General features: G+C 45.0%; 2 protein-coding genes across 6 annotated transcripts; one reads left to right on the top strand and one right to left on the bottom strand.

Moving 5' to 3' along the window:
- Window positions 1-25284: 25284 nt before the first annotated feature.
- On the bottom strand, window positions 25285-42471 carry FBXO45 (F-box protein 45). Its single transcript, XM_068280453.1, has 3 exons — window positions 42049-42471; window positions 31375-31731; window positions 25285-26793 (listed from the first exon to the last, which is right to left on the bottom strand). Exons 1-3 carry the CDS (start codon window positions 42322-42324, stop codon window positions 26608-26610), a joined length of 819 nt encoding a protein of 272 aa, XP_068136554.1. The 5' UTR covers window positions 42325-42471; the 3' UTR covers window positions 25285-26607.
- On the top strand, window positions 42091-52687 carry WDR53 (WD repeat domain 53). 5 transcript variants are annotated; one of them, XM_068280452.1, is made up of 3 exons: window positions 42091-42216; window positions 44939-45433; window positions 51605-52687. In XM_068280452.1, exons 2-3 carry the CDS (start codon window positions 44954-44956, stop codon window positions 52181-52183), a joined length of 1059 nt encoding a protein of 352 aa, XP_068136553.1. In that variant the 5' UTR covers window positions 42091-42216; window positions 44939-44953; the 3' UTR covers window positions 52184-52687. The 5 variants fall into 5 exon arrangements, with proteins under 5 accessions (XP_068136553.1, XP_068136551.1, XP_068136550.1 ...); XM_068280450.1 differs by lacking the exon at window positions 42091-42216 and adding an exon at window positions 42628-42781; XM_068280449.1 differs by lacking the exon at window positions 42091-42216 and adding an exon at window positions 42629-42775.
- The last annotated feature ends 19402 nt before the right edge of the window (window positions 52688-72089 follow it).

Raw genomic sequence — 72089 nt, 5'->3', positions numbered from 1 at the left:
AAAGGGAAGGTTCAGGGAACTCTTGAAAAAAATAAAAATCCCTATCCACTTACCTGGGGCTTCCTCCAGCCCGTGGCAGGCAGGAGGTGCCCTCGCCGCCGCTCCAGAGGCTTCCGGTCTTCGGTGGCCGACCCGACCTGGCCAGGCCGGCTGCCAGGTCGGGCTCTTCTGCGATCCATGGCTGGGCTCTTCTGCGTCCCACGCCGGCGCGCTGACGTCATCGGACGTCCTCCGGGCTGTACTGCGCAGGCGCAGTAGTTCTGCGCCTGCGCAGTACAGCCCGGAGGACGTCCGATGACGTCAGCGCGCCGGCGTGGGACGCAGAAGAGCCCGGCCATGGAGCGCAGAAGAGCCCGACCTGGCAGCCGGCCTGGCCAGGTCGGGTCGGCCACCGAAGACGACCGGAAGCCTCTGGAGCGGCGGCGAGGGCACCTCCTGCCTGCCACGGGCTGAAGGAAGCCCCAGGTAAGTGGATAGGGATTTTTATTTTTTTCAAGGTTTCCCTGGACCTTCACTTTAAGGACCAGACCCTTTTTTTCCATTCAGACCACTGCAGCTTTCACGGTTTATTGCTCGCTTATACAACCTACCAACTAAATGAATTTTGGCTCCTTTTCTTGTCACTAATAAAGCTCTCTTTTGGTGCTATTTGATTGCTGCTGCGATTTTTACTTTTTATTATATTCATCAAAAAAGACATGAATTTTGTAAAAAAAAAATGATTTTTTTAACTTTCTGTGCTGACATTTTTCAAATAAAGTAACATTTCTGTATACATGCAGCACAAAAAATGTGGACAAACATGTTTTTGATTAAAAAAACTCATTCACCCTATATTTATTGGTTTGGGTAAAAGTTATAGCGTTTACAAACTATGGTGCAAAAAGTGAATTTTCCCATTTTAAAGCATCTCTGACTTTTCTGACCCCCTGTCATGTTTCATGAGGTGCTAAAATTCCAGGGTAGTATAAATACCCCCTAAATGACCCCATTTTGGAAAGAAGACATCCCAAAGTATTCACTGAGAGGCATAGTGAGTTCATAGAAGATATTATTTTTTGTCACAAGTTAGCGGAAAATGACACTTTGTGACGAAAAAAACAACAAAAAAAAAGTTTCCATTTCTTCTAACTTGCGACAAAAAAAAAAAAATGAAATCTGCCACGGACTCACCATGCCCCTCTCTGAATACCTTGAGGTGTCTACTTTCCAAAATGGGGTCATTTGTGTGGTGTGTTTACTGTCCTGGCATTTTGGGGGGTGCTAAATTGTAAGCACCCCTGTAAAGCCTAAAGGTGCTCATTGGACTTTGGACCCCTTAGCGCAGTTAGGCTGCAAAAAAGTGCCACACATGTTGTATCGCCGTACTCAGGAGAAGTAGTTTAATGTGTTTTGGGGTGTATTTGTACACATACCTATGCTGGGTGGGAGAAATAACTCTGTAAATGGACAATTGTGTGTAAAACAAATCAAAAGATTGTCATTTACAGAGGTATTTCTCCCACTCAGCATGGGTATGTGTAAAAATACACCCCAAAACACATTGTACTACTACTTCTCCCGAGTACGGCGATACCACGTGTGGCACTTTTTTGCACCCTAACTGTGCTAAGGGGCCCAAAGTCCAATGAGTACCTTTAGGATTTCACAGGTCATTTTGCGGCATTTGATTTCCAGACTACTCCTCACGGTTTAGGGCCCCTAAAATGCCAGGGCAGTATAGGAACCCCACAAATGACCCATTTTAGAGGTTCCTATACTGCCCTGGCATTTTAGGGGCCCTAAACCGTGAGGAGTAGTCTTCAAACCAAATGTCGCAAAATGACCTGTGAAATCCTAAAGGTACTCATTGGACTTTGGGCCCCTTAGCGCACTTAGGGTGCAAAAAAGTGCCACACATGTGGTATCGCTGTACTCAGGAGAAGTAGTATAATGTGTTTTGGGGTGTATTTTTACACATACCCATGCTGGGTGGGAGAAATATCTCTGTAAATGACAATTTTTTGATTTTTTTTTTTACACACAATTGTCCATTTACAGAGATCTTTCTCCAACTCAGCATGGGTATGTGTAAAAATACACCCCAAAACACATTATACTACTTCTCCTGAGTACGGCGATACCACGTGTGGCACTTTTTTGCACCCTAACTGCGCTAAGGGGCCCAAAGTCCAATGAGTACCTTTAGGATTTCAAGGGTCATTTTGCGGCATTTGGTTTCCAGACTACTATTCACGGTTTAGGGCCCCTAAAATGCCAGGGCAGTATAGGAACCCCACAAATGACCCCATTTTAAAAAGAAGACACCCCAAGGTATTCTGTTAGGAGTACGGTGAGTTCATACAAGATTTTATTTTTTGTCACAAGTTAGCGGAAATTGATTTGTATTGTTTTTTTTCACAAAGTGTCACTTTCCGCTAACTTGTGACAAAAAATAAAATCTTCTATGAACTCACCATAATCCTAACAGAATACCTTGGGGTGTCTTCTTTCTAAAATTGGGTCATTTGTGGGGTTCCTATACTGCCCTGGCATTTTAGGGGCCCTAAACCGTGAGGAGTAGTCTGGAAATCAAATGCCGCAAAATGATCTGTGAAATCCTAAAGGTACTCATTGGACTTTGGGCCCCTTAGCGCACCTAGGTTGCAAAAAAGTGCCACACATGTGGTATCGTCGTACTCGGGAGAAGTAGTATAATGTGATTTTGGGGTGTATTTTTACACATACCCATGCTGGGTGGGAGAAATATCTCTGTAAATTGACAATTGTGTGTAAAAAAATCAAAAGATTGTCATTTACAGAGGTATTTCTCCCACCCAGCATGGGTATGTGTAAAAATACACCCCAAAACACATTGTACTACTTCTCCCGAGTACGGCGATACCACATGTGTGGCACTTTTTTGCACCCTAACTGCGCTAAGGGGCCCAGAGTCCAATGAGTACCTTTAGGCTTTACAGGGGTGCTCAAAATTTAGCACCCCGCCCACTTGCCAGGACAGTTAACAAACCCCACAAATGACCCCATTTTGGAAAGAATACATAACAAGGTATTCCATGAGGGGAATGGTGAGGTCATTGAAAATTTTATTTTTTGTCACAAGTTAACAGAAATTGACACTTTGTAAAAAAAAAAAATTCTGCTAACTTGTGACAAAAACTAAAATCTTCTATGAACTCCCCATGCACCTCACATAATACTTTAGGGTGTCCTCTTTCCAAAATGGGGTCATTTGTGGAGTCTGTCCTGGCATTTTAGGGTCTCTGCAATCATTACATGTATGGCCAGTATTAGGAGTTTCTGCTATACTCCTTATTTTGGGTATACGGGTAATGCACTCTGGGCTGAAAGGAAAAATGAACGGCAAACATACCTTGCTCCACATCAATGGCAGATCTTCCTCCACATCAATGGCAGCGATAACCTCAGGAGAGAGACACCCAGTGCCACCCTGCACTCAGGGTGAGCCACCAACTTATGTGACTGGGCCTCAGAACTTTAGTATACAGCATTATGCCTGTAGGATACAGCAATATGCCTGCCAATAGAGATGACTCTGTGTGGCATTAAAGTATCATCATAGGCCCAAAGTAAATCACATATAAACCGGGGGAGTCCACACTCAAGGGAAATTCAAACATGCCGACTTATATCGCCAACCCAGGACAGATCAGCAATATCAAGCATGGAAACCGATCCTTCTTCCGACTTTTATGCTTACCTGTTTGTTTGGTTTTCAAGCTTACCTCTCCTCCCCCTGGGACAATGTGCGAAAGACCACTGAGTGTGTGCCTACTCCTGTGTCTGGAGTTTCCTAGGTTCTAATAGTGTACCTGCTCGTGGTACCTCTCAAAGCACTCCCCTAGGCATAGGCCAGGCTGGTCAGGACATTTGGGACAATAAAAAATGGTGTCAGTCCTTCTTCTAGCACTGCTGCAGACACGACGTTTTCTTCGGATGCGTTGACCTGGGGTACTCGGAAGCTGATAGGCGAAATGCCTACCATGCAGTCGGCTAGTTGCATCTGGGGGGGGGGGGGGGGGCGGCACTTCCTGGATACAGGAGGTCCAGAATGATCTGTTCCTGAAATTGAAGGAAAGATCCAGTTCTCCCAGCCTTACTGTAGAGAACAAGGCTGTTGTAAACTGCCAATTGAATCAGGTAAAAAGACACTTTCTTATACCAGCGTCTTGTTTTCCAAGAAATTAAATAGGGCGCTAACCTCTGGTCATTGAAGTCCACCCCTCCCATGTTGACATTATATTCGTGGACGACAAGGGGCTTTTCAATGACCTCAGTTGCCCGTTGAATTTGGACTGTCGTGTCTGTGTGAATGGTGGACAGAAAGTAAACGTCCCTCTTGCCCCTCCATTTCACCGCGAGCAGGTCGTCAATACGCAAGGCGGCCCTCTGCCCCGTTCAAGTCTGGTGGTAACGAGCCGTTGGGGGAAGCCCTGGCGACTAGGCCGCGCAGTGCCACAGCATCGGATTCCTTCTAACTTTAAGTGCTGATAGAGGGTCACACTTGTGTAATAGTTGTCCACATAAAGATGGTACCCCTTCTGGAACAAGGGTGACACCAAGTCCCACACAACCTTTCCACTGCTCCCCAGGTAGTCAGGGCATCCGACCGGCTCCAATTTTGAGTCTTTTCCCTCATAGACCCTAAAACGACATGTATAGCCTGTGGCCCTTTCACAGAGCTTATACAGTTTCACCCCATATCGGGCGTGCTTGCTTGGGATGTACTGTTTGATGCCAAGGCGCCCGGTAAAGCGTAAGAGGGACTCGTCTACGCAGATGTTCTGTTCAGGGGTATAAGCATCTGCAAATGTTGATGACAGGTGGTCTATGAGGGGCCGAGTTTTGTGGAGCCGGTCATAAGCAGGGTGGCCCTTTTCATTACAGGTTTTGTCGTCGTTGAAGTGCAGGAAGCACAGGATGGACTCAAATCGTGTCCTGGACATGGCAGCAGGGTACAAGGGAACATGATGTACTGGGTTCGTAGACCAATACGACCGCAATACATTCTGTTTCATTAGTCCCAAGTGAAGGATAAGGGCCAAAAAGATTTTAATGTCGGAAACTTGGACTGGTTTCCACCGGAAAGGCTGGGCATAGCTGCTCTTCGGGTTCCCGGTGATGAATTGTGTGGCTTTATGAAATTCCTAACAATAACAATGGCTTTATGGTTGGTCTCAACCACAATTAAGCCCAAGAGAACCTGGGTGATGAACAGCTGCAAAAAGTCTAGGGCCGTTCCTAGATGAGCTGTCGCCACCTGGACTCCAGACTGGACGGTGAAAGGGGGCACTACGGGTGCGACAGAATCAGGGGATTGCCAATCTGGATGTGCCAGCACCTCTGGGAGTCTATGGGTACTACGGGCCCGTCTTCTTCTTGGTGGCTGCGACAGGGGTACTACTGCACGTGCCACCGTACCAGTTTCAACTTCCATGCTGGCGCTCACCACTTCACCAGGGTCTACGGAAGTACTGGTACTAAGTCCAGGAGATGCTGCGCTGCTGGTGCCTGCCTCACCAAGAAAACTCATCAGCGCTAGCACCACCCTGCTGCCCTTGAGGCGGATCCTGCGCCACCTGCAGTCTAACGACATGGGGTCTGGTACGCCTGGCTCTAACCGGGACCAAAACCTCGTCATCACTTTCGGTCAGGAAACCACTGCTTTCCACAGGTTCAAATTCGGACCCGGATGATTCGTCGGCTGAGTCTTCCCAAACGCTCTCATCCGACTGGTCCATGTACCTGTATACCTCCTCATCGGAAATCCCCCTTCTTGCCATTGTGGACTGCTAAATTTATTGGGTTTTCCTCCGAGACTACCCAGAAAAAAAGAGCACCTACCTAGCAAAAGGGAGTATTTGAGAGGTATTGGGGGTGGTGGTGAGTGGGGTCTCAGAGGCAATCAAACAATCATGGGACAATCAAAGCCGATCACGGGACAATCAAATACAATTACAGCACAATCGAATCCAATCACAGCACAAGCAAATCTGATGCACTCGGAAGGTGATGGGGGGTGGGGGCGGTGGTGCAGGTTGGTGGGAAGTGGGGTCTCAGAGGCAATCAAACAATCACGGGACAACCAAATACAATTACAGCACAATCTAATCCAATCACAGCACAAGCAAATCTGATGCACTCGGAAGATGGTGGTTGGAGGTGGTGGGGAGGAGGGTGGGGTTGGGGGTGGCGGGAAGTGGGGCTCAGAGGCAATCAAACAATCACGGGACAATCGAAGCAGATCACGGGACAATCAAATACAATTGCAGCACAATCTAATACAATCGCAGCACAATCTAATACAATCACAGCACAGTCAAATACAATGCACTCGGACGGTGATTAGGGGGGGGGGTCTGAGGGCGATTTGAGGGGTGGGGGGTTGATCAGGAGCTCGCACGGGGCAGATTGAGTCCTGATCTGATGAGAGGCAGACACAGGGGGTTACTGATCGAAGATAAGTTAGTGATTGCCGGGGAGGACAGATGTAAACAATGCGCAGGGGATGTAATCAGGAGGGGGGTCTGAGGGCAATCGAGGGTCTGGGCAGGTGATCGGTTGCCCCGAGGGGCAGTTAGGGTCTGCTCTGATGGGTGGGGGTGCTGAGGGGTGGACAAGTGATAGACAGGTGATCAGAGGGGGATCAGGGGGTAAGGTAGCTGTATACAGATAATTTAAAATCAAGGTCTTGTGCGCTCCTCCCTACACCTAAACACTGTATCCACACTCTCTTTCGATTGGTTACTAACAGCACGTTGGATCGCTATATACCTAATTGAGTGTGTACCTCAATAAACAAAATGGACTAAAAACTGTGGTATAGCGCTCAACAACCAAACATTCCTAAACCCACATAAATCAGTCCAAAAAGTTTAAAACATGATCCTAAAAGAAAGGTTAAAAGTCCAAGTATAAGAGTCCATCATTCATCAGATCTTCTTTGCTCAGTAATGATAAACTTTATACGCTCACCAAATCTGTAGGCCAACCTATAATGATCGGCAATCACGCTTGTGACACTTAGTCAGTAGTCCCACACGACCCAGCTGCTCCAACCACGTTTGCTCAGTATTCAGAGCATGAAAGTAAAGCATACATACATAGGGTAATACTGTATGGCAATTTGATTTACCACTCCCTATATAAAATCTCTCTCCAGTGGTTCCCTGAGTTTTATAAAAAACACCCAGTGACACTTCCACCGAATTTCAACAAAGCCTCTCACCGTGTGCCTATGCTGACCCAGCACAGACCAGCCAGAAACGCTTGTTTGTAGTAATGTCAGTCATTGTACCTTAAAACCGACTCTTCCCCTAGGACTCAAGCAGGACCCAACATAGTGTGATACCGTTTATTTGTATGTTAAAAAGTTTAAAAGTGCACTCACAATATCGTAGATTTAAATGCGCATATCAAAAAGCCGGCTGGCGTCTCCTTCACTCCATAGGCTCCGGAGCCTATGGAGTGAAGGAGACGCCAGCCGGCTTTTTGATATGTGCATTTAAATCTACGATATTGTGAGTGCACTTTTAAACTTTTTAACATACAAATAAACGGTATCACACTATGTTGGGTCCTGCTTGAGTCCTAGGGGAAGAGTCGGTTTTAAGGTACAACGACTGACATTACTACAAACAAGCGTTTCTGGCTGGTCTGTGCTGGGTCAGCATAGGCACACGGTGAGAGGCTTTGTTGAAATTCGGTGGAAGTGTCACTGGGTGTTTTTTATAAAACTCAGGGAACCACTGGAGAGAGATTTTATATAGGGAGTGGTAAATCAAATTGCCATACAGTATTACCCTATGTATGTATGCTTTACTTTCATGCTCTGAATACTGAGCAAACGTGGTTGGAGCAGCTGGGTCGTGTGGGACTACTGACTAAGTGTCACAAGCGTGATTGCCGATCATTATAGGTTGGCCTACAGATTTGGTGAGCGTATAAAGTTTATCATTACTGAGCAAAGAAGATCTGATGAATGATGGACTCTTATACTTGGACTTTTAACCTTTCTTTTAGGATCATGTTTTAAACTTTTTGGACTGATTTATGTGGGTTTAGGAATGTTTGGTTGTTGAGCGCTATACCACAGTTTTTAGTCCAGCTGTATACAGATGTATACAGTATACAGGGGGGTAGTCTGGGATGGGGTCTGGGGGTGATCTAAAGGTAGGGGGGGATCAGGGGTGATTAGGAGGCAGTTAGGGACCTAAACTAAGGGATAGCGTCGATAGTTAGTGGCAGGTGGGGGTTTTAGAGGGGTGCAAGGGTGCTGGCAGGGGTCTGCTGGGGTGATCAGGGGGGGGGGGGGGGGTCTGAAGGCTGGGGTGGGAGATCAGGGGGGCTGTGGGCAAAAAAAACAACTGTGTTGTGTATATTTACAATAGCTTCCTCCTCGCTGGTGGTCTCTGGAACAATGAGACCACGAGGCGAGGAGGAAGCATGTATAAGGCACTTTGTTTACCTAACAAAGTGCCTTATACACGTTGATAGGCGGAAATCTATATTCCTCCGCTCGCCGGCGCTGCTAATTGGCCGTCGAGCTGGAGGCTAAATTGCCGGCTATCGATCGCCGGCGGAGGATCGCGTCACGGATGACGCGATCGCTCCGCCCATGCCCGTACAAGGACCGCCGCCTCTCGTACATGCAGCGGTCCTTGCGGGATCCACTTTCCGGCTGCCCATGTGCAGTGGGCGGTCGTTAAGTGGTTAATGAAACCTCACCAGAGGGGCTGGTGAGGTATAAACAGTACACTGACCGTGCACTAACGTACAACCTCCAGCAAGCTGGAGAAACAATACTGAAGAGGCTGAATCTCCTGAGGAGCGAGTGATTCAGAATATACTGCAGGCAAGTGAACACCCAAGGGGCGGGTGAGTCAGGCTGTACTGCAGCCTAGAGATCACCCTATGAGTGGGTGAGTCAGACTGTACTGCAGCCTAGGAGACACAGTAATACTACAATGACAGATCACCTACTGAGCAGGTAATTAAGCCTGTACTACAGCCTAGCAGACCTGCTTCACCAGCGGAGCTGGCGTAGTTAACACCTCACCAGTGGCGAGGGCCCACTGGTGAGTAGAATGGTCAGGCAGGCAAGGTTCGGCAACAGAGAGGGAAGTATCGGTACAGGATCGTGAGACAAGAGAGTAATCGGTAATCAGGCAGAGGTTCAGCAACAGGTAGGCAGATAGGCGAAAGTACAGGATCAGAAAGCAGGATCAGAGTCAGAGTAATAGCTAAGAGTCATACACAGGAGATCAATATAATAAGCAGTATTCTAGTCTAGGTGTGAAGTCCTTGGCATCAACACCCAGGAACTAGTCTAAACAAATAACAACAAGGTAGCAATATCCTAGTCTAGGTGTGAAATCCTTAGCATCAACACCAGGGAACTAGCCTAAGGTCTGAGCGCTAACACGCAAGTATTCACGCCAACAGACAACTGCAGAATGAAGCCCGGAGGCTTAAGAAGCAGAGGAGACCCCACTGGCACGCCCCTCCTGGATCAGCCAATCCTGGGCGCCGTGGGACTCCTCTGACTTCAGCCGACCACCAGGTCAGCTGACGGGCTTCTTCCCCGCATAAAGGTCCAGTCTGTGCGCGCGCCCATGCGCTAAGGCAACCCCCTGCACGGGAGAACAATCCGTCCTCGGCGTCCTGGACGCCGAACGGACGGATGGCCGCATGGAGGCAGCTGCGGCGGCGGTGCTGTTCGCCGCAGCTGCCTTGTCTCTTACAAGCCTGTTAAACTATCCTCCATAAGTGGCTGAAACTTCAGGTATAAAATAACCAACCTCAACTTCTTAAGTTCTAAATTGCATTAAAGCAGGAAGCACTAACACTAACAAAAGAAATCAGAAAGATAGTGCAGCAAGGAGGTCACTTCTCCCAGTAATAAATCAACAGTCATCCTCTCTGCCTCGTTCCAAACATAGATTTCCCAGTGCTCTGGACAGTAAACATATTGTACACAACAAAGGTAAGTTCTCATCACAGTATGCACAGAGGCCGAGGAGGAAAGCTGATCAGAAGAGGTAACAGGTAGCTAGATGTGCTGGAATATTGCTGTAGTATTACTAGCAATCAGGGAGAGATATATACACACTCACCGAAAGGATTAGGAACACCATACTAATACGGTGTTTGACCCCCTTTCTCCTTCAGAACTGCCTTAATTCTAAGTGGCATTGATTCAACAAGGTGCTGAAAGCAGTCTTTAGAAAGGTTTCTTTACCTTCTCTTTTATGGATGTGACACTGTCCCCAGCAGCTATGAATTACTTTCTTATCTAACCCTTTCTTCCTAGCCAGCAGTGATCTCCTCTCTGCTTCAGTTAACTCTTTCCTGACTCATTTTCTGTCCTTCAGCTCCTACCATCTATGAGAACTGCAGGAATAAAAATGCTGTTTGCTTCCCTTTCATTGCTAAACTGCCACTTTAAAGGACACCTGAGCTGTTACTACCTCTATGCTTTGGCATCCTTCTGCTTTCCTGTAGCAGTAGAGCATTGTACTATCTTAGCCATCAGCAAAAGCAAAGAGTTTTGAATCAGGCTGATGCAATTTATTGGTTTAAAAAAAAAAAAAAAAAAGTAAGCTTTCTGCTAATAAGCCTTCTTCAGACTTTGTTCGTGTATACTGTCAATATGTTAGAGCACACCGCCATATGTACATTCAACATTCAAAAGAGATGCATAGATTTTTCAGCAAATATAAATGTCATTCAGATGCTTTAAAGTGGAGCTGAACTCTTGCACAGGACAGAAGGAAAACAGAGACATGCACCCTATATGTATTTAGAGCGCCTGTCTAATTCTCCCTCATCTGTGTCTAATCACAAGTTGTAATTTGATCTCTATCCTGTGTCACCCGACTGCCACAACTAAGCTCATTTGAAAGCACAGGATGTTAACAATATGTCTGCTTTCATGAAAGCAGGATGTAGACAGACTGCAGATTTATATCAGCTGTAACAATTAAAATGTTTTTCTTTAAAGGTTATGTTGTTGCATATCTTTTGGAGCAGAGAGGAAGTTTTGAGTTCAGGTCCACTTTAATTACAACAGAACATCCAAAGTGGGTATTGACAGGATGTTTGCTACTTACTTGTTCTGTTTTGGATGGGCTTCTCTCCATTGCACTGCCCCGCCACCTGTGTGTGGCTCCGACTGCAGCCAGTCGTACAGAGGACAAAGAAGCAACGCATGCTCTGGCCACTGGCGCTCCCTGTAATTTCTCGCTCCTGCCCGGCAACCCGATGCATTCTTGACAAGTACCGGTCATACATCAGCATCATTTCTCAAGCATGCATACCTAGAACACTATCGGCTGCTGTGCACATTCGGGCAGGTGCGCAAATTACAGGAATTATTTGTTGAATGGGGGGCAGAGCAGCGCAACTGAAATGAGCCCATTCAAACCAGTGATCGCTAGTCAGTGTTGGGCAGAATGTTTTTTGGTGGTGGTGGGGTGGTTGGTTACAGCAGGCCCAGGGCACTGGAAAGTACAAATCCAGCCCTGTGCACCAGTCCTATTGGTCGCGTCGTAAGCCTCACAACGGCGCACTTCCTCCTTCAAGCCGGAAGGAGGAAGTGCGCCGGTGTGAGGCTTGCAACGCAACCAATGGGACTCGTGCAAGCTCTTTGGAACGCAGGGCGGACAGCAGAATTATGGGTAAATAACCCCTTGCATCCCCGCCGCACACCTGCACCAATTAAACTTCATCTGAATCATGAGTAATCACTTGTAACACTGCAGTTACATTCTGCAGTTGAACCATTGAACTTGTTTTTGGTAATACATACAGCTACAACACACTAAGTCATAATAAATGAAGAACACCACAAGTTTTTAAGAGCAGAGTTTATTAAGACAATTTAACAGCAGTTGTGAGTCTTAACAAAACAGTTAGAAAGTTGATTGGGCAGCTGTGCAGTCAGCCTCCCAGTTCCTGCTGCAAAGTTGTATCTGTAAGAAAACCCACACAGTGACTGGCTGGCAGAAAGAGAGAGAGAGGGGATTGACAAGCAGTGATGTATAACACTTTTCACATATTTAAAATAATTAACTGCAAAACAGGCCAAAATCCCTTTAAAAACATCCCTTTATTTTCAATATGAAAGCATTCTGAGGTTATGTTTTTCCCCTGGAAGAAAGAACTGCTTAATGCGAAACTGAAAAATAAATAAGTACTGCTTGTTATGGCCACCACAGCGAGGTGTCAACTGTGGTAATAACGATGTGTAGCTGCTAGATGCTATCTCTAACCCTCATAAAGAAATACTGAAACTCCACATATCTGCACACGAATGCCTGACCAGCAAGTGACTACCCCCAATAGTCTGGTGAGCAAGAGTCATACTAAACGGACAGCACTGAGCACACAACCTGAAATGTCCTATATGCCTTAAAGAGACTCTGAAGCCTCGCTAAAATCATGTTTTTATTTTAAAAACCTCTTAGGCATGTTTGTGCAACCTAAAACGCCGCATCATCACAGCTGAAAACTAAATTATTCACCCCAAACTCCCTGGAGCTGATTGCGGGGCTCCTTCCGTGAAGAGGCAGTGCTTTATGGTGGCCATACACGGTACAATAAAAAAAAAAAAACTTTCACTTTTCCCGTTTATTCGATCTAAATGATCGAATTGAATGAAAGGTGAATTTTTTTTTTTTTTCGATCAAGAAATTAGAACGATTATCCCGTTTTTTCGGGAAAAATGATCGGACATGCTGGAAAAATCTTTATATTCGATCTAACAGAATAATCGAACTAAATTATCTAATTGAAAAATTGTACCATGTATGGCCACCTTTAGGCTGTAGCTCTGCCTCTTCACGCGTCCATCTGCGGCGGATCTCCGCCTCTCAGTCTTCTTTCACTGAGAGGGGCGGGGAGAGGCGGCGATCAGAGCTGATTGACGCGCATGGAGGCAGAGCTGCAGCTGAAAGCTCTGCCTCCTTAGGGCAGGAAAATCCACGACCAAGAGTCGTGGATCTTGCCCGGGTTTTAGGGGTGATTCATTTAGGTGGTGCAAGCATGCTTAAGAGGTTTTTAAAATAAAAACATGATTTTAACGAGGCTTCAGAGTCTCTGGATGTCTGCAGCATCCAGTGACATCTAGTGGTAAGTATTTATCACATACAAGCCCTTACTTAATGTTTTCGCCTGCTAATAATTCTTACATTTTGTACTAAATGTAATATAGTGATGCTTACAAAATGATGTAGCAAATTATCAATTACCCTGGTTATCACTCGGTCGTTAGGGAGTGGATGGGGGAGTATTGCAAAAAAAAAAAAAAAAAATAAATTAAAAAAAAAAAATCCAAAAAGCTCCAGGTAAATATTCTTGGTTCCTTTATTTTTCTCCTGCATGGGATTAGGTTTGCAAGATGTTTTCTGCACTCTGCGCTTCCATTTATCTCACTTAATGTCAGATTTATTGGGAGTCACAATGATTGAAATAAAGCAGGAATCGACAGAAACTGCAATAGCAACCCGAGTTGGGTTCTGGCCCTTACCCACTGTAGATTGCATTTAAATTGCTGGGATTCCACTTGAAAGGATACCAGAGCTGAAGTAAGAAGGAAAAATTGAGGGAGCAGGCATGTACTGGAAGAAAGTAGTTGTGACTTCATGCTCAGTGAGCTCCTGGGCCACACTATGTAGGACGCGCACAGCCAGGCCCCACCTACACACTAATGCCCGACCCAGCTGAGCCGGAAGAAGCTGCCGGTAGCCATTTAGATATGAAAGAAAAGTGACAGAGGAGAATGGGGGAGCAGTGGGCATCAGGACAGCTTACAGTACATGCCTGTTCCCCCAGTATATTTTAAGCAACTTTAAGTATTTAGCATCAGTGCATGTAGAAGTATTCCACCACCTGTAATAGTCATTCAGCTTTATGAAGCTAGAAGTAGATGGGCTGATTGGATTTGTTTGCATACAATAAGTTACTGAACATTACTGTTTCCTTACTTTAAATACTTTTTTTGTGGATTGTGTAATGGGATTACTAAAAGAAAAAAAAATATATTAGATGGCATAAATAAAAATGTATACTTACCGGGATGGGGCTTCCATCCCGATGACTTCTGATGCTTTCCTTGGCATGCTCTCCGGTGGCTCCTTTGTTCTGTAATTCTAAAATCAGTCACGCCAGGCTAACCTCTCTGCATATGCGTGGCCCATCTGCGTGCCCCCATCGCCGGGATTGTTCTGTGCAGGACTCTGCGCAGGTGCCGAACGCTCCCAGCAATTAGAGCGTGATGGTGCTACGTGCAGCCAGACCGTGCATACTCAGAGCGGCTGGCGCCACTGAAGCCCGATTACCGGGCAGGATTACAGAACAGAGCCACCGGGGAGGGAGGCATCGGTGCTCATGGGGCTGGAGGAAGCCCCAGGTAAGTATCAAATTTTTTTTTTTATGCCATCTCAGGTACACTTTAGAGAGAATGTGTGGTAGGAATGTTTCTCCATTTTTGTTGTATTGGGTTTAGTACTTCGTAACAGGGAACATATGAAACATTACAAATATGCCATTCATGTTGCTAAAGCCTCTGCTTGATGGTCATGCGTTGGATCTAGAAAATGTGCTTGTTTTATTTGTGTAAATCCATAGTGATTCACTAATATAGACCAGAGAAATTCAGACGATTAAAAAGAGAAAAAAAAAATATCGCATTGGGTTCCTGATAAATTAAAATTATTAATTTAGTACCAAACATGGTAAATATGAAGATTTGTTATTTTTACTGGGAGGTCACAATGCTTATACACAGGTTAGAAGTAACTGTATGAAGTTTTACGGTTAACTCCCAGCCACACCCAGAATCCTGCATCCTATAAAGATTATGGCCCATATACTATTCACTTTTTCTACAGAGTTTCCTTCTAGGTAATATTTGCACACCTCACCTTAAAAAGCCTTTTAAACCACCATCAAACAACAAAATACTCTGAATAAGTTTAATAGTACTTTTTCCCCAACTTTTGGGTACCTTTTCCATTGTAAAATGCTGAAAAGTTATTTTCAAAAGATAAGATGAATATGATCTCGGGACAAAAAGTTAATTATGTAAGGCCCCATGGACCCAGAATAACGAGTCAGAGTTAAATTATGACCAGCTTTTAAGAATATAGTAAGACATTAAACAGCATGACACTACAGCAAATACTATACGTTGACATGGTAACATGATTTACCAATACTTTCTTTCTCTACTTGAACTAGGCACTTGCACGTCACTGAAGTGTATGGAAATACATTTTTGGAATAAAGTGAATACATCTAAGCACCCTTCTCTGTAGCACTCTGAAGCAATTTCTTGCTTCTGTATTTCCTGCTTCTTGCTACAAGGGTTTGCCCTCCTGGATTGTCGCCATACTCCCCCCTCTGACCTAATTATACCCCAGCCAGTGTATTGTAACAGAAGCTGGCAAAGAGGAACTCTACTTTATATAACAATGCCAATGTCTTTACTGCTGGCAAGGCAAATATCAATGGAAAGGTTGTTTTGTACCCACACTTAAGTGAGCAGGTAGATCACATGATCACATGGAAGCCGCTTTGTGATGTCATAGCCAAGGTTAATCATCACTGGGAGGGTGAGTTTTCATAATAATATACAGCAATACATAGATACGAGAAGCGATGCTAAAACCGTTATAAATTATTAAGGTACATCCTTAATAATTTATAACGCTGGACAAAGGGAGGTATGGAAAAAATCTCACAGCCAACCCTTCCTTCCGGAAGTTTAGCTGGGTACACGCGTCAGATGAAAAATCTTTGCAAACCAAGAAATCAATCTGCCGCATAGGTTTGAACGACCGATCGTTCAAATTATGACGTACACACAAGCAATATTTTTTTTTAAAGCAGCAGTGACAGCCATACGATCCCAGAAAAAAATAATAATGTATAAGTAGGTAAATACTTATAGAACATATGTATTGAACTTTTGATTTCAGTGAATTTAGTACATAGAGAAAATTGTTCCAGGCATTTTCCATCTTTACTGCCTCTGACTGAAGCCAGTCCTGAGGTAATTTCCTCCCTTACTCTTTATCTCCTAGAAACTGCACGTGAGCACAGCATAGATTGCATTTCAGCAGCTTCTGCAAAGCAGTGAGATATATTTCCCTTCTTACCCTCCGGTCACATTGAACTGCCCTCAGCCAATCAGTGAGGAGCAGGGATGTGGAAGGGGAGAGAACAAGCTTCCCTCTCCCTGGTGATGTACGTGAAAAGTCAGGCTGACTGACATAAGAGTCATTGCAGCAGAAACACTTATGATTATATTGGAATGCTTGCAATCCAGGGTCAGGCTGTAGACTAGTTAAACACAGAGCTGTGGGTAAATGGAATTTGATTTTGTGGCTGACATCTATTTAAGACAAAAAAATACAGATATCTGTGACTGTACGAGTGCAGCCAGCTGAGAGTTCGAAGTCCTCCACACATGCACTGAGAAGATCTGAACAATGTTCAGACACCGCATGTCATTTTACTGAAGTATACTAGAAGGAACATGGAAGCTTCTCCATAATGAAGTAACATTCATATCATATTACCGTATTTGAGAAAGTATGAGGACACAATTGCAGGTGTTGCCGATAAGAAGTATAGGTGATTTACATCAATCATTGGCTTAATAACCTATAAAGCACTAAGTTGCATTAACGCATCTTTCAGACCAGAAGAGAGAAAAGATCTATACAGGATAACATATTTGCAAGTCTTTCCATAATCTGCTGCTTTATTTAGGCATAAAAAAAAAAAAAAAAAAAAAAAAAGAAAAAAAAAAAAAAAGTTGCTTAAAGTTTACCAGGGCTGAAATTAAAAGTTTTATACATACTTTGCGTTTCCTCCAGCCCCATCCGCACGAATCGCTCCCACGCCACCGTCCTCAGTCTTCTCCCTCTTTGGTATCGGGTCCTGTAACTTCAGCCAGTCTGATGTAAGAGAAGTGCGCTCTTTGCGCATCTCTCCAGCAGCTTCTGGAGATATATGTAGAGCGCGCACTTCTCTTGTGCAGACTGGCCGCCACTGGCTGAAGTTACTAGACCCCCGTTACCGATGAGGGAGAAGGCTGAGGACGGCGGCGTGGAAGCGATCCGTGCGGATGGGGCTGGAGGAAGCCCCAGGTATGTATAAAACTTGAATTCCAATGGTTGTCAGTAAGATACAGCCTAGATGCGCCTGTGTCCCTTCAAAGTAGGCGTGGTATAAGTTTCCGATGGACGTGCCCCCTGTGGATCTCTGGATGGTGAGCCTGGCATCCTATGTGTAAGACACTGAGTTTTACAACTGGCCATTTCTCTATATATGCCCAAAAGTCCTTTCATCTCGATGTTCAGCGATTTCTCTTTTTGCCCCTCGAAACCATTGCACATACTAAAATGCATTTTAGGAATGTGTTTTGTAACAGACAAATAAGAAAGCCACCTAATATAGAGTACCAATATCATCTGCTTGCCAAACAGTACATTATCTACACTATCGGGGGATACACTGGAAAAAAAAAAAAAAAAAAATGTAATAATAAATATGTATATACAGGCCTGCAATGTCCACAACATTGCAAATCAAAGATCTATCAAGTAAACTATAGTTTTCCATTACAGTATCTGACTATGGCATTGCAATAACTGGACACATTACACTAGGGCGACAAGAAACACACAGTTAAGAAGAAGATTGGTGGCTGTGAGGAAGTTTCGGGAGCCTGTGTCCTGCTAGCTCCAGGCAAAATTCCTTGCCAAGGCTAGGTTCACACTGGGAGCTGCGGTGTGTTCTCTGTAAAATAAGCAATGCAACAAGTCACATCATCGCACGTTATGCGATTGCGCCGCATCCAGTCAATGAAACACATGCTTCACTGCACCGTGTGCGTTATGCAGTATAGCACTGCATTGGGATACTGTTGTCTTTTGGAATGCTGCTCCGGAGGTTTTAAATTTAGGTTAGGTCACTTGCCCGGAGGTCTGCCTCACCGTGGCGCAAGTGTCTAGTATAATCTACTTTGCATGCAAACCATATTGGAAGCTAAAGTACCTCCTAGTTTAATAAATGTTAGAACTTGTCTTGGATGCAGGGCATGCATTTTTCAGTCTGGCAGAGGCGGTGTATGCCTGTACGATTAACCACTCAATTGCAGCATGTGTTTAGGGATGCGCAGCCTTTCCCCCCCACCTTTCCATAGACCCTGAACAAGCATGCAGCAGATCAGGTGTTTGACTTTATTTGCTACTGACAGGCAACTGGTATTGTTTAAAAGGAAATAAATATGACAGCCTCCATATACCGTTCACTACAGTTGTCCTTTAAGTCACTGGCCCAGACTGAGCATACAGCTCAGATGCTTTGACTCTGGCCTGACGCCACTGGCTGCATGCTTGTTGCAGATGTGAAAACAACTGAACAAACAACTGAAACCTAAAAAGACCCTTTCACACAGGTTGCATTTCGATACCTTTTCCAAGCAACCGATAGGCTGAACTGCGCCTTAGAGCTGCGCTGAGACTATACAGTGAGGCATAAAGTACAATGAAAGCTTCACTGCTACTGGACTTGTGGGGAACCACCTGCAGTGTGAAAGCCCCATAAGAATATATTGGCCTCGATTCATAAAGCATTCCCGCATGCGGAAATGCTGAAAACAGCTCACTTTACCGACCACATAGCAAAATTTGTATTCATAAAGGCTTTTTCCGCATGAAAAGCCGACATTCACGAGCAGAGTTATAAATCACCGCCTTACGCGGTGATTATCTTAAGTAACAAATGTCAATTCATAAAGATTAGAGGAAGCGGTATGCAGACGGGGATTACCGCTACCTCGGATGTGGCGAGAAGCGTGCGGAATACATTGCAGTGAATGGGACAGACCTCCCAAGCAGCAGCAGAGAAAACACCGCACGGAGGGACTCGGCCAGCTTCTCCTGTTTCCACATGCGTACCGACAGCCTAACGCCAGCCTACAGCGGAATATCTCCGCACTCCTATCGCAACTAGAAACATTTTTATGAATGACCACCCAGAAGGCTGAAATACCGACAGCGGTGTTTCCACGCTCGAATTTACCTTACCGACAGCACTTTTATGAATCGAGGCCATTGTCCCTTACGATACAACACAAGGGGCACATCGTGAAAGAGCCCCAAAGTTCAGCACGACAGCCAGGCAACTAAAATAGTTTATAAGGGAATGAAGACAGCAGCCTCCTTATACCACTCACTTTATGTTCCCTTTAAGATATTCCCTGAAATGGCCAGTGTTAGTGAGCCTTCACAACAGAATTAGGAAAGCACTTGAAACCAAAGTTTGCTAAAATCATTGCAGTGTATTCAGCTGACCCAGAAGACATGTTTGTCATCAACAAGACAGAGTTCCACCTTAATGAATAGCAGGATCTGCTCATATAAAACATACATTTCATGATTAAATGATTGGTGCACATCACAGCATAAGCAGAAGTTGTAGTCAGCTTCTGTATTGCATCACCAATGGCAGCCTCTCCCTATACGAATTTAACAAACACATTTGTCAAGTTTTCAGTCTAATCACTTGCCTAATACACCTCAATATCTATCTGTACCTAAATAAGCGGTGTATAGGCATGTGCACATTCACTAACCTTAACTGGTTAAATACTGACACTTTTTTCTTTGAAACAGAATTCAGCACAAGTAATACTATTATCATAAAGACATGTCACATTCAGGAAAAGGTTGTCATGCATAATGTAGATGATTAAATAGAGGATTAACAAATAGGCGTTGCCATATATGTAAACCTGTACCATTATACGTCACACAGAAAAGCATTTGGGTATTTGAACAGGTCTTCCCATATGCTGTAGGACAATTCCAAAAATTAATTTTCCATGAAAATTGGTCTTTAATGGTCTCAAACGTTTTTGAACGTCTGTATTTCTGAATCTCAAGGCTCGTACACACGTCCAACAAATGCGCGACCAACACCACAACAAACTGCTTACACGGCTTGTATTACCAACTCATATACATACTGCGTGCGCAAGGGAAACGGACTATAGGACAAGGCTGCATTCAAAACAAGTACGCTGTTCAAATGATGTCGCACGCGTGATCAAGTGCACAATATAAGCCCAACAGTCGTGCGAGTTGATCTGCTGGATGGATCGGGCAAACTGTCTGTTATCAGTCGGTCGGCTTGTCATTTGTCCTGCAACCCCCCCCCCCCCCCCACACACACACACACACAATCAAAGTCGGCTGAGGCAGCCGATAGTCAAACGTGTGTACACAATCCGCAATCAACTCATCCCCAGTGACATCGCCACTCCCCCCCGCCCGCCACGTAATGTCATGCACACCCGCTGCCCTGTAGTCCCTCCGCTCCCCCCCTCCCCCTGCATAGCAACACAACGAGTCATGCACTACACAGCTGGACTAGCGTCTGTGCAGCCCAGCTCAGCGGTGTCGCCCAACTGGCAACATCAATGATGTGAACACACGTTTAAAGGGAGCTAGAAACAAAACACCATTGTTTTTATTGGCAAGCTCTGGGGAATAGTATTCTAATCTCCAATTCAAATAGTCAAGTCTTAGAACTTTGCCAACATTACAAACAGGCAGCAGCATTCATCATCCTCCCTCCCTCACAAGGCAAAGCTGAAACAAACACCTTTTTGCTAACCTCCTGATGCCATTATGCTAACAGCATAGTGGCTACTAAAGATGCCTGATGGAATATTTACATTATGTAAAAAATTATTAACAAAAGATACAGGCAGCCCCACCCAGTCTGTGCTCATCTATAGGTCTGCTACAGAAAAAGTGATTTAACACGCTCTTATCTTAAAAGGGAACAAGAGACGCCGGACATGGAAAAAGAAAAAAAAAAGATTTCATACATACCTGGGGCTTCTTCCAGCACCATAAGCCTGGATCGCTCCCACGCCGCCATCCTCCGCTTCCAGGATCCGCCGGTACCGGGTCCCATCACTTCCGGCGGGCACGGCCAATTGTTGCATGATCAGGGGATCCCTCCATATCCTTGCGCGTGCGCAGTATGCACCGCACGCGTACGGGCATGCTGGGAGCCCCTGTGATGCGGACAATTGGCCGCGTGCTGACGCCGACTGGCCGAAACTACGGAACACGGTACCGGCGGATACAGGAAGCGGAGGACGGCGGCGTGGGAGCAATCCGTGCATATGGGGCTGGAGGAAGCCCCAGGTACATATAAAATCTTTTTTCTGGCGTCTCTGGTTCCCTTTAAAGGGAACCTAAACTGAGAAGGATATGGATTTTTCCTTTTAAAGTAATACAAAGCCCCTGAACAAGCATGCAGACCAGGTGCTCCGACTGACGTCAGACTGGATTAGCTGCATGCTTGTTTAAAGTGCGCAATTCAGCCATTTCTGCAGCCAAAGAGATCAGCAGGACTGCCAGGCAACTGGTATTGCTTAAAAGGAAAAATCTATATTCCTCTCAGTTTAGGTTCCCTTTAAGGCCAGAGACCCACTGGGAGCACTTTGTAAGGGTGAGTGATTTGAAAAAGCTCTTGGTAATGCAATGCTATGGGGGATTTTTATAAAATCACATCACTCAAGTGGGATCACACCCATAGCATTACATTAGCAAGAGCTTTTCAAATCACAAAGCGCTCAGAAAAGCTCTCCTAGTGGGTATCTGGCCTAAAGGACACCTGAAGTGAGAAGGATATGAGGCTGATTTTTTTTTTTTTTTCTCTCCTTTTAAAAACATTACCAGTTGCCTGGCTATCTTGCCTTTCCTCTGCCTCCAATCATTTTAGCCGTAGGCCCTGAACAAGCATGCAACAGATCAGGTGTTTGTGACATTATTGTCAGATCTGACAAGATTAGCTGCATGCTTGTTCCTGATGTGATTCAGACACTACCACAGCCAAAATTAACCAGCAGGACAGCCAGAAAACTGGTATTGTTTAAAAGGAAATATGTATGGCAGCCTCCATATACTTAAAAAAAATTGTACCTGAGGCGACATGTGACATTATTAGATAAACATGTGTATATAAAGTGCAATACCTATTACTGTAATAACCAGTTTTTTCAATTTTTTTTTATTTTTCTGCCCAATAATTTTCAGGCATGCAGGTGACAGTTTCCATCTTGTTGGTACCTTAATGGGAATAAAGTAAGTGTCACTAATAAGCAAATTAAAGTTTGCCTGGCAGAATTCAACTGGTAGAGATGGAAAAAGGTCAATAGTTAATTTTAAACTCTGGGACAATGAATAGATTGCCACTGAGGAGAGACAATAAATCAATCATTCAATATACTTTGAAAATGTTTAAAGGGATACTGTAGGGGGGGGGTCAGGGGAAAATGAGTTGAACTTACCCGGGGCTTCTAATGGTCCCCCACAGACATCCTGTGTTGGCGCAGCCACTCACCGATGCTCCGGCCCCACCTCCGGTTCACTTCTGGAATTTCAGACTTTAAAGTCGGAAAACCACTGCGCCTGCGTTGCCGTGTCCTTGATTCCGCTGATGTCATCAAGAGTGCACAGCGCAGGCCCAGTATGGTCTGTGTCTGCGCAGTGTACTCCTGGTGACATCAGCGGGAGCGAGGACACGGGCGTGCAGGCGCAGTGGTTTTCTGACTTTAAAGTCAGAAATTCCAGAAGTGAACCGGAGGCGGGGCCGGAGCATCGGTGAGTGGCTGCGCCAACACAGGATGTCTGCGGGGGACCATTAGAAGCCCCAGGTAAGTTCAGCTCATTTCCCCCGACCCCCCTACAGTATCCCTTTAAACATAAAACAAAACCATAGGATATATCAAAAAGTCATTTTTAGGAGTAGGAGAATTAATACAATTGCTTATCTCATTTATTTATTTTCAACTTGGGTTCACTTTCAATGGCACCATTTTTCTGTGCACTCTATTAAAAACTACCCCTATACTGCCATCTACGGACCAACCCATAAAATTGCAGACGATAGTGTGCACATCTACCAATGGAGTACAATCAAGGAGCTTTCCTCAGCATCAGCCAGTGTTTACCATACCACATTTGTTGCTATTCCCATCCATCCCAATGGATTGATTACTTTGCCAAAACCACATAATGCTCGAGCAGCTCAGGTTGACCCAGAACCACAGTATAGGGGACTAAGACCAAAAACCAATGGTCAGTGAAACTTGCCTTCTTAAAAACGGTATTTGCAGTAAATCAGCTTTAAGTGGATAACAGTGGTTACCCACATTGCATCCCTTACTTGAATATTGAAATGATCTCCATGTTCCTGAAGCCAGGCTTACATCCGGAACCACTGGTGTACAGCAAGCCTATACATTTCTCATAGTCACATGACGCCCAATACTTGTTTTCAGAATGCCAGGACTTAGCCAGCCGTACAAAACTGCTGCCTGCAACCTTTCCATTTACCTTTTTCAAGCTCCTCAGTGGCCCTCTCATGCACGACATCACTGCATGTGCCACCAGCAGGGACTGCTAGCCTGTTCTGGGTGGGTGTGCAGGCAGCCTGAAGACCAGTTTTATAATTTATGTGCTGTTGCAAAAAGGAGAACATTTCACTTTGCAAAGCTTCAGCAAAACGAAAAAGGTGTCACTATATTTTTCCTGTACCCCCTTCTTTGCCTCTGTACAGCTGTGCAGAGTCATAGACTACCTATGGTCACCTGGAGCTTATTTTTGAAGTTCAAGAGTTGAGTAGGAAGGAAAACAAATTACTAGATTTCATGAAGCAATAGTTTTTACTGCTGCATGTTAAAATGTTGGGGCATAACCAGATAGAACTAAATGGCGCTTCACTATGAACAGAAGGCAGTAATATGAATGGTGTGCGTGTGGTGTGTGGTTGTGAGTGTTTTGGGATTAATTGCTGAATGGGTGATGTACCACACAATGCACTCCACATCCTGAACTACAGGAATCACACCTTTAACAAATGTTAAATAAACTTCATGATCACATTTGCTATTAAAAAGTTCATTGGTCAAGATTTTCTCTATAACCTAGTAATAACCAACTGTGCAGGCAAGCAGTTGCAGACCTGATTTCTGTCTGTGTGTAAGCTTCTGAATCAGCTGATGTGAAATTAACCACTTAAGTACCAGCGGTCTCTGCCCCCCTAAAGACCAGAGAGACCAATAGAACAAAAATTGCAGAACGATGATGAAATCGCCGCACATACCCTCCACAATCGCCATCCACGTCGGGAACCTGGACCACCCACTCCGCCATCTCTATGATGGCAGAGTTCCTGTGAGCCGGTCAGGAGCCGCTTTCATTGGCTCCTGACCCTGCCCATCAATGTAAGCCAATGGGAGCAGCTTACGTTGATAGACAGGGTCAGGAGCCAATGAAATCGGCTCGTGACTCACTCACTGTTATAAAGAAAGCTGAGCACGTGAGCTACGGCGAGATCATCAGTATGGGGAGAACGCGCAGCATTGGTGTATTGAAATCTACGCCCTGATGGCTCCCGCTGATGGCACCAGGAGCGCACGGAGCAGGCACAGAACGCTTCTGGTGCCATCAGCGGGAGTGAGGACACGGCAACACAGGCGCAGTGGTTTTCAGACTTTAAAGTCTGAAATTCCAGAAGTGAACTGGAGGCAGGACCGGAGCATCGGTGAGCGGCTGCGCAGGCACAGGGTGTCTGCGGGGGACCATTAGAAGCCCCGGGTAACTTCAACTCATTTTCCCCCAACCCCCCCTACAGTATTCCTTTAACTAGTTAAATCACTTGTAAAATCAGGAGCCCAGACACCGTCACTGCTATAAATTAGAATCTTCCTGAAGTGATCCTCTTTTGAAATGGCTACCTCAGAGCTGTGCGGGTATCGACTGGCTTACGTGGCATCCCCAGAGCTGTGCGGGCAGCTCCTGGAATGTATGGTTTATATTGACTGAATTGAATGTTGGCTGCATGCAAACAATGCTTTTAATGACTCAAATTTCTCCCATTTATGTCTGAGTGTCCCCTAGGCACCAGCCTACCACTTGTCCCTCGGCTATGTAAACAACCAAAAGTATGTACCAGTATATAGGCTGCAATCATTTTTAATTACATGAAATAGTATTAAATAATAGGGCCGGTAGAGTAAGTGTGAGAAGACAGTGCTGAACCATCAATAAAAAGCTGCAATACTAATTTTAGTCAACTGATGAATGCAGCAAAAAACAGCATGGTCGAACTAATCTCAAGCACATACACACACACAAAAACAAACCTTTAAGGCAACAAATCTCTCAGTTGTAACGTATTTAAAGACTTTTTAATTTTACAGTGTCTGTTTGTGCTACATGGTCCAATAACTTCAATGCAATAGTTCTGAGATTGGGTATATTGTATAAAAAAAATCAGCATTTCATATCTGGGAAGAAAGCAGTATGGTGTATGAACATCTCCCAGAGGGGAGAGGCATTACTTACAGCTTAATAAATTAAATAAAGCCCGCCTTTCACCCTTGGCGACCACTGCCCTTATCCACTTGCACTGCTCAACCCAGCAAGATGTGCCTCAAGATTCCTGAGAATGTGAAGAGCACTGCATCCAGCAAGCAGGGCACATGCAGCTCTGTAGCCACAAAGTTGGGGGGGGGGGGGGAAATGAGAGAGAGGCTCCTGGGATTTCTCTAGCCCTGATCTATTGTACAACTCACACACTGGTTATAGATTTCCACTGAGGAACAATAGTGGAAACCTATTATCTTGTCCACAGCTGTATTTTACATACAGCATAATATACCAAAACAGTCCGAGAGAACACAATTCACTTTTATAAGGGAGACCTATAGAGAGAGTTTATATTAGGATTACTTCCTGAAACAAAACTTGTAAAATAGCATACATTTCTTTATATACACTTTACTAACTGGATGAGAACACATACCACCCACCCCTCTAAATAAAATACCCACAAAACACACGCGCACACACACACGATGCACAGATTCCCCATTTTAAAATTATATTTTAAGATTTCATGATTATTTCCCTTTAAGAAAGCTTGGCCCGAGCCAGCAGATAAGAAGGATTAGAAGTTAGAGGCAGACTAGTACTTTCTGACCAGACTCAAGCACAAGAGTATTAAAAAAATGGAAAAAAAAAAAAAAATGATAAAGGCATCATGCAGACACCATTTTAAATATGTTAAAAAAAAATAAAATAAAATACAGGCCCAGCCTAGTTAATGCTGGGAGTGTTAAAGTTTAAAACATGCTCCAGACAATGCATTTCTGTCTAGAGATGGAGAGCAGGAAGGGAAGAATAAAGCTCCCCTAGACACTGCATCCAAATTGACCCCACGACCACCAAACCAACACAAGTACAAACAACGATCAACAGCTGAGGGTAAATAAAATAAAAGAGGACCCTTATTCTCCATACACAAAGCAACAACCCACAGGCGCTCGCTCAGCAGTCGTGTTCTGTGGAGACCCTCCCATGCCTTGAGATGAGGAACGAGATCTCGTGATCACTTCTGTCTTGTGGGCACCCACGGACTGGGTCATGCTTTCTGCTCCCTTGCATGCACATCTTCTCTGCCCGGCCACTGACATCTGTATGAGCAAGATCATCCATCCAGAGGTTTGCCTAGATAGACCAAAGTCACTTCTGTGTTTCCATACACTGCGGACACTGCTGGGTATAGACAAGTCTTTGGAAGTCCCCTAAAAGCCACCCCTAAAAATTCATATCCACGTTCAAAAGCCAAGGTCTTGTCTTCCATGTCCAAGATGACGCGGATCCGTTCACCTATCTGATCAGAAAAAGATAAATCTGTAAGCAAGACCATGTACATAAAAACCAGCAAAACAAAATGACAGCACAGATACTGTCCAGAGGTAGGTCACTCATCTGGTAACAAAGGGAGCTACAAAATGTACCAATATTCAGCCAGTATCAATTGCCCAGATGCTGGCACTGGTAAGAATGGATCAAAACATACAGGGAGAAAAAGAAAAAAAGCCAGTAATACTACATACTAATATCAGATTATTTTTTCGTAAAGCTTGTTACCATACTTGGCACTTATTATATAATTGGTTTACGCAATGCAGTGAGCTGTACATACACAATACTTTTACACGACTTGTATCGTTGAGACTAGAAGTTCTTAAAGGCACCGAAGTTGAAAGACATATTGAGTAGGGATGATAAAAAGATATGCAAATTCTTCCAAGTTGGTGCAAATTTTATGCAAATGTATTCAGTTTGAAAAATGTACCGATCAATTTAAAACCAGTTTTAAATGGATTGTTCCTTTTTCAAGCTGTACATTTTTGGAAATATATTTGCATAATTTGCATCCATTGATCACCCCTAATATGGAGGCTGAAAATATTTAATTTTAGGCTGCAAACCCACTGCGGTGCTGCGTCCATTTCCAAAACACATGCAGCACCTGTGCTGGTGCGGATTCGCATCTGTATCGCGATAGCCGGCTATGGGGTTTCGGATGCGTGCTCTGGAAATCTGCAGCATCATTTTTTTCCCCGCACACAAATTTGAATGCAGCCTATGGATTTCAATTCACTAGGACAATTAGCGGGCGATTCCCGCTTACCGGCGAATCGCAAGCGCTTTTTACAGAGACTCAGAAGAGTCTTGAGGCAGTTTTTTTTTTTGTTACCCATTACCGGGGCTCACCACGGCTGAACTGTCTTAAGACTCATCTCTGAGTCTAGGCCTGAACGATTTTAGGAAAAGATTGAATTGCACGATTTCTGTCAGAAATTTCGATTTCGATTCGATTCACGATTTTCAAATTCAACAGTGCCCCCAGGCCCTCCCCACTTCAGCTTTGCAGAATGATCACCACACCGTCGGCCACACCACAGCAGTCATCATCATTATCACGCTGACACAGTGCAGCGTGGCAGAGGCATACAAAACTTGACTGACAGGAGTGTGGGCGGAGTCTGATGGTCATGTTACATGTTTGATTGACACACGTGCGGGTGGAGTCTGCCGCCTGCCCAGCAAATGATGTTGAAGCACTGAGAGGAGGGAGTTGCCAAGTGAGCCTGTTGCTCATCATACCACTTAAAAAAGTGACACAAATCACCCAATACAAATAAGTGATTGTCAGCAGCAGACTGAGCCTGCCACCTCCCAGCTTATGATGGATGTGGAGGTGCAGGGAATATTGAGCCGCCGGAATGGAGTGTGAGAGCCTGCGGGCCGGTGTGGGCGGAGTCTGCCACTCGTAGCACTCGGCGATTGACAGCCGTGTGGGCGGAGTCTGCCGCTCGCCCAGCTAATGTTGGGAGAAGGAGTGTGAAAGCCTGTGGGCGGAACGGAGCCTGCCGCCCGCTCCGCTGATTAACTGCACAGTGGGTGGAAGCTGTGGGAGAGAGTGTCCCGCCTCCACTCGGGGGAACAAGTGTACACAATGAGCCACCGCAAACTGCCGCTGCACAGAGCGGCAGAGGGGACCGCTGGACGGGCTGCAGAGGGGGTGAATATCGTTGCCATGGCGATCCCGGAATCGGCATTTCCGGGATCGCGATTTCGATCCAAAAACGATATATCGTTCAGGCCTGAGTCTCTTTAAAAAGCGCTTCGGCGATTAGCGGGAATCGCCTACTAATAGTCCTAGTGTGAATGGGCCCTAAAGCAACTTTGCTGTATTGAGTAAACAAAGAAACAAACCTGATTAAAGATACTAAACAAAAGTATACCCTAATAGAAAAGTATATAAAACTTAGCTTTTATTAAGATCGCATTAAAACGTTATCATATTTTCATATTTGCTAGCTATATTGTTAACTGTGAATAAAGTGGACTGGAGGAAACAAGGTTCTGGGTCAGAAGACCATCCTCCTAGTTCACACTAGTAATCATTATGAACCCTACACCAAAACTCGACATGTTTCATTTCCTAAATTGGAAACTTCGTCAGGAGTGCATATACCCTAGTGATAGAGTGATAAAGTGCTACACACAATAAATACAATATACATTTCACATATTTACAAAAGTTAGCAAAGTAGCAGAGTAACGGCCACCTAAACCGGCAGGCTGCCAGGCTCTATCACCAGGGTATATGCACTCCTGACGAAGTTTCCAATTTAGGAAATGAAACATGTCGAGTTTTGGTGTAGGGTTCATAATGATTACTAGTGTGAACTAGGAGGATGGTCTTCTGACCCAGAACCTTGTTTCCTCCAGTCCACTTTATTCACAGTTAACAATATAGCTAGCAAATATGAAAATATGATAACGTTTTAATGCGATCTTAATAAAAGCGAAGTTTTATATACTTTTCTATTAGGGTATACTTTTGTTTAGTAGCTGTATTGAGTAAGTCAGGGAATTCTCACAACTAGTTTTGGGTGGAGCCCTTCATCAGATGAAGGGCTCCGCCAGTAACTAGTTACGTTAGTATGCAGCATATCCAGCCATAATACAGTATAAATGAGTGGTGGTTTATACACAAAATATAATATATGCGATTGATAGGCAGGATAAAAGATGAGAAGCAGCTGTTATTTAAAATCAGGGCTGTGGAGTCGGAGCAATTTTGGGTACAGGGAGTTGGAGTCGGTATTTTCAATAAACTGAGGAGTCGGAGTCGGATGATTTTCAAACCAAATCCATAGCGTTTGTAAAAATTAGACTAAGGAGTCGGAGTCGAGGAGTCGCAGCAATTTTAGGTACCTGGAGTCTAAGTCATTCTGGGTACCTGGAGTTGGAGTCGGTGGTGTCATAAACTGAGGAGTTGGAGTCGGATGATTTTTGTACAGACTCCACAGCCCTGTTTAAAAATCACTCCATATAATAGATATTGAAGTCGCCAGTACTTTTTTTTAATAATAATATTGTCCTCCGTGATCTCATTGTGTTACACAACAATGCGGCATAGTTAAGGCACTATAATCTCACACCAAACGGCCAAAAAGTGTCCATCTTGTGTTGCAATGTGATACAAGCCTAACTGATTTAACATGCAAAAAGCCAAATAAATGTAGTTCCATTAAAAAGTCTCCTCCAAACCATATTTACAATTTGTCCTGGATGCCTGGTAGAAGAAGAAAAACTTAATATGAACATCTAATGCCATTATTTTAGGTACTAAGGCGAGTATCCTTAAAAGGAAGCATCAAGCAAATTTGGCTGCCCTGATATACTGCAATGCAACGTGGACACACGAACAGTGGCGGGTGAAACACACACTCACTTACCGGGCATCCTGTGTGCATACTACTTACTTCTTCCTTCCTTCTTGTATTACATCTCTCTGTAACAACACCCCCTAGGAGCTGGAAAGCAAGATCAGGAAGGAGGAAGAACCCGCGTGCACGATGCCCAGCAAGTCAATACATGTGTTTAACCCCGCCGCTGTGTCTCCCCTCCTCCCACCTGTCTCTCTATACTGCGGGCACCTATCCTGGCTACCTATACTGCGGCCACCAATTACTGGCTAAACCTATCCCTGGCAACCTACACTGCGGCCACCTATTACTGGCTACACCTATGCCTGGCTACCTATACTGCAGCCACCTATTTCTGGCTACACCTATCCCTGGCTACCTATGCTGCGGCCACCTACTACTGCCTACACCTATCCCTGGCTACCTATGCTGCGGCCACCTACTACTGGCTACACCTATCCCTGGCTACCTATACTGCGGCCACCTACTACTGCCTACACCTATCCCTGGATACCTATGCTGCGGCCACCTACTACTGGCTACACCTATCCCTGGCTACCTATACTGCAGCCACCTACTACTGCCTACACCTATCCCTGGATACCTATGCTGCGGCCACCTACTACTGGCTACACCTATCCCTGGCTACCTATGCTGCGGCCACCTACTACTGGCTACACCTATCCCTGGCTACCTATACTGCGGCCACCTACTACTGCCTACACCTATCCCTGGATACCTATACTGCGGCCACCTACTACTGCCTACACCTATCCCTGGATACCTATGCTGTGGCCACCTACTACTGCCTACACCTATCCCTGGAAACCTATGCTGCGGCCACCTACTACTGCCTACACCTATCCCTGGATACCTATGCTGCGGCCACCTACTACTGGCTACACCCATCTCTAACGCCACCAGGACTTTCGCAGGAGCAGGGCGAGTCTTTTTACAGTTTTACTCACGGCCCCAAATCTCCCAGCGGCTTATTCACATTTATGCCACACTGGGATGGGGGCACAATGTTTGATGTAAAGGGGGTCCAAATATTTGTATAATACTGTATACCGTAATACCATGGTATTGGTATGGTATTATACTGTGGAATTTCATACCATTGCAACTCTAGTTGTGAAGTGTACTTTCAGATAATCAGTTACGTGGAAACCTGAAAAACTTACCTGGTACTTAGGTGCATTATTGCACTGTGGAAAGCTTCCATTGACCTCTCCATTATGCAAGAGATTATTGTCAACTAGGTTCCAGCCCCAACTCTGATCATCACTTCCAAGCAGTGCCACGTATCCCTGGCACTGCATAGGAGCCCGTTTTGTTGCAATGCCAATAACCGCCACAGTGCCAAGTGGCCCCTCCCACCACACTTCCCAGGCATGGCGCCCTTCACTGAAGCCAATTTTGGTGCGTGCCCCATCAGTACTCTGAGCAATTGGATTCCGATGAAGAGTGAAGCCATTCTTTTTAATATACACATTCCTAGAGCAGTCACTGGAGCTGAATCCATGCTGGAAGGCTCGGACCTGCATTTAAGAGAGGAAAGACAAAGGAGCTTTTTAACAGTAATACTCGCTGTTAATTCATAAACAATGGATTTACATCTTGTTCTCATTTGTGTCAAATCAGTAAAGTTAAAGAGAACCCGAGGTGTGTTTAAAGAATGTTATCTGCATACAGAGGCTGGATCTGCCTATACAGCCCAGCCTCTGTTGCTATCCCAAACCCCCCTAAGGTCCCCCTGCACTCTGCAATCCCTCATAAATCACAGCCGTGCTGTGAGGCTGTGTTTACATCTGTAGTGTCAGTCTCAGCTGCTCTCCAGCCTCCTGCATAGCTCCGGTCCCTGCCCCCGTCCCTTCCCTCCAATCAGCAGGGAGGGAAGGGATGCAGGCGGGGACTGGAGTTCTGCAGGAGGCGGGGAGAGCAGCAGACTGACACTATAGAGATAAACACAGCCAGCTCTGACAAGCTGTTTGTCAGCAGCGTGGCTGTGATTTATGAGGAATTGCAGAGTGCAGGGGGACCTTAGGGGGGTTTGGGATAGCAACAGAGGCTGGGCTGTATAGGCAGATCCAGCCTCTGTATGCAGATAATATTCTTCAAACCCACCTCAGGTTCTCTTTAACCTTCCTGGCGGTTAATTTTTTTTTCAAATAGTGAAAAAAATTTTTTTTTTTAAATTTTTTTGTTTTTTTTTTGTTTCATGTAAAGCTACCAGAGTGGTAGCTACATGAAACACCACTAGAGGGCGCATGTGGCCCTCTAGTCCTATCGCCGCCGGCAACAATAGCAAACAGGGGAACGCGTATATAACGCGTTCCCCTGTTTGGCTTCTCCTGTCGCCATGGCGACGATCGGCATGACGTCATGGACGTCAGCCGACGCCCTGACGTCAGGCGCACTCGATCCAGCCCATAGCGCTGCCCGGAACTCATTGGTCTGGGCAGCGCAGGGCTCTGGCGGGGGGGGGCCTCTTCTGCCGCTGCGTGCGGGCGATCGCCGCAGAGCGGCGGCGATCAAGCTGTGCGCGCAGCTAGCAAAGTGCTAGCTGCGCGCACAGCACTTTACATTGTGAAAATCGCCCCACCAGGGGCTGAGATATCTCCCTGTGCGGCAAAGCCCGAGCTCAGCTCGGGCTCACCGCCAGGGAGGTTAAAGAACAAGTGACACCCATGCTAACCTAGAAATAAAAACATATGTAAATAAATACAAGTTCTACTTACATAACAGATGTATTGCACTGTCCACCTTATTCCTGTGAATTTTATAAAGTAAAAGCAGAGAATCCCATTGTAGACAGTTTCCATCTTGGATAGCTTGGAATGAAGCTAATCCTGACATAATTTCCTCCCTCACTATGTTCTCTGCTAATTGTGTATTCGTTACCTGCCCTCTAGGCCTGAACGATTTTAGGAAAAGATTGAATTGCACTATTTGTCAGAAATTGCGATTTCGATTCTGTACACGATTTTTGCTACACAACAATGGATCAGATCGCTCTGACCATCCAGACACTCTCTACCTGGCGGGGGACAGTCTGCGACAACTACTATTACTGCAGTCCCCTCTCTGCCTGTCCCGTGTGTGCTGCTGGCTGGGGGTGACAGTGACTGACACTGAAATGCCACCTCGCTGATACTGGCTGGACAGATTCTACCTATCACCCAACCACTGGCTTCTTCAAACAACTATTACATATGTAGAGGTAGGGGAATAGATCTCTCTATCTATACACACACACACACACACACACACACAGTTCTCCCCAGAATTTTTTTCCAGCCGGGTGGCATGAAAAAAATGTAGCCAGGTGGAGCAAGATGAGAATGCAGGGCCAGTGCTTCTGTGAGCAACTCTGCTTGCAGCAAAGGAGGAGGTGAACCGATGACAGCCGGGTGCTCACCAAAACTAGCCGGGTGGAGCACCCGGCTAAAAGAGAGAGTGAGTGCGTGAGTGCATGCGGTCGGCCCCCTTGAAGTATTCCACATTTTGTCATATTACTGCCACTAACATGAATCAATGTTATTGGAATTCCACGTGAAAGATCAATACAAAAGTGGTGTACACGTTAGAAGTGGAATGAAAACCATACAGGATTCCAAACATTAAAAAAAATAAATAAAAATAAACTGCAAAGTGGGATGTGCGTAATTATTCCGGCGTATAAGCCGACTGGGCGTATAAGACGACCCCCCAACTTTTCCAGTTAAAATATGGAGTTTGGGATATACTCGCCGTATAAGACTACCCCTCTTCCAACGCACACCAAATTAAAATAATTTAAAAATCATGTACTGGTGCTGTGTATGAACAGATACTGGTGCTGTACTGTATGTGTTGCCCAGTATATAACAGTGTATAGTCAATTGACTTGTTGCATTGGTCAACTCTCCTTAAGTACACTGGTCAGCTCTCCTTGTCTGCCTGTTTATCAGAGTGGTATGGAAGAATAGATTGCTCTCCCTCAGCAGGGAGATCTGAGAGGCGGTAACAGGATAGGGCGTATCACCCGGCATCAATGACACCCGGCATATAAGACGACCCCCAACTTTTCCGAAGATTTTCAAGGGTTACAAAGTAGTCTTATACGCAGGAATATACAGTATTCAGCCCCCCTGAGTCAATACTTTGTAGAACCACCTTTTGCTGCAATTACAGCTGCCAGTCTTTTAGGCTACTTTCCCACCAAGACGTTGCGTTTTAGGGGACGTTAAGGTCGCATAACGTGCCCCTAACGCAACGCATGGTGGTGTTGAAGTTGGACGTCAGATTGAGCTGCGTTATGCAGCTCTCAAAGCAGCAGCTCCAGGTTAGTGATAGGAAGTCCGGATCTTTTTAAGGATTCGGATCATTTGAATCGGATCATTGAAAAGATCCGGATTTTTGAACAATCATTTTACTAGGGACGCAGACTGGGTGAAATGATTAGCAGAACAGGACTTTCCCTGCACTGTACATTCTGCATGTTCCTGTTTCTTCCAGACAGACATCCACTGTGAACCGAATCTTTCATTGTGATGATCCGGATGATTCGACTCACAAAAAAGATCCAGATCAAATGAACGATTTGTTCAACACTACAGTCCCACCACAAGTCTCCTCAGTGCAGTGAATATTAATTAGCCATGTGGCTGGCCGAGGAGGAGGAGGGGAGACCTCCTCCTCCAACATTACTGAGCATGTGCAAATAGTCTAACGTGGCTTTAGCCCAGTATAACGTACAACATGCTGCACTTTGTTTAAACGTGCTGCGTTACTATCTTACGCAACGTGTGCACTGTGAAACAGCACATTGATTTTACAGCGCTGTGAGTTAGGCTGCGTTACTGGCTGCTGTAACGTGGGACTTTAACGTCCCACTGTGAAGCCAGCCTTAGGGTAGGTCTCTACCAGCTTTGCACATCTAGAGACTGAAATCCTTGCCCATTCTATCTTGCAAAACAGCTCCAGCTCAGTCAGATTAGATGGACAGTGTTTGTGAACAGCAGTTTTCAGATCTTGCCACAGATTCTCGATTGGATTTAGATCTGGATTTTGACTGTGCCATTCTAACACATGAATATATTTTGTTTAAACCATTCCATTGTTGCCCTGGTTTTATGTTTAGGATCGTTGTACTGCTGGAAGGTGAACCTCCGCCCCAGTCTCAATCTTTTGCAGACTCCAAGAGGTTTTCTTCCAAGATTGCCCTGTATTTGGCTCCATCCATCTTCCCATCAACTCTGACCAGCTTCCCTGTCCTTGCTGAAGAGAAGCACCACCAGAGCATGATGCTACCACCACCATATTTGACAGTGGGGATGGTGTGTTCAGAGTGATGTGCAGTGTTAGTTTTCCACCACACATAGCGTTTTGCATTTTGGCTAAAAAGTTTAATTTTGGTCTCATCTGACCAGAGCACCTTCTTCCACATGGTTGCTGTGTCCCCCACATGGCTTGAGGCAAACTGCAAACGGGACTTCTTATGGTTTTCTGTTACCAATGGCTTTCTTCTTGCCACTCTTCCATAAAGGCCAACTTTGTGCAGTGCACGACTAATAGTTGTCCTATGGACAGATTCCCCCACCTGAGCTGTAGATCTATGAAGCTCGTCCAGAGTCACCATGGGCCTCTTGACTGCATTTCTGATCAGCGCTCTCCTTGTTCGGCCTGTGAGTTTAGGTGGACGGCCTTGTCTTGGTAGGTTTACAGTTGTACCATACTCCTTGCATTTCTGAATGATCACTTGAACAGTGCTCCGTGGGATGTTCAAGGCTTTGGAAATATTTTTTGTAGCCTAAGCCTGCTTTAAATGCCTCAATAACTTTATCCCTGACCTGTCTGGTGTGTTCTTTGGACTTCATGGTGTTGTTGCTCCCAATATTCTTAGACAACCTCTGAGGTCATCACAGAGCAGCTGTATTTGTACTGACATTAGATTACACACAGGTGCACTCTATTTAGTCATTAGCACTCATCAGGCAAGGTCTATGGGCAACTGAATGCACTCAGACCAAAGGAGGCTGAATAATTACACACACCCCACTTTGCAGTTATTTGTAAAAAATGTTCGGAATCATGTATGATTTTCGTTCAACTTCTCACGCGTACACCACTTTGTATTGGTCTTTCATGTGGAATTCCAATAACATTGGTTTAGGTTTGTGGCAATAATGACAAAATGTGGAAAGCTTCAAGGGGGCCGAATACTTTTGCAAACCACTGTATCTAGCCGACGTCCTATCTATACACTGCCCAGTACTGTGTGACATGACAGCAGTGACTCCCCATGTAACCTATCAGTGCTAAGGGGTAGGGGCGGGATCAGCCATCCTTCCCATATCTGCCCCATTCACCAGCCTGGCTGTCACCCAGAGAGGTAGGAGGCATGGTCCGAAAAATTAACCCCTCACTAGCAACTACAGGGGAAAATCTATTTACTTATGCAGAGCAGAGCATGTACCAGTGGCAGAGAAAACCACAGCAAAACCAAAGCTCTGACGATCTCAAGATCGTGTTAACTTTGATCAAAATTTTCGGTTTAAAACCGAAAATCGTTCAGCCCTATTGGTACACCCACCACCACTGGACCTCCTCCATATATTCAGACTAAGAACCAGGGCAATTATGATCACGCATGATCCCACCATCTCAGCAGTCGCTTCCTGCACCAACTACCTTCAGGCCACCTCTTCAGAACTATTCTCACCAAAACCAGACACAGGAACGCCTCCTCTTTCTCTCTCTTTCCCCTACCCAGCACTGCTCCTTCCAACCTCGAGCTCCAAACACAGCAAGACCTCCTAGCATGGCACCCCGTTCCCCTTGCATTACTGTTACATAGGCCATTATACCCGCATGTATGTTTTTATCCTGTCTGTCTCTTTCTTTTTTCTCTAATGTATTTTTACTGTATGTAAATTTGCACTATACCCAATGCCGATGTGTACCACAAACAATTCCGGGAGTCGCAACTGCTGCACTAGGTGAAATAAATCCGATTCTGATTACAGTGTGAACCAGCCCTAGTAAAGATTTTTTTTATTATGAGAGATGCTGAGGTTTCCTTCCAGGAAACAATCCTCTACCTAATGTGTCTCCAGAGAATTGACAGAGGGGTATTGAGCAGAGAACTCTCTCTGCTTCTATGCATTTACATTTAAGAATAATTACAAGACAATATGATAATTTGTCCAATAATCCCCAATGTTATCAATTAGCTTCAATGAACAGTGAAGCCTTGTACACAAGCTAGATAAAATACGGCCAAGGGAGCAAGAATTACTGCTTCTAACCAAAATCTAGTGTTTGAACAATGGTCCCCTCATGCCTTGGCCAGCGATCAACCTGGCGGATTTCTTCAACTGAACGCATTGTTCTTGCCACGTTATGTCACGTCCACGCTGCTATTTCACCCCCCCCCCCCAATATAGAAAGAGAACATGTTGCTAGCCTACAGGCTAGGAAGTGTCGATCAGGTGTTGGTACTGCAATGTCACCCGAGGGATTGAGTCCCGATCCCTGCTGGGTGACTTGCCAGCAATATCAATGAGGAAAATGTTAGCAAAATGAATGAAAAGTGGACAGCAGCTCACTGGAACAGGAGAACGTCAGGTGGGCAGTACCGGTAGCCAGCCAATTACTGAATGTCACACTGGCAGCAACAGCAGCACCACCAGCTGGCCTGAACAGCACAGAAACAAAATGAATGGCGAGAGCAGATTAAGTCAGACAGGCAGCAAAATGAAGCAGTGACTGACAGGCAGTTAACGGAGCAAGAAAAGAGAAAGCAGGCAGAGTGAAAAAGACAGACTGCGTACAAGCAGCACAGCAAGAGAGATGGGAGTGCGTGCGGGTGGCATGGCTAAGAGGGACAGACTGCGGGCAGCACAGCGAAGAGGACAGCGTGCAGGGAGAGACTGGCATTAGAGTGCAGGGAGCACAGTGAGAGGGTAAGAGAGCAGGGAGAGACTGGCAGTAGAGTGCAGGGAGCACAGTGACAAAGTACAGTTAGAGACTGGCAGTAGAGTGCAGGGGCACAGTAAGAGTGTAAAGTGCAGGGAGAGAGTGGCAGTAGAGTGCAGGCAGCACAGTGACAGAGTGCAGTTGGAGAGAGTGGCAGTAGAGTGCAGGCAGCACAGTGACAGAGTGCAGTTGGAGAGAGTGGCAGTAGAGTGCAGGCAGCACAGTGACAGAGTACAGTTGGAGAGACTGGCAGTAGAAAGCAGGGAGAGACTGGCAGTAGAAAGCAGGCAGCACAGTGACAGCACAGTTAGAGACTGGCAGTAGAGTTCAGGCAGCACAGTGACAGCACAGTTAGAGACTGGAAGTAGAGTGCAGGCAGCACAGTGACAGCACAGTTAGAGACTGGCAGTAGAGTGCAGGCAGCACAGTGACAGCACAGTTAGAGACTGGAAGTAGAGTGCAGGCAGCACAGTGACAGCACAGTTAGAGACTGGCAGTAGAGTGCAGGCAGCACAGTAAGAGTGTAAAGTGCAGGGAGAGACTGGCAGTAGAGTGCAGGCAGCACAGTGACAGAGTACAGTTAGAGACTGGCAGTAGAGTGCAGGCAGCACAGTGACAGCACAGTTAGAGACTGGCAGTAGAGAGCAGGCAGCACAGTGACAGCACAGTTAGAGACTGGCAGTAGAGTGCAGGCAGCACAGTGACAGAGTACAGTTAGAGACTGGCAGTAGAGTGCAGGCAGCACAGTTAGAGACTGGCAGTAGAGTGCAGGCAGCACAGTAAGAGTGTAAAGTGCAGGGAGAGAGTGGCAGTAGAGTGCAGGCAGCACAGTGACAGAGTGCAGTTGGAGAGAGTGGCAGTAGAGTGCAGGCAGCACAGTGACAGAGTACAGTTGGAGAGACTGGCAGTAGAAAGCAGGGAGAGACTGGCAGTAGAAAGCAGGCAGCACAGTGACAGCACAGTTAGAGACTGGCAGTAGAGTGCAGGGGCACAGTAAGAGTGTAAAGTGCAGGGAGAGAGTGGCAGTAGAGTGCAGGCAGCACAGTGACAGAGTGCAGTTGGAGAGACTGGCAGTAGAAAGCAGGGAGAGACTGGCAGTAGAAAGCAGGCAGCACAGTGACAGCACAGTTAGAGACTGGCAGTAGAGTGCAGACAGCACAGTTAGAGACTGGCAGTAAATTGCAGGCAGCACAGTGACAGCACAGTTAGAGACTGGCAGTAGAGTTCAGGCAGCACAGTGACAGCACAGTTAGAGACTGGCAGTAGAGTGCAGGCAGCACAGTGACAGCACAGTTAGAGACTGGCAGTAGAGTGCAGGCAGCACAGTGACAGCACAGTTAGAGACTGGCAGTAGAGTGCAGGCAGCACAGTGACAGCACAGTTAGAGACTGGCAGTAGAGTGCAGGCAGCACAGTGACAGCACAGTTAGAGACTGGCAGTAGTGTGCAGGCAGCACAGTGACAGAGTACAGTTAGAGACTGGCAGTAGAGTACAGGCAGCACAGTGACAGCACAGTTAGAGACTGGCAGTAGAGTGCAGGCAGCACAGTGACAGCACAGTTAGAGACTGGCAGTAGTGTGCAGGCAGCACAGTGACAGAGTACAGTTAGAGACTGGCAGTAGAGTGCAGGCAGCACAGTGACAGCACAGTTAGAGACTGGCAGTAGGGTGCAGGCAGCACAGTGACAGCACAGTTAGAGACTGGCAGTAGAGTGCAGGCAGCACAGTAAGAGTGTAGAGTGCAGGCAGCACAGTGACAGAGTACAGTTAGAGACTGGCAGTAGAGTGCAGGGGCACAGTAAGAGTGTAAAGTGCAGGGAGAGAGTGGCAGTAGAGTGCAGGCAGCACAGTGACAGAGTGCAGTTGGAGAGACTGGCAGTAGAAAGCAGGGAGAGACTGGCAGTAGAAAGCAGGCAGCACAGTGACAGCACAGTTAGAGACTGGCAGTAGAGTGCAGACAGCACAGTTAGAGACTGGCAGTAAATTGCAGGCAGCACAGTGACAGCACAGTTAGAGACTGGCAGTAGAGTTCAGGCAGCACAGTGACAGCACAGTTAGAGACTGGCAGTAGAGTGCAGGCAGCACAGTGACAGCACAGTTAGAGACTGGCAGTAGAGTGCAGGCAGCACAGTGACAGCACAGTTAGAGACTGGCAGTAGAGTGCAGGCAGCACAGTGACAGCACAGTTAGAGACTGGCAGTAGTGTGCAGGCAGCACAGTGACAGAGTACAGTTAGAGACTGGCAGTAGAGTACAGGCAGCACAGTGACAGCACAGTTAGAGACTGGCAGTAGAGTGCAGGCAGCACAGTGACAGCACAGTTAGAGACTGGCAGTAGTGTGCAGGCAGCACAGTGACAGAGTACAGTTAGAGACTGGCAGTAGAGTGCAGGCAGCACAGTGACAGCACAGTTAGAGACTGGCAGTAGGGTGCAGGCAGCACAGTGACAGCACAGTTAGAGACTGGCAGTAGAGTGCAGGCAGCACAGTAAGAGTGTAGAGTGCAGGCAGCACAGTGACAGAGTACAGTTAGAGACTGGCAGTAGAGTGCAGGGGCACAGTAAGAGTGTAAAGTGCAGGGAGAGAGTGGCAGTAGAGTGCAGGCAGCACAGTGACAGAGTGCAGTTGGAGAGACTGGCAGTAGAAAGCAGGGAGAGACTGGCAGTAGAGTGCAGGCAGCACAGTGACAGCACAGTTAGAGACTGGCAGTAGAGTGCAGGCAGCACAGAGACAGCACAGTTAGAGACTGGCAGTAGAGTGCAGGCAGCACAGTGACAGCACAGTTAGAGACTGGCAGTAGAGTGCAGGCAGCACAGTGACAGCACAGTTAGAGACTGGCAGTAGAGTGCAGGCAGCACAGTGACAGCACAGTTAGAGACTGGCAGTAGTGTGCAGGCAGCACAGTGACAGAGTACAGTTAGAGACTGGCAGTAGAGTACAGGCAGCACAGTGACAGCACAGTTAGAGACTGGCAGTAGAGTGCAGGCAGCACAGTGACAGCACAGTTAGAGACTGGCAGTAGTGTGCAGGCAGCACAGTGACAGAGTACAGTTAGAGACTGGCAGTAGAGTGCAGGCAGCACAGTGACAGCACAGTTAGAGACTGGCAGTAGGGTGCAGGCAGCACAGTGACAGCACAGTTAGAGACTGGCAGTAGAGTGCAGGCAGCACAGTAAGAGTGTAGAGTGCAGGCAGCACAGTGACAGAGTACAGTTAGAGACTGGCAGTAGAGTGCAGGGGCACAGTAAGAGTGTAAAGTGCAGGGAGAGAGTGGCAGTAGAGTGCAGGCAGCACAGTGACAGAGTGCAGTTGGAGAGAGTGGCAGTAGAGTGCAGGCAGCACAGTGACAGAGTACAGTTGGAGAGACTGGCAGTAGAAAGCAGGGAGAGACTGGCAGTAGAAAGCAGGCAGCACAGTGACAGCACAGTTAGAGACTGGCAGTAGAGTGCAGGCAGCACAGTGACAGCACAGTTAGAGACTGGCAGTAGAGTGCAGGCAGCACAGTGACAGCACAGTTAGAGACTGGCAGTAGAGTGCAGGCAGCACAGTGACAGCACAGTTAGAGACTGGCAGTAGAGTGCAGGCAGCACAGAGACAGCACAGTTAGAGACTGGCAGTAGAGTGCAGGCAGCACAGTTAGAGACTGGCAGTAGAGTGCAGGCAGCACAGTGACAGCACAGTTAGAGACTGGCAGTAGAGTGCAGGCAGCACAGTGACAGCACAGTTAGAGACTGGCAGTAGAGTGCAGGCAGCACAGTGACAGCACAGTTAGAGACTGGCAGTAGAGTGCAGGCAGCACAGTGACAGCACAGTTAGAGACTGGCAGTAGGGTGCAGGCAGCACAGTGACAGAGTACAGTTAGAGAGTGGCAGTAAAGAGCAGGCAGAGTGCAGGCCTCACCTTGGCCTTATAGGTGGGCAGGTTGCAGAGCACGTCAGTACGCAGCGCCTCCTCACTGACGCTCCTCAGGCACAGGCTCCTCCACACCTCGCTGTTCTCATCCCCGTGCAGAGTGCGGTGCCAGTGCTTGCACACCAGGCCGCAGCTGCGGAGGTCGCACAGGTCCAGGTAGGAGAAGACCAGCTCCAGTACGCGGCCCGGAAGCCTCCCCGAGCCGGGCGGCGGGGGAGGAGGAGGGGGCGCGGAGGGAGCCGCTATAGGAGCGGCCGCTGCCATCCCCTCCGTATTTCCCGGTACCGGCGCGTCAAGCTCCTCCACACTCTCTCATCACCCAGCGCCGAGCAACATCCTGCCGGATCACGTCATCACCGACCAATCACAGGCATGCCCGACAAAAATAAATACGATTTGAACCAATGATAAGAGAGCGGACGGAGGGCTGCCGACGCTTCCTGTTTTGGCACCGCCCCTCAATCCACGTCATGGCCTTGCACACAATCAGAGGCAGAGCCAACCTCCTTATGACAATCTGGGAACCAATCTCTTAAAAGCGGGATTTCTGCGCATGCGCGTTAGCGTACATGCTGGCGTTGCCCTATCTCAATGACTTCCGCCGTACCAATCAAACTAGGGGGTTGTGTCTGCGGAATAGCAGTAGCCAATCAGCGTGCGAGTGCGTAATATAGCGGAAGCCTTGTAGCGGGGACGGAGCGTGTCGCTGGGAGAAGTAGGTGTACGTGCATGGCTAGGTTCTGCGCACCTATGAGAGACCCAAGTCTGGCGCTCAATTGATTAATTGCTTTAGAATAATACATCATTACATGCTCATAGGTTATGCTTGTTGTCAGTGGTGTAGGTATACAGCCATGGGCCTTAGTACAGGACTTAAACTGGGGTACCAATAGTACTCTGTTTATCAAAGCACTACTTAAGTGAAATTTAAAGGGGAACTGAAGCAAGAGATATAGGGAGGCTGCCATATTTATTTCCTTTTAATCAATTCCAGTTGCAGCCCTGCTGATCCTCTGCTTCTAATACTATTAGCCATAGCCCCTGAACAAGCATGCAGCAGATCAGGTGTTTCAGGCTTTAAAGTCAGATCTGACAAGACTAGCTGCATGCTTGTTTCTGGTGTTATTCAGATACTACTGCAGAGAAATAGACCAGCAGGGCTGCCAGGCAACTGGTATTGATTAAAAGGAAATAAATATGGCAGTCTGAAGTAATACCTCTTACTTCAGTACCCCTTTAAACAAAAGTTTGATACTTGGCTGGATAGTGGGACGCAAGAGTTGTAAAAACAGTTCTGGAGATTTGGGCGCAGCCAGTGCCACCATAGACCGTAATAATAATTACAGCTATAGCGTAAGTAACAGTGCATAACTTTGGTACTGTCCGAAGACGAAGCTGAAGTTACTTTTAAAACACTGTAATTCGGCCGCCAGCAATAACTGACAGCCGAATTACATAATTCCCTACCATCCACGTTGACCTGGTGAGGGAATAGGAATTAACGCCTTCGAAACTTATGCAGGAGCAGAGTAAGCTGTATCCTGCGCCCAAGTTTTCTGGCGGCAATGTCATAGGTACGCTTCAGAGGCTTCCCAATACCTAAACGGGTATCAAACTTTTGTTTTGAAAGTGTACGTGAAACAATCAATAGCAGCATTTATACTTACTTAGAGCTTTCTCCAGAGAAGGTGCAGCATGCGCCCGGCGGCGGGAACGCGTGCACTACACACTGCTGGGCTGACTGAAGAAAGAGACCAAGCCAGTCAATGGACAATCAGAGGGGCAAGGGAGCCTACAAAAAGCTGGAGGAAGCACTTGTAAGAGTAAATGCTGCCATTGATATTGTTTCAGGTTTCCTTTAAATTCACTTCAGTATTGCTTAATTTTGAAATGATACGAAGAACCAACACCTGCTTCATAGCGTGACAGGTGTAAGCAGGGGATAGAAACAATATGTAAGGCCAAGTCTCCACTAGGGTGCTGCATCTGTTTCTAAATCAGATGTGGCGCCCGTGCTGATGCAATATTGCATAAGAATCCCCCTACCTGTGCCATGCACGGCTATGGGGGTTTGGATGTGAAGGCCCTAAAGATGCAGCAAGTTTTCTTATTTTTTTTTTTCCTGTGCACACAAATTCAAAAGCAGACTATTCATTTCAATGGGCTTTAATTCAGAATTTGTGTGCGAGGACACGGATGGAAATCCCATTAATGGAAACTCAGTCTCAAAGGAAACCTGAGATGAAAGTCTTATCAGGTTTTATACTTACTTCCTCCAGCCCCCTTGAGGCCGCTCCGTCCCTCGCCGTCTCCACAGGCTGCTGCTGTTCTTTGCTGAACAGCCCAGTACTCTGGCCAGATATATTTTAAAAGTACGTATAGTTAACAAAATAGTGGGGTGAACCCTCTGCTAAAACAGACTTGCTGGCATGCCACGCCATGAATTCCGTAATTCTATTGTTCCTTTTAGTGCGCATATAATTTGATATGTCTATCTGTCACAGGGCTGGACAAATTATCATTAACCCCAGGAAGCAGTAGGCATTTATTATTAGCTAGCTCAGGCATGGGCAAACTCGGCGCTCCAGCTGTTACGGAACTACAAGTCCCACAATGCATTTGCCTGTATGAGTCATGACTGTGGCTGTCAGACTCCTGCAATGCATTGTGGGACTTGTAGTTCTGTAACAGCTGGAGGGCAGAGTTTGCCCATGCCTGAGCTAGCTCTATTGATTACAATCACAGGAAGTGAAAAGTTAGGCATCGATTATAAAGAACTTTGGTTGTCTGGTCTCCTGGGATTTGTTCAACCTTGATCTATCTAATCATAAACATCGCACATATCATAACTTGATATTTACTTTGTTATTCTTCCTAGGTCTTAAATGGGACAATGACAACAAAGTGGGAATCTGGTCATTCTGGAGCTGTGTTAAGCTTGGCTCTTAGCAAAGACAGGGTAGTAGTGTCTGGAGCTGAAGGTGGGGATCTAACCCTCTGGAGTGAACAAGGACTTCCAATTGAAAAACTGCACTTTGATGGAGATGGTGATGTTGCCGCGGTGACCTTCTCTCCAATTTCTGCCACTAAATTTTATGCTTCGCATGGGGAGTCTGTGAGTGTGTTGGACACTAGAGCTTTTAGAAAGCCTGTGGAAAATTTCACTGTCAACAAGGAAGAGATAAACTGCATTTGTGTCAATGAAACAGACACTCTGCTAGCTGCGGCTGATGACTCGGGCACAGTAAAAGTCTTAGATCTACAGAATAGCAAAGTCTGTCGAACACTGCAAAGGCATTCTAATATCTGCTCAGCTGTTGCTTTTAGACCCCATCGACCTCAGAGTTTTGTTTCATGTGGGCTTGACATGCAGGTGAGTTTCTACTTACCCACTTGGATCTACTAATGACACATAATTTAATAAAGGGCCTGCCCAGAACAAAAAGATATCTCAAAAGTGCAAGTGCTGAAACAATACTCATTCATATATGTATGGTAACCCATCCATCAAGAGTTAGGGCCTGTTCACACTATGACCTTTTTTGGGATTTTTTTTATATATGCGCTGGCGATTTTAGAAATCGCTCTAAAAGCACTTGTGCAATGATTTCCTATGAGACTGTTCACATTTCAGCGGTTTGATTTTTTTTTTAACCTCGCGATTGCGCTACCTGTCCCATTTTCTGAGCTTTTTGGCTCAATGCAAGGTGTAGGGAAATCGCAAAGCGCTTGAAAAAGCAATTTCCCAAGCGCTTTTATGAATAAATACAATGTATTTATTCATTTCCGGGTACAAGAGTTTACTTCCTGACTAACGTCAGGAAGTGTAAAAATGAATCTCTTAGAAAAGCACTTTTCTAAGCGCAAAGTGCAGGGAAAAGCGCTTTAAAATATGCTCAATAAATCTCTCAGCGCTTGGGATAGCGCTTGCGATTTCTAACAGGGCTGTGGAGTCGGAGTCGTGGAGTCTGAGTCGGGGCAATTTTGGGTGCCTGGAGTCGGAGTCGGGAAAAAATGCACCGACTCCTAATGAATTTGTAACTGTGATTAAAATAGAAAATATGATAAAATGTTCTATTTCTCAGATAAGTCATTAAAAATAATGTATATATACAGTAATAGCTCTGCTTAGTCCACAAAAATGAAATAAACCAATCAAAATAAGTTACTTGTGCTGCTTCAATAAAGCAGTCCCCGTATTTTTAAGGTCAGATATACATATCTGATTGTGACTGTATATATGATGTGTACACAGGAATCTCTTATATATGTTATGGCCAAAACCAGAAATTGGCCAATTCTAGAATTGGCCGGCCGTTTCTAGAACTGGCCGATTTGACATCGGCCAAAGTCCAAAATGCTGGGAATTTCTGACATTGGCCGGCCAGTTCTAGAAATGGCCAAAGTCCAAAACGAACAAATCCTAGAACATCCCGGGTCCTGTCCAGCACCATTAATGGCACTCGGAACTTCCTCTCTGCTCTGAAAGTGATACAAATCCTGCAATAAATCTGCAGGGTGTCTTCATCCTGCTTTCTTGGGAGCAAATTGTTAACATCCTGTGCTTTTAAATTAACTGCTCTGCTGTGGCAGTCACACAGGGTAGAGATCAAACTACAGTGGTGATTAGTCACAGATGAGGGGGGGGGGGGGGATGCATGGCCGGGGGGCGCTTTGCATGGCTGGGTGCTTTGCATGGCGGGGGGGGTTTTTGCTGGCTGCTTTGCATAGCTGGGGGTGCTTTGCTGGGCACTATGCATGGCTGGGGGGTCTTTGCTGGGGGGCTCTGCATGGCTGGAAATGCTTTGCTGTGCATGGCTGGGGGGGCTGTGCATGGCTGGAGAGGGGGGGGGGGTTGCATGGCTGGGGGGGGGTCTTTTCTGGCTGCTTTGCATAGCTGGGGGTGCTTTGCTGGGCACTATGCATGGCTGGGGGGGGGCTGTGCATGGCTGGAGGGGGGGGGGTTGCATGGCTGGGGGGGGGGTCTTTTCTGGCTGCTTTGCATAGCTGGGGGTGCTTTGCTGGGCACTATGCATGGCTGGGGGGCTCTGCATGGCTGGAAATGCTTTGCTGTGCATGGCTGGGGGGGGGGGGGGGGGCTCTGCATGGCTGGAGGGGGGGGGGGGTCTTTTCTGGCTGCTTTGCATAGCTGGGGGTGCTTTGCTGGGCACTATGCATGGCTGGGGGGTCTTTGCTGGGGGGCTCTGCATGGCTAGAAATGCTTTGCTGTGCATGGCTGGGGGGGGGTCTTTGCTGGGGGGGGCTCTGCATGGCTGGAGGGGTGCTGGGTGCCTTTTAAGCTGGGGTGCTTTGCTGGGCTGGTGTCTGCTGCGTTACTCTGACCTCCGAGCAGGGCAATCAGAGAGGCGGATGGAGGCAGCGCGCACGCTACTCGCCCGGACTTTATACACTTCATATTCGGAAGTGTTCAATGATGTCACTTCTGCAATGAAGTGTTTGCGTCCTGCGGGTCGCGTGAGCTGCCGCTCTCCGCCTCTCAGATTGCCCTGATCAGAGGTTTGAGTAGCGGCAGCGGGGGGGAGGAGCGATGAGCGGACTTCCTGGGGAGATGAGAGCAGCTGGCTGGCGGCGGGGAGCGGTGAGCAAATCTTCGGGACTTGGCCGGCCACGTTAAGTTACAACGCGTTCTGGCCGGCCAAAGTCCGATATGCATGCCCGTTCCGCACATTGGCCGCAGGAGCCGGCCACTTCGCATTCTGACCGGCCAGAACCCGAAGTGGCCAGACTTCGGGTTCTGGCCGTAACATATATACTAAATAACATCTATGCTGTAAGAATAAAGCCTGATGTGTAGCTGTGTCACTAATAGAGATGGTCAACGAGATGGAAATAATTCTGCATTGATGCTGATTTATGCAAATGTATGCACTCCCTTTACTCATGAAATCAAATAATTTGATAGGTTGTTAAAATTTGATTTGGTGACTACAAATTAAATGGTACCTGAGGCGGATGAAAAGTAAAGTTTTATACATACCTGGGGCTTCCTCCAGCCCACTTCAGGCTAATCAGTCCCTCACTGTCCACCTCCACCACCTGGATCTTCTGCTATGAGTCCTGGTAATTCAGCCAGTCAGCGCAGTCCAGCCACATGCCGCTCCCACAGCCAGGAACATTCTGCACCTGCGCAATAGTGCTGCACAGGTGTAGTATGCTCCTGGCGGCGGAGTGTGTGCATGCGCACTAAGCCCGACTGGCTCAAGTACCTGGACTCATAGCAGAAGATCCAGGTCGTGGAGGAGGACAACGAGGGACTGATTATCCTGAAGGCGGCTGGAGGAAGCCCCAGGTATGTATAAAACTTTAATTTCATCTGTCTTAGGTTTACTTTGTTACACAGTAGTACTATACTCTACACATGCACTCCCCACAGAACTGCAGGGAATCCACTGAGAATGTTGTGCACATTGAACACAGAGGTGTTGTCTGTCACCCATAAACCTTGTTCAGATTGCGCATGAAGAATGTGTAATAGAGGAAGAATCTCCTCATTCCCCTCAGGGCTGTGGAGTCAGAGTTGGAGTCGAGGAGTCGGAGTCCGGGCAATTTTGGGCACTCGGAGTTGGAGTCGGAGTCATGGTTTCAAAAACTGGGGAGTCGGAGTCGCATGATTTTTGTACAAAATACATAGCCCTGTTAAGTATTAGATTAAGGAGTCGAGGAGTCGGAGTCTGAACAAATTTGGGTACCCGGAGTCGGAGTTGAAGTCGGCGTCGTGGTTTCAGAAAATGAGGAGTCTGAGTTGGAGTCGGCGTCGTGGTTTCAGAAAATGAGGAGTCTGAGTTGGAGTCGGCGTCGTGGTTTCAGAAAATGAGGAGTTGGAGTCGGGAGATTTTTGTACCGACTCCACAGCCCTGATTCCCCTGCAGAGTACCTGCACATCATTCTTACATGTACCCACACTTACATTGCCTAGGGCCTGATACATGTTCTTTGTTCCGGTTTGTACGTTTTACAAGTACTCTTACCAAGGACTAGTTTTAGTCTAAGGGGAATAAATATAGTAGTCTACATATCCTTCTCACTTCAGTTGTCTTGTAAAATTCCTAAGCATTGGCAGTTAGAGACGAATTTTCACGTTACATACTTTTAATCAACAAAATTGTAATATGCAAATTAGAGGAGTCGGAGTCGGTGGAATCCTAAACTGAGGAGTCGGAGTCGGTGGATTTTTGGACCGACTCCACAGCCCTGATTTCTAATGTGAACAAGGCCTTAAAGTATTAAATAACACCAAACGCTAAATTTCAAAATCGATTGGATTGGGTATCATACAGTGCAGAAATACTTAATAACTTGCAAATGCTAGTATGATGTGGGATTTGAGCCTTTGACCAGGGCTCGAATCTCAGCTCAGGCCAGTATGCAAAATAGTAAGGAGTTTTTGTGCAAGGCTCCCTAATGATCCTGGTCACCTGTAGAGTACACCCTAAGTGGCTGCAGCCCTGAAGCGCTTTGAGTCAGCCCGGAGAAAAGGACTATGGGCTCTATTCACAATCACACATGCGGTAAGAGATTTCTTACTGCTTATTACCGCCAGTGATAATTTCCGCATTTTTTCCACATTCACTAAAAATATTCCGCATGTTTCCCACATGCGGGAACAATGCGCAAAAAAATTTGGGAAGCATGCGTAATTCCATAGTAAACATGCGGAAACCATGCGTAAAAAAAGTGGCATAAAAAAACTTGTTCCAAAAAAAAAAAAAAATTAAAGTCCAGCAAACACAGCACTCAAGGCTCCAGACTCCATTTAAGTCAATGGAAAGCAAAATATATCACCAAGTACTAGTAGGTGATAAAAAATCGGTAGTTAAGTCAGAAATAAGGCGCCCCTTTTTTTTTTTTGTGAATTTTTATTTTTTTTGCGGGAATTACTGACATTTGCGGACTTTTACCGCATTTTTTACACATGCAGGTAAGCAAATGCGTATAATTTTATGCATGTTATAAATAATCATACGTAGAAATTTGTGAATGTCAAGATGGTCTTTTTTCAGTCGGGAATTTACCGCAAGTGCATTTCCGCATGCGGAAAACGATTGTGAATAGAGCCCTATGTGTCTTGTCTTTCTTATAATAAACTTAACGGGACCTGTCCAAGTAGTTTACTTGTATCGGACATTTACTATATCAGGATTGGTCATGCATTTTATATTTATACAGGTACATGGTTGGGACACAGAGACTACGTTTACAATAGCCAGAGCTTTACTATATTAGTGTTTACTACAACAAGATTCTGCTGTGTATATTTCCAAAGCTGCTAACCACGTGTTCTCTTACTATGTCTTATCTAGACTTATGTAGTCGGTGTGGTGTGCCAAGGGCTGTACCCTGTTGAACTCATACTCTGTGGTCCTCCAGTGGTCCACTGTGAGAATGAGCGTTTCTTAAAGCGGTCCTGAACTCAGAACTTCCTCTCTGCTCTAAAAGATACACAAAAGCATAATGACCTTTAAAGAGACTCCGTAACAAAAATTTCATCCGGTTTTCTTCCATCCTACAAGTTCCAAAATCTATTCTAATGTGCTCTGGCTTACTGCAGCACGTTCTACTATCACCATCTCTGTAATAAATCAACTTATCTCTCTCTTGTCAGACTTGTCAGCCTGTGTCTGGAAGGCTGCCAAGTTCTTCAGTGTTGTGGTTCTGTGATGCATCTCCCCCCTCCAGGCCCCTCTCTGCACACTGCCTGTGTGTTATTTAGATTAGTGCAGCTTCTCTCTGCTCTATTATCTTTTACAAGCTGGATAAATCCTCCTCTGAGCTGGCTGGGCTTTCACATACTGAGGAATTACATACAGGCAGAGCTGTCTGCACTCTGCAGGAAGAAACAGCCTAACACTTCAGTGGATGAGAGCTGAAGGGGGAAAGAAACACACAAATGATCTCTTGAGATTCAAAAGGAATGCTGTATACAGCCTGCTTGTGTATGAATGTATTTTCTATGTGTGGACATACTGTACATCAACCTACTTCCTGTTTTGGTGGCCATTTTGTTTGTTTATAAACAAACTTTTTAAAACTGTTTTTAACCACTATCAATGCGGCGGGGAGCAGCGAAATTGTGACAAAGGGTAATAGGAGATGTCCCCTAACACACTGGTATGTTTACCTTTGTGCGATTTTAACAATACAGATTCTCTTTAAAGAAAAACATTTCTTTGTTACAGCTGATACAAATCCTGCAATAAATCTGCAGTGTGTCTACTTCCTGCTTCGTGGAAGCAGACATACTGTTAGCATCCTGTGCTTTCAAATGAGCTTATCTGCCATCTCTGCAGTGGCAGTCAGGTGACACGGGAGAGATCAAATTACAACTTGTGATTAGACACAACACAAATGAGGGGGATTAGACAGGGTAAACTCTCTAAACGCATACAGGGTGCATTTCTCTGTCTTCCTTCTACCCTGTGCAATAGTTCAGGTCCACTTTAAATAAATCTAAATGTCTAATAAATGCATATCGCATCACAGTGTGGATAATGACCTTCGCATGGTTTTGTTTCTTACATCTCAGGTGATGCTTTGGAGTATGCAGAAGACAAGACCATTATGGATAACTAATCTGCAACATCTGGCACAAGATGACGAAGATATGGAAAACCACCGGTCTCCAGGGCAGATCTTCAATCCGCCTCTGGCTCATTCACTTTCTGTTTCTGCTTGTGGAAATGTCTTCTGTTGTGGAGCTGAAGATGGTAAAATCCGATTTTTCCGAATAACAGGAACCCGTTTCGAGGAAGAACTGTGTGTGAAAGCTCACACTCAAGGTGTCTCCCAAGTGAGCTTTTTTGGACAAGATGCTGGGAAGACATTTTTACTGTCAGGAGGTAATGATGGTAGAGTGTGTCTTTGGGACATTAACAAAGACACAACGCAAACTCAAAAACAACCAAAACATCACACAAAAAAGTCCGCATCCAGCATGAAGATGCGGCAAATGGTCGAAGCAGCGCCAACAATCAGCTCAAAACTCTGCATTGAACACGGGGAAAAAATAAACTGGATTCTGGGGTCTGATTTTCAGGGTTCTAAAGTGGTTTTGGTGGCAGATTTAAGCAGTTCCATATCTGTCTACCAGCTAGGAGAGCTTTAGGGAGTTAAACATTTAATTTTACATTATTTTTCCGAGTACTTAAAGTGTAAAAATTAAAATGAGCCCCTGATCAATAATGAAACATACTTGATTATACATTTTAGTAATAATTCTGCAGGCCACCAAAATTGATATACCTGGAAAATTTACAGGCCAATAGGGCTTCCACCAACCCTTTACTACTCAAGGAATTGGCACAAATGACAAACCAAGGTAATTTTCTTCTGCTTTATTTGGCAAAACATGCAAACCACATTGGGGTATATTCACTATCTACGGGTTAACTTTATGAATGCAGGCTTCACATATTACGTTTACTGTGATTTAATTTTTTTACCTAATGGTAAATTTTGCACATTTCCCATCATACATGCAGCCCTTACATTGCCTAAGCCAGTGTTTCCAACCAGTGTGTCGCGGCACACTAGTGTGCCGCGGCATGTTGCCCGGTGTGCCGTACAGGTCTGGCCTCTCGCCAGACCTGTACCTACTTTAGGGTGCAGGAGGGGGGAAGTAGCGCTAGAAGGAGGGGCAGTGGAGGCAGCGGTGGGGAGGGGGGAAATATCCCCCCCCTCCCTCACCTGGGACCCCTCCTTCTCCCTCTCTCCCCCTCCGTTTAGCGGTGGCAAGTGCAGCTCGGCGGTGGGGAGGCATACGGAGAATTACTCACCACTTCTGCGTTCCAAGCGCCGGCAACGTCATGTCGTCACACATCTCCGCCTTCAATACCGCCCACTGTGCTTCCGCTAATCAGGAAGAACAGTGGGCGGCATTGAAGGCGGAGATGTGTGACGACATGACGCTGCCGGCGCTTGGAACGCGGAAGTGGTGAGTAATTCTCCGTATGCCTCCCCGCCGCCGAGCCGCACTTGCCACCGCTAAACGGAGGGGGAGAGAGGCAGAAGGAGGGGTCCCAGGTGAGGGAGGGGGGGGGGGATATTTCCCCCCTCCCCACCGCTGCCTCCACTGCCCCTCCTTCTAGCGCTGTTTTCCCCCCTCCTGGGCATCTATACTGGGGGGAACTGTACTAGCTATACTGGGGGCAACGAAACTAGCTATACTGGGGGCAACGAAACTAGCTATACTGGCGGCAACTATACTAGCTATACTGGGCACTACCTACCTATACTGGGCACTATGCTAGCTATACTGGGCACTATACTAGCTATCTGGGTACTATACTAGCTATACTGAGCACTTTACTGGCTATACTGGGGCACTACCTATCCATACTGGGACTATACTAGCTATACTGGGGCACTATACTAGCTATACTGGGGTAACTATACTAACCATACTGGGGCAACTAAACTCCCTATACTATACTATGCTAGCTATGCAGCCGCCCCCCCCCCCCCCCCCCATAGCACGGCACTGTCCAATAGGTCGCGCAAACACCCCGCGCCGCCGCCCCCCCCCCCGCCGCCGCCGTTCCCCGGAGAAAAATATGGTCAGAAAGTGTTCCCCGGCCCGGAAAAGGTTGGGAACCACTGGCCTAAGCGACATAGGCACTGTATGACGTGACTTAGGCACACTTACGTAATTTTGCTTAACGAGACTCTGTAACAAAATGTTGAGCCTTATTTCTTCTATCCTATAAGTTCCTATACCTGTTCTAATGTGCTCTGTCTTACTGCAGCCTTTTCTAGTTGCACTGTCTCTGTAATAAATCTTATCTTCTTTCCTCTGTCGGGCTCAGGCTGGAATGTGTGGAATGTGCAGCACTGCTTGTAATAGGCAGAAGCTTTACACACCCTCTCCAAGCTCTCCTCTCAGCCTATCACACTCTGGTTGGCAGCCATGTCTTTTGTTTGTAAACACTGCCTAAAACTGGCAATTACAAGCCAGGGTTGCAGCAGGGAGTGGCAGAAACAGCACAGAGGGGCCCAGGAGAACATAATGAATAGAATGGTATGCTTTTTATTGTAAGAATTTTAGAGTACAGATTCTATTTAAAGTGACACTGAAGTGAAAAAAAAGTATGTAATGATTTCTATGTGCAGTACTGATTGTTAATAGAAAATTAGTAGCAAAAAAATAGTCTCATATTTTTAATTTTTAGATAGCTTTTTTCTTATAACATTGCATAATTCTGTCATATTTTCAAATACAAGCCACTCTGTATTTTAAACTATAAAAAGAGCAGAGCTAATTACCCTTTCAACTTCCCTGCAGTAAAAATCTTATCTAAATCTGTCTCTGTTTAATGTATAAGTGCTCCAGAAAACAGTGGCCCAAGTTGGGTCTGAGAGCTCAGAGAGGCTCTTATGCATAGATAACTGAAGTTCCTTTACTCCTCCTGTACTGGAAACAATATGAGACTCATATCTGTGCTACTAATGTTCTATTTCTTAGCTGCACTACACATGCAAATCATCTCTTAAGTTTATTTTTCACTTCAGATTCCCTTTAAATCTCTGTAAACTTTGTGCGTTGCCTACACACATTAAGTTTACCATTGCTTAGTGAATAATACTCCATAGTTGGCTAGCACAATGTTTCAGGCATACTGGCCCTTTATCAAGGGATTCATTGATAAATAATCCACTGTGCCCAAAATGTCATGGTAGCCAGAATATATCTATAGTCTACATGCATTGCTAAATAAAGCAGAGGGACATTATCTTGAAAGGTAAAGCTCTGGTTCATCATTGGGGTACTTTCCTTACATTATGAAATGAGTTATCAGTTGTCCATTCTTGTACTCATTGTTTACAGATATTATTAGTGCTTTGCAGGAGAGATAAGGAATGCAAAGAATAGGTTAATGCGATACAAATAAATCTGAGAGGATTCAGGATTATGCAGATTTGGTATGCAAATGTATGCAGCTTGATAATGCACCAATCGAATTTCACCTTGGTGCAAATTATTTGCATCTTATTGGCCATCTCTAGCAGAGAATTAATATCCTTTAGCAGTAGTGGAAAGAATCTCCAAGCAGATTATTCAGGTAGAGATGTGAACAAGCTGTTGCTAGATTCCTAGAATTATATGCACAGTGAGACAGATGCAAAGTACCTACACAAACGCAATTTTCTTGATGCCTTGGGCCTTGGCTTTCAGGGCCAAACACAGATGCCACATCCTGATATAGCAGGATAAATGGCCTGTTGTTGTGGGAAAAGGGACGACACCAGTTGATGAAGCATATGGCGAACGGGATAAAGTTGTGAACCCACGTCGCAATTTTGTTTTCCAGCGCCGAGTGGTAGTTTCGGAGATCTTGCAACATGGGTACAGTCTCACGATAACGCAAACGTTGCTTAGCATTGTGCACCAATAACGACTGTCACGGTGGATCTTTAAGATCCTTGTCAACTCTGCACAAAGTATGGCGATTGCTTGATTTCCCGTTCACACCGGTCATGTGAAGTTGCAAGCAGGAAGAGGCGTTGCTTAACGACCGTCATCAAGGGGACCTCGCTGGACCGGTCAGGTGGGGAGTGCGTAGCTTAAAGTGGACCCAAATTAAAAATACAAGATTTCAGAAATCTATTTTCTAAATTATAATAATAAATAGCAGCCTTTTTTCAGCTGCATGATGACAAATATAAAATATTTTACATTTATTGGAGGAACCCCTCCCTTCCTTTCAAATTGCCGGGATTTTTCCGGCAAACTGGTGGAGGAAATAAAAAACAAAACACAGGCTGCTACTGATGATGTCACAGGGGAGGTGATCTCCGCATGTATGAGATTTCACATAGAGGATGCCCCTGTGAGGGAGGGTAGCTGATGACAACCACACCCATGATCTAAAACCTCCTACTAATCTCAGAAGTAATGGCTGCCACCTGTATAACCCTAGTTATGAAAAAAGAAGGGTGAAAAGCATGCACTGAAATGCTCATAGGCTTAAAGGAGTGTTTATTTATCTTTGTATGTGCCAGAGTGCTGCAACTAAATATTTTGAATTAAAAAAATGTTTGGTTTGGGTCCGCTTTAAAGAGGAGGACAATGGACTCAAGGACAATGGAAACATCCGGCATGCTGGATCGTTAAGTGACCTCGGAAGACACTTGTACTGTGCTCGCTGTAGACTCTCAGCCTAGTGTGTGTACAAGGCTTCATACAGTACAGAAGGGACATCATATGTGTATCTCAACAGGATAGAATAAATTACGCAATTATACTACTATATTGATCAAGACCCCTTTTTAAGTCCTAAATACACTATTTTTTTCTATTATATGCAGGTGTTTTGCAGTATTCTATACAAGTGTTCTGTAGTCAGACTGTAAAGTGATATGAAGTGCCTTATCAAGCTTAGTTATACACCACAGTAATACAGTATCAGAGAAATATATCTAATATATACCGTAGCTCTAGGTCCTTCATCTGTAAAGTAAAAAAAAGACATTCTTTTTTGGGTACTATTGCAATAAAAATCTACATTAAAGCCCAAATTCAGCCAACGTTTTGATTCTGTTTTGGGCAGTTTGGGGAAGGGATGAATCCACTTCCAGTGTTCTACAGCTTTCTATGTCCTCATTGGGCAGAATTCCCCTCACCTCCTGTGTAAAGTCCTCTGACTTAGAGGACCACTATCGTAAAATGCTGTAAAATTTCAAATACATATACTATATATGCTTATATGTAAAATGTACATTTTGTTCCAGGATAAGTTGCATTATAAATGTATTTTACTAATTTACTGTACCTAGTATTAAAATGATTGCTTTGACAGGTTTTGAACTAGTCCTACTCCTCGTGGGCGATTTAAATAATTTCCTTTATTTTCAAACTCCTTTTCTGGACAGCAGTTGCACAAGCCAGTTGCCAGAAGAGACAGGTTGACTGGTATCTTTATACAGGAAGTACATTTGAAAAGAATAAAGGAAACTTTAAGAATTCCCCACTAATATTTGTATTTCTTCAAAATCTGTTTAAGAATACCTCTGCTGTGAGTGACTGCTACATTGGAGAAAAGTCATTTATAGTTCATTTTACTCTGGGACAAATATAGAACATGTATGTATGTGTAAATATGTATTTTAAATCTGATTATTATTATTTTTTTTTTGCGATAGGGGTCCTCTATAGTGGTACTATTCTCACAATTACCCCTCTGCTTTAAGAAATTGGCTACAGCATGATAACCTTCATAGACAACTTCTTCATAGACAATTACTGGCAAGGTTAAGGCCACGTTCACATCATGAGACCCAGATGGCCGTGCGTTCTGAACGAAACGCGTACGAATGCACGCCATCTGCGTTTCTATGCGTTGCGTGGCTGATCCCATTCACTGAAAGTGAATGGGTAAGCCGCGCATTTTGTTTAAAAATGCGTGCAGCATGCGTTCCCGGACCGCACTGGTCCGGAACGCATGCAGTGTGAACATCAGACAGTGCAGTCTATGCACTGTCTGATGTCGTGCGTGTCGGCCTCCTGCACGTGTTGCCGAAATACGAACGGCAACACGTGCAGTGTGAATGGGGCCTAACGGTGCATCTTTTCACCCTGGCGTTATGAATGTTTTTGGATTTAGGGTCTAAAAGCCATGCAATCTTTTCACAAGCTTTTAAACTCTAAAAACATGGAGAGATCTGCAGCAGCTCCATAGCTCACTCAGGCACAGAATTACTGCTCTGCTCTGTGGATTTCCATCCCGAGCCTGACTCGGAATTACCGCTAAGGAGGTTAAGTTTCAGTTTGCAGGGAGCACTGAGAGGGTTGACAGACTGTGGCCCATATGCAATTAACGTTTGCTCCTGAGTTTTCTCTTAAGAGATAAATGTTGATTGTCTCCTTTAAATAACATTTTAGCACTTTGCAATAGAAAAAAGTTGATGAAAAAGTACTGTGAAAAGTTTGAGTATTTTCTTGCTTCCTGGTGGCTTAAAGGGATACTTAAAGGGACACTTAAGTAAAAAAAAATGAGTTTTACTCACCTGGGGCATCCAATAGCCCCCTGCAGCTGTCCGGTACCCTCACCGTCTCCCTCCGATCCTACTGGCCCCGCCGGCAGCCACTTCCTGTTTCGGTGACAGGAGCTGACAGGCTGGGGACGCGAGTGATTCTTCGCGTTTCTGGCCACAATAGCGCCATCTATGCTGCTATAGCATATATCATATACCATGTAGCAGCATAGAGGGTGCTAATGTGTCTGGGAACGCGAAGAATCACTCGTGTCCCCAGCTTGTCAGCTCCTGTCACCGAAACAGAAAGTGGCTGCTGGTGGGGCCAGGAGGATCGGAGGGAGACGGCGAGGGCACCGGACAGCTGCAGGGGGCTATTGGAAGCCCCAGGTGAGTAAAACTCATTTTTTTTGTTTGACTTAAGTGTCCCTTTAAGGCTGATAAAAAAAATGACTTTTACTCACCCGGGGCTCCCCTCAGCCCCCTGCAGCTGAACGGTGCCCTCGCCGTGTCCCTCCGATGCACCTGGTCTCGCCGGCGGCCACTTCCGGTTTGGCCGTCACCTGCCGACAGGCTGGGAACGCGGCTGATTACCCGTGTTCCCGGCCGCAATAGCGCCCTCTATAATGCTATTGCGGCCGGGAACGCGGATTATCAGCCGCGTTCCCAGCCTGTCGGCAGGTGACGGCCACACCGGAAGTGGCCGCCGGCGAGTCCAGGCGCATCGGAGGGACATGGCGAGGGCACCGTACAGCTGCAGGGGGCTGAGGGGAGCCCCGAGTTAGTAAAAGTCATTTTTTTTATCAGCCTTAAAGAGACACTGAAGCGAAAAAAAATATGATATAGTGAATTGGTTGTGTACTATGAATAATTACTAGAAGATTAGCAGCAAAGAAAATATTCTCATACTTTTATTTTCAGGTATATAGTGTTTTTTCTAACATTGCATCATTCTATAATATGTGCAGATTACACAACACTCAGCATTCAAAATGAGTCTTTCAGAGCAGTCTGTGAAGTAATGACCTCTCCTCTAGCAGAGGAAAAGTAAATAGTCCAGGAACAGTTGAGATAATTAAAGTCAGATAACAGCCCTCTCCACGACTAACTTAGTCGGAGAGCTTAATGGCTTGTTTGCATAGAGATAACAACTGGAGTTTCTCAACTCTTCCTGTACTGGAAACAATTACACTGATTTATCTGATCTTAATGTTTTATTTCTTAGCTTATTTCGCTTCAGTGTCTCTTTAAGTATCCCTTTAAAAGGCATTGTATTTACCAGGTGTGCCGTATCATCTAGAATAAAACTTAGGAGAAAAAGCTAATTGCATATGGGCCATTGTACAATGCAGGTGCTTATCTGATCCTTGCCCTGGTCTAAAGGTGTATGCACATTGTTGAGGATTCATTCCCTCTGTGGAGTCTGGTTGTCGTACAGATGCATCATGAGGCTGTAACCTAGGAACACGTTCTGCTGTTATGGAGGGGGAGGAGGGATGGTGATGGGGTGCACGGCGGAGTAGTGTTCAGCGGGTGGAATAAGCAGGGTAACAATGCACTCCATGGAGAGGACTCAGTACTTCGGATCTTTTGGGGACTGATCTGGCCAGCTGCACACACACTAGATTATTTGCAGTCCCACTGCTTTGGCTTGAATGCTGTAATTGCTCCGTATCTATTACATCTTATCAAATGCAGCATTTACTTCTAGAAAATGTACCTGAACAGGTTTGTACAACCACTATAAGATTTCTTTCACAAAAATTGTAAGTGAATTTAATGAGGTACTATTTCCATGCTATGACAGTGCCTAGCAATGCTGTTATGTGAGCTGGGTGATTTGCTTTTGTGTATAAATAATGTCATCTGTGTGAAAAAAAAAATCAACTATATGGGCAATAAAGAATATGAAAACAAGATATAAATGTGCTTTATTCCAGACTCTATTTCCCCCTTTAATACAATAGAAACACTCCCACCTGTAGTTAGGTGCAGTCAGTCAGTCCACCGACATATGAATACAGTAGATATGCAGAAAAGACTGGCACACTCCATAAGAAATCTTCTGAAGAAACTGTTGTTTTATTCAGATTTGATCATATGTGATAAATAGTGACTTACCATGGGGCTGAAATGTTGATTAACAGTACAGAATCACTTAGGCCTCAATTCACTAAGAATTACCACATTCGGTGATGCAGAAAACAGCTAATTTTACCAATCAGTTTGTTAAATGTCAATTCACTAAGGCTGTTACCAAATGGAGAAGTAAAATGACCAACCAGTGCAGTATGCCGCGGACAACGTGGGCTTGATTGACAGTGGTGCTTCACCCAGGCGCAGTAAGGGCGACCTCGAGGTCGGCCTCTGCATCCTGCGGGGACCACCGGCCGGTGGCTGTGAACGGAGCTGTCAGCGTGGGACTATCAGCTGCAAGGGGCTGGAGGAAGCCCAAGGCAAGTAGAGTGGGTATGATTTAAATTGCCTGATGACTAAGACCAGTTCTGATCTGTCAGAAACTAGCTATCAGCATGCAAAAGCACATGACGGACTGAAGCAGAGAGCCAGTAGGAAGAGACTTCCTCCCCCCCCCCCCCTCCTGCTACTTCCTCTATTGGTGCTGATCTGCATTCAGGAGGGACAAGTTTCTCTCCCCCCAGGCAGAGAAGAGAATCGGCACAGAAGAGATTACCCCTGTAGCCCTTCAGACAAAAACCCTGCAGATAGCTGTCTGAAGATGCCGAGGAGCAACTGGTGAAATCATCTAAGCATGGGGTGCCTTATGTTTATTGGAAGTTTACCTAAACTCACGCCATTAAATAAAATGTTAAGAAAGTCTAATAGATTCAGAGGGACTAGATGGAGACATGTAGATCTAAAGGGATGCCTCTTACTATTGATGCTGTCACTGCACAGAAGTGGGAGAAAATCCTGTAACAGAACTGAGACCTACTCCACGGCTGTTCTACTGTGTACCGCACAGGTCTTTGTGAATTTAAGCTGTGTTTTTCAGGAAATTACCCAACTTACACCGCACCTGTGAAAATCTTTTTATGAATGAGGGGAAAAAATTGTAAAATATTGAATATAACATTCAATATTTTACCATTGATTTTTTTTTTTAATCAAACAGCCCTTTATGAATTGAAGCTTTTGTCTTGATTGGGTTTTAAAAAAGCTAGGTTTACAATATACAGTATGTACTTTCTTACTCTAAACAGGTTGCAGAGGCATTGATGACATGAAAAAAAAAACATGATGACAAAGATAAAATTGCCCATATCGCTGATGATATAGACAAATGTCATAAAAATTCCACCATTGCTGTTGTGGCAGGAAGTTCAGTTGGACTATTTGGAAGACTGCAGACCTGTAATAATGTAATCATGCAATGCAGTTACCAGCTATGGGACAGTGCACATGTGCAGTAGAGGGCTTACGTCCCTGTTGCCATGGTGATGTGGCTGGATGGTGTAATGGTTAAGGGCTCTGCCTCTGACACAGGAGACCAGGGTTCAAATCTCGGTTCTGCCTGTTCAGTAAGCCAGCACCTATTCAGTAGGAGACCTTAGGCAAGTCTCACTAACACTGCTACTGCCTATTGAGCGCGTCCTAGTGGCTGCAGCTCTGGCGCTTTGAGTCCGCCAGGAGAAAAGCGCGATATAAATGTTGTTTGTCTTGTCTTGTCTCATGTGTATACAGTTGATCCTCCGGGGCAGTGGAAGTGTCTGACACGTCTTCAGCTTCTCTTGGGTTTCAGCAACATCAGCAATTTCCCTGAGAGCCAGACAGGAGAAATACTGACTAACAGCTTGTACAATTAGCTAGCTGACTTGGGGATTGTTTCACTTTGTAGGGCGAGATCCGCACACTTTGGACCAATAGGCTGCTTGTCAAGTGACAGACAGCCTATTGAGCCAATCAAAGTGCCGGGATCTCGTCCTACAAAGTCACTGGACCTGGCGGTTCAGGGCGGGACAATTAGAGCGGCCTTTAGTTTTGGGGGGAGCGCAAGTAAGTTAATGTGCGTTACTGCAGTAGCATGCGTACTGTTAAAATTGTACCCACATTAAGCTACGCTGCTTGAAAAGGGAATCCACCCCTGCTGATTTGTCGGGAGCCAGATGCAGCCATCAAGAGCCACATCTGGCTCCTGAGCCATAGGTTCCTTACCCCTGGTATAGGAGATAGCCAACAGAAAGCCACCCTGTCCTACTCCTCACACCATTGGTGCCAATATACTGCCGGACAGGAAAACAGAATGTAAAAAAAAAATGATATGCAGGAGCAGGGCGCATTCATAGAGATTTCCCCTTTATACCTTTAGATGTGCTAATCTATAGAATGATACTGAAAAATAATGGCATGCATGCAGAGCTAAAGGGATGCTGGGGGCTGCCTTTTATTGTTGTATGTTGTCACAAGCTGCTCTTGCAAAGGAACAGTTCATATTTTAGGTAGACCACCAGAAGAATGCGCACAACTATAGCAAGATGTGTGGGAACAAACATCACCATAGCAGAACACAGCTTATTACTGAACAGGTCTTAGTGACCTGAAGCAGGGCTGTGGAATCAGAGCAATTCTTGGGCACAATACACTTCAGGCTTTATTCTTACAGCAGATATGTTAATTTATATATATATATATATATATATATATAAACATATACGGGGTCTTCTCAAAAAATTAGCATATTGTGATAAAGAGCATTATTTTCTGTAATGTACTGATAAACATTAGACTTTCATATATTTTAGATTCAAATACACACAACTGAAGTAGTTCAAGCCTTTTATTGTATTAATATTGATGATTTTGGCATACAGCTCATGAAAACCCCAATTTCCTATCTCAAAAAATTTGCATATTTGATCCAACCAATAAAAGAAAAGTGTTTTTAAAACCAAAAAAGTCAACCTTCAAATAATTATGTTCAGTTATGCACTCAATACTTGGTCGGGAATCCTTTTGCTGAAATGACTCCTTCAATGCGGTGTGGCATGGAGGCAATCAGCCTGTGGCACTGCTCAGGTGTTATGGAGGCCCAGGATGCTTCGATAGCAGCCTTAAGCTCATCCAGAGTGTTGGGTCTTGCGTCTCTCAACTTTCTCTTCACAATATCCCACAGATTCTTTATGGGGTTCAGGTCAGGAGAGTTGGCAGGCCAATTGAGTACAGTAATACCATGGTCAGTAAACCATTTACCAGTGGTTTTTGCATTGTGAGCAGGTGCCAGGTCGTGCTGAAAAATGAAATCTTCATCTCCATAAAGCTTTTCAGCAGATGGAAGCATGAAGTGCTCCAAAATCTCCTGATAGCTAGCTGCATTGACCCTGCCCTTGATAAAACACAGTGGATCAACACCAGCAGCTGACATGGCACCCCAGACCATCACTGACTGTGGGTACTTGACACTGGACTTCAGGCATTTTGGCATTTCCCTCTCCCCAGTCTTCCTCCAGACTCTGGCACCTTGATTTCTGAATTACATGTAAAAGTTGCTTTCATCTGAAAAAAAGTACTTTGGACCACTGAGCAACAGTCCAGTGCTGCTTCTCTGTAGCCCAGGTCACTCGCTTCTGCCGCTGTTTCTGGTTCAAAAGTGGGTTCATGCTTCCATCTGCTGAAAAGCTTTATGGAGATGAAGATTTCATTTTTCAGCATGACCGGGCACCTGCTCACAGTGCCAAAACCACTGGTAAATGTTTTACTGACCATGGTATTACTGTGCTCAATTGGCCTGCCAACTCTCCTGACCTGAACCCCATAGAGAATCTGTGGGATATTGTGAAGAGAAAGTTGAGAGACGCAAGACCCAACACTCTGGATGAGCTTAAGGCCGCTATCGAAGCATCCTGGGCCTCCATAACACCTGAGCAGTGCCACAGGCTGATTGCCTCCATGCCACGCCGCATTGAAGGAGTCATTTCTGCAAAAGGATTCCCGACCAAGTATTGAGTGCATAACTGAACATAATTATTTGAAGGTTGACTTTTTTTGTTTTAAAAACACTTTTCTTTTATTGGTTGGATCAAATATGCTAATTTTTTGAGATAGGAAATTTGGGTTTTCATGAGCTGTATGCCAAAATCATCAATATTAAAAAATAAAAGGCTTGAACTACTTCAGTTGTGTGTATTTGAATCTAAAATATATGAAAGTCTAATGTTTATGAGTACATTACAGAAAATAATGAACTTTATCACGATATGCTAATTTTTTGAGAAGACCCTGTATATAAAGATGCTTACACATTATCCTATCTGCAGAGTTTTCCAGCTTTTTGTTACAGTTCTGTTTGCTCCCCTACCAAGATCTAACCATTTTGAAAGGCTGAAAGTCCTGGATTTCCTATGCACCAGGTCCCGAATCGGTGTAATGCTCTGTTCCTAAGTTAAAGGGTTTTTAGAGGGTGTCCCCTGCACTTGGCTGGAGAAAGCGTGATTACAGAAGTATCAAACAAAGCCAACGATGATCAACAGCACATCCAGGAGGTAGTCTTCTCCTTTCACATGGGTCTCATTACACAGGAAGAAGGAGCAGCCCAGCTATACCCCCCTCATCTCTCTCTATGTGTTACTGGCCGGGGCTGGAGACTGAATTCCAATGTGCTCTCTGCAGCCAAGTGCAGGGGACACCCCTCTTTTAAACACCCCCCCCCCCCTAACTTGCGAATGGGGCATCGCACTGACTTAGGACATGATGCAATGGAAAGCCAGGACTTTCAGCTTTTTAAAATGGTTAGATCTTGGTCGGGGAGCAAACAGAACTTAAACAAGACGTTGCCAAATTCTGCAGATGGGATAATATGTAAGTACCTAAAAAAAATCCTGTGTACACATCAGATATACAGTCACAGTATGTACAGTGCTGCCCATAATTATTCATAGCCCTGGCAAATTTTGACTTAAGGCTACTTTTAACCAACCAGCAAGTAATTTTTTGATGGGAAATGACGTGTCTCCCAAAAGATAATAAGATGATAATAATATGTACAAGAGGCATTATTGTGGGGAAAAAAACATTTCTCAGCTTTTATTTACATTTGAGCAAGAAGTGTCCAGTCCAAAATTATTCATACCCTTCTCAATAATCAATAGAAAAGCCTTTATTGGCTATTACAGCAATCAAATGCTTTCTATAATTGCAGATCAGCTTTTTGCATGTCTACACAGGTATTTTTGCCCATTTATCTTTAGCAATGATCTTTCAAATTGGAGGGTCCAATCTTTCAGGTTGGAGGGTCTTCTTGCCATCACCCAGATCTTTAACTCCCTCCACAGATTCTCAATTGTATTCAAGTCAGGACTCTGGCTAGGCTACTCCAAAATGTTAATGTTGTTGTCTGCTAACCATTTCTTCACCACCTTTGCTGTGTGTTTTGGGTGATTGTCATGCTGAAATGTGTCTCTGCAGACAAGCATTAGGTTTCCACCACCATGTTTGACAGTGGGGATGGTGTTCTTTGGGTTGAAGGCTTCTTTTTTACGCCAAATGAATTGTGACCAAACAATTCAATTTTTGTTTCATCTGACCATAACACAGAAGACCAGAAGTCTTCTTCTTTGTCCAGATGAGCATTTGCAAAGACAAAGCAAGCTTTTGTGTGCTTTATCTGGAGAAGTGAGATTTTCCACAGTTCTGAACATCTTGTATTTTTTAATAATACTTTGCACTGTAGCCACTGTATCTTGAAAACATTTAGAAATGGCCTTGTAGTCCTTTCCTGACTTGTCAGCAGCCACAATGTGTAGCCGCAGGTCCTCACTGAGTTCCTATGTCTTAGCTATGACTGTCTACAAACCAACTGCAGAGAGCTGCTGGTTTACCCCTGTTGAGTTGATTAAAGCAGCTGTTCCTAATTAATCAGGGTAGTTAGGATGCTTTAGGACAGCTTGGACTATTTAGATTTTCCCACAGACTGTGACAGTTTGTGAAGGGTATGAATAATTTTGGACTGTAAACTTTTTTCTCAAATGTAAATAAAAGCTGAGAATTTTTTTTTCCACAAAGAAGCTTTGGTAAAACCATCATTGTTAGTAACTATGCAATCAAAATCCTCAAAAAGTTTTATAGCAAGTAACATCAGATGGATAGCATTAAAGAAAATAGCCCATGAGATATCATTTCTTTAGAACACAAGTATTAGTACCAATAACATACTGTAAGAACCCATTAAACAATTAAACCACTGTTGGAGAAACTAGTTGTAACAAACAGACCCTATCTAGGTCCAATGCACCCTCCAAATAGAAAAATTAGCTCTAAAACATTCCTCCCCACAGGCTCATATCCCAACCTAGAAAAAAGTCATGCATTAGTGAACCGCTTCAGCCATGATTACATTAATGTACCATAAATCCCACACCTTCTCAAAGGCCGGAACAGTATTACTTTTAGTAGCTGTTAAATAATCCATATTCCTGATAAACTCAATTTTGGATCACACCCTGTCCATAGATGGAGGAGATGGGGACTTCCAGGAAGCTGCTATAGCTAATCTAGCAGCAACCAAGATTGCATTAGCCATTCTTTGTGTAGAAATGCGAGTATTCAGATCAGGAAGACCCAGAAGCATGACCCAAGGATCATAAGGAACCTCCTTTCGAAAGGCCTGGCACACCAGTTTATGAACTGAGAGCCAGAAATCATGTAATTTAGGGCAAAACCAAAATAAATGCTCCAGCGTTCCTTTCTGTCTACAGCCCTTCCAGCACAGGTCAGAAACTGAAGGGAAAATGCAGTGAAGAAGTTCATGGGTTCAATACCATCTAAAAAGTAATTTATAAATATTTTCTTTCACCACTATACAAATAGACGTGCGACGAGCATTGTCCCAGATTTTCTGCCATTTATTCATAGTCTTGGAACATGGGAGAACACTTTCTCACTTAATCATATATGAATGGGATTTAAAAATGTCCACAGGAGTCAGAGTCAAAGCATTATATAGAAGCAAAATCATATCCTTCTGTCTATCCAGGTCTCTAGTTTGATGCTCAAAAAATGTCATCGGGGGAAACACCAGCGTACGGGATAGGGAGAGAGCATAATGCCGGATCTGCAAATAATCAAATAGCCTATCCCCAGGGACCAAACAGTGTTCCTGGAGGGCCTTAAACCATAAAAAATGATATGATGGTGCAGGACAAAAATCTGTCAAATATCCTAATCCCACAGTCCCCTAGTACATCTGTAAAGTACTAGAGAGTGATCTAGAGAAGGCCAGATAACCCAATATGGGAGAAAGTAGAGAAGGTCTAATAATCTAGCTCAAATCTCGTACGTAAGTCTGCTAAAGCTTAATAGTAAACCTCATGGAATATAGGGTGATTTTAGGGGAACCCATCGTAGTCGAAATGCTTCCAGATGAACGCTAAGGGAATGTGGCTGCCATTTCCAAGGATACTCATCTAGCATGGGGGGCTGTTTAGCCCACTTCAAGATTTGTCGGAAGTGGGATGCCAGGTAGTAAGCTTTTAGATCATGGACCCCCAGTCCACCCCTCTCCCTATCTGCCATCATTACCTCGCGAGGGACCCTAGGCTTCTTATGCCCCCAAATAAATCGTAAATAATCAGCTTGTAGGGCTCGAAGATGGGTTATAGGAACCTGAATTGGAAGGGTCAGAAAAATATAAAGAAGCTTCGGAAGAATGTTCATCTTCAAAGCGTAAATCTGCCTTATCCAAGAAATAGGTTAGGCAACTACTTACGAAGATCGGCTCTGATCCTCTGAAAGGACCACTATCGCAAAAATAAGGTAGGCAGTTAAAATCTTACAGAATCAACAGGTTTTGGGCCAGTATATCTCCTCATGCTGGATTCTCAGAGTTTTCTTTGTTTTCAACAGCATTTCCTAAACAGCAGTTTAACTGCCAAAATAGTAAGATACCAGCTAACCTCCCTACTCACTTGCACACTATTTTATCAGTTAGGCTTTGCAACTGCTGTTCAGGAAATGCTGCTGAAAACCCTGAGAATCCCCCATGAGGAGATAGACTGGCCCAAAATCTGTTGGTTTTTTCAGATTTTAACTGCCTACTTTTTTTCACGATAGTGGTCCTCTGGACAAGAGCAATTTTCACATATCAGCCCAAATTTATGCACCTGCCTAATTTTGTTTAAACAATTATTGCACACTTTCTGTAAATCCAATAAATGTAATTTCACTTCTAAAATATCACTGTGTGTGTCATCTAGACCTTTATGATATATTTAATTGACATTTTTCAAACAACGATTTATACAGAAAAATCATAACGATTAACAAGGTTGCCCAAACTTTCCCATCCCACTGTATATTTTAAATTTTAAGGTTTTCGCGGCAGATGTCCTTTAAGCAACATTTTAGAACAAATGTATATAATACTACTTATCCTGGTAAATATGTAACATCTTTATGGTTGTTCCCAAAAGCATGTAATCGCAGTAATGTATCAGGTAAGTTCCTGCTAGGTGCCACTAAGGTAGTTATATGGTAGCCACATATATAAATTATAAAGGAAAAAGAGAGAATATACCGCTGCACTCAGTCAGAAGACAGAGCTGGACCCAGGCAGCCCAGGCTGATAATGAAACTGTGAAAAGAAGACAGGTCCGCTTCAATGTCCTCACAAAGTCTCCACAATTTATTTAGGACTTATCCCATAAAGTAGAACAAACAAAATGCTGACATGTTTCAGACCCGATCTGGTCCTTAATCATAGCAACATATTACAGATCTAACACACAGTTAAAAATGATGGGAATGAGGGAGTGGTCCACCCAGACCCACCCAAAAAGAGGGAGGGACGGGGCGGCACACAATCTCTCCAATTCATGCAACATAAAAACAATAGCATAAATATAAAAAAAAGCTATTTAAATCTGTATGCATACAGTAGGACCAGCATACCATATATACAAAAGCACAAAAATCAAATGTTAACCTCAGGAGCAAACACTAAAAATATATGTACATATATATAGATATGATAGATGGAAACATAAATATATACAGAGTCCAGGCAAAAAAAGAGCCACTAACCCGTTATCAGGGCTAGGTCCCATCTAGCATTCAAACCTATTGGGGCTCTTGTCCCCATACGGAAAATCCATAGCGCTTCCCTTTTCTTGATCAATGATCAATCTCCACCTCTCTGGGACAAAAAAAACTCTCTCAATGCCCTGAAAGAAAAAGGATGACATATCACCCCGTGAACAGTGCGGAATTGTTTCACTACGTTAGATATACTAGACGTGTACCAACCGGCCCCTAAATAATGTTCCGCAATTCTAGCTCTAAGTGGTCTGGTCGTGCATACCACATATTGTTTGAAACACCTGTCACAAGTCACCAAATAGATTACATTTTTGGTATTACAGTTTATAAAGTGTTTCATACGGAAACTCTGGCCATTAGCTGCAGACTGTGTATCACGAGTCTGTCTGTGTACCGAACAATAATGGCAGGTAGAGACTCCACACTTGTAGGACCCGTAAGAAAATAGCCAGGTGGAAGATCAAGATTCTGACTGAAAAAGGCTGGGGGAAAGAAGACGTCCAAGGGTGGGTGCCCGTCGACTAGCAAACCGAACACCGCGCTTGAGAAAGGGCTGCAACTCGCTGTCTCCTTCCAAAACAGGAAGGTACTTTCTGATAATTTGGGTAATAGAATTATATACCGCACTGAAAGTGGTGACAAAAACTGGACCCTCACCATGGATCCACCTAGATGCAGTGGACCGCACAAGATGTCCCCTGAGGAATGGACTGAGCACGTCACTTACCCTTCTCAATCATCCACCTTGGATACCCCCTTGCCTCCAAACGTTCTGCCACTAGATCAAATTCATGTTACAGTAGGGTCTCATCTGAACAATTGCGGCGGGCTCGAATAAATTCCCCCACCAGAATGGCACGGGTGGTGTGTGTAGGATGGCAACTACCCGCCCTCAATGTGGAGTTCCCTGCACAAGGTTTTCTATAAGTTCTGGTTACAATGGAGTGAGAGACCGGGTCACCTGTTAAGGTGACATCCAGGTAGTCAATGGACAGGTCCCGCCAAGTGTAGGTAAACTGCAAATTGCAAGAGTTATCATTAAGAACATCCAAAAACATCTTAGCATCATCCTGTCCACCTTTCCATACAACCAAGAGGTCGTCAATATACCTCCCATACCACGCAATGCACTCCAGTTGACTGCCATCACCACGAAAGATGTGGAACTCCTCCCACCATCCCATGTAGAGGTTAACTAGGGAGGGGGCGAATTTAGCTCCCATGGAGGCTCCACACCTCTGGAGGTAAAAAGTGCCGTCAAACATGAAGTAATTGCGGGCCAGGAGGTATTCGACGGCGGCACACAGAAAAACACGTGTGTCAGATGAGTACTCTTAGTATTTCTCCAAGTGGAAGTGGAAGGCTGTCAGGGCCAGATGGTGAGGAATAGAGGAGTATAGGGCCTTAACATCTATTGCAAGCCAACTGAAACCCTCTGCCCATCTCACACCCTTTAAGCTGGATAACAAATGTTTGGTATCCTGCACATAACCTGGCAATCTTTTAACCAGAGGCTGTAACATTGAATCCACCCAATCGCTGAGGCGCTCTCCCAGGGAGCCGATACCTGCAACAATGGGCCTACCCTCCGGGGGAGCGCCTGGTTTGTGAATTTTAGGGAGATGGTGAAAGATGGGAATAGTAGGGTGGGACACCCCCAAATATTCTACCAATTTATGAGTCAAAACCCCCAAACTCTCACCATATCTAAGAAGATTAAAGAGTTGTGCCTGGAAATCAGCAGTTGGATTACCTGACAAACGTTCATAGGTGGTCCCATCATTGAGCTGCCTGAGAGCCTCCATCCTGTAATCCACCTTATTAAGAATAACAACTGCCCCGCCTTTATCGGCACTATGTATGACAATTTTGTTACTACCCTTCAACTTTTTAAGAGCATCATGCTCCATTTTAGTAAGATTACGTCCTCTTCCATCATAGGGGATGCCAGCCAGATTATTGTATGCATACAGATTTAAATAGCTTTTTTATATTTATGCTATTGTTTTTATGTTTCATAAATTGGAGAGATTGTGTACCGCCCCGTCCCTCCCTCTTTTTGGGCGGGTCTGGGTGGACCACTCCCTCATTCCCATCATTTTTAACTGTGTGTTAGAGCTGCTATGATTAAGGACCAGATCGGGTCCAAAACATGTCAGCATTTAGTTTGTTCTGCTTTATGAGATAAGTCCTACATATATAAATTATACTCAAGTAGATTTTGTAATTTTTAAGTATTGCGGTAGTATAAGACCAAGTGAGATCAAATGAGTAAAGAGAATGAGTTTCTTGTTACCTCTGCCTAAGGGATTTCTCCAATTTCGTGTTGTATTCCACTAAGTTGTGTAGGAGGGTCATGGATGGAATAACTGGAGATTTCCAATTGGAAATAATCAAGTGGCATGCAGCTGCTAAAATTTGGAAGAGTATTAGTCTGTTTGTCAATGCTATACTTATATGCCGGTATTTCATTCGCAAAACCAGAACGTAAACTGTACTTCAGTGTACTATTTATAGAAGACTAAGGTTAAGTGTAGCTCCATCTTGTGGCCAAAATAAAAATGCACCCATGCATTACATTACATACATACAATACATTTAAATACATACATTTTTTAATTAATTTTTAACCCTTTACACATCTTATAGTTACCAAAGTAAAACACATGTAAAATAAAAAAAATGACACTGTTTAAAAAAAATATACAGAAATAGTTACCTTATGGACTTTTTAATATGTATGTCATGAATGTATATTACTGTTAATTTTATAAATAAAGGATTGCAATTATTGATGTAGTAATAAAAATCACAAAATGGAAAAAAAATACAACTTTATTTCCAGATAAAATATTATTGCCATACATTGTACTAGGGACACAATTTAAATGTTGTACTAACCAGGACAAATGGGCAAACAAAACATGAGTTTTATCTATTGAAGTCCCCCTCATAAGTGGATGCATATCCTTGGAGGTTGATGGACTTTTGTTTGT

This window comes from Hyperolius riggenbachi, chromosome 4, assembly GCF_040937935.1.
Source record: "Hyperolius riggenbachi isolate aHypRig1 chromosome 4, aHypRig1.pri, whole genome shotgun sequence".
Lineage (NCBI taxonomy): Eukaryota > Metazoa > Chordata > Amphibia > Anura > Hyperoliidae > Hyperolius > Hyperolius riggenbachi.
This window is presented reverse-complemented; position numbering and strand designations above follow the sequence as displayed.

Bases quoted from the DNA above. Each gene is read 5' to 3' on its own strand.
- FBXO45 (XM_068280453.1), bottom strand. From the start codon at position 42,324: ATGGCAGCGGCCGCTCCTATAGCGGCTCCCTCCGCGCCCCCTCCTCCT. The intron at 31,732-42,048 runs GTGAGGCCTGCA...TCTTAAATGCAG, and splicing joins TGCCCACCTATAAGGCCAAG to GTCCGAGCCTTCCAGCATGG. The intron at 26,794-31,374 runs GTAAGTTTTTCA...TTTTCTGATCAG, and splicing joins ATAATGCACCTAAGTACCAG to ATAGGTGAACGGATCCGCGT.
- WDR53 (XM_068280448.1), top strand. The intron at 45,434-51,604 runs GTGAGTTTCTAC...CTTACATCTCAG, and splicing joins CATGTGGGCTTGACATGCAG to GTGATGCTTTGGAGTATGCA.